This window comes from Pelobates fuscus, chromosome 1, assembly GCF_036172605.1.
Source record: "Pelobates fuscus isolate aPelFus1 chromosome 1, aPelFus1.pri, whole genome shotgun sequence".
In the NCBI taxonomy this organism is placed as follows: Eukaryota; Metazoa; Chordata; class Amphibia; order Anura; family Pelobatidae; genus Pelobates; species Pelobates fuscus.
Genome location: NC_086317.1, coordinates 240101226 through 240173314, shown reverse-complemented (window position 1 = coordinate 240173314; position 72089 = coordinate 240101226). Strand labels below are relative to the sequence as shown.

The following is a 72089-nucleotide window of genomic DNA, read 5'->3' as shown; positions in this document are numbered from 1 at the left end:
GCTAACATGAATAATGGGGTGATATTAATGTGGGAAGGGGTCATTATAGCAGGAAAGACTGCTAGCCAGACGGGAAAGAACCCGCGGTACAATAGATAAACCCAGGCCCTCCTAGGAGACCACACATATAATGATGATCTCCATGACAGGTTCAATGTATGTATGTACCAAATGCCGACACCAATCACTACTTACCAAGGTCCATAACAAATGACTGAGGTTAGAGGACGGAGAAGAAGTCGGACGGAAGCTTAGCTTCAACCCCAAGGCACGAAGATGCAGTGCCTAGCCACACTAATGGCAATGTTTAATGTTGTATATATCTATGTTAGAGTTGTTAAGTTTTATTTTTTATTTCCCTATTTGGTTTATTCATATACCGCTACACAAGGTCATTGTAACAATAATCACGAAGCAGTAGAAGCTACACGGGGACACCCAACGCAGGTATCTCTGACACTAGCAGAGTCAAAACTTAGTAGAATTACGGGACTGGCACGACCGGACCATAGGAGCTCACACCTCCAAGCCCAACAGACACCTTCACTCGGCTCTAAAAGCTGGGAAGGAGTGCAGGGTGTCGCAAACATAGAACTGACAGAACACCACACAGCAAAACACCACAGGAAACCACCGTGAAGATCTGTACTTATAATGTGCGGGGGCTAAACAACCCCACGAAAAGACACCTACTTAATAGAGAGATTAAATCACTAGATGTCGATATACTGTGCCTACAAGAGACACATTTTAGGCATAACGATCACCCACAGATCTTGACAGTACAGTTCCCACACCAATACCACTCAACGTCACCACACAAATCAAAAGGTACTTCCATACTTATAAGCAAACACATTAACTTCATACCACACACCCAGGAAGTGGACAAAGGAGGCAGATATGTCATAATAACCGGAACGATAAACGATATGCCATATACTTTAGTGAGCGTATATGCGCCTAACACTAACCAGGGAAACTTTCTGCGCAGCGTACTAAACAAACTAAACAAGCTCAAAAGGGGCGTTATGGTGATCTGCGGGGATTTCAACCACATACTAGACCCTAAATTAGACACCACGTTGCCACAACACCGCCACCGGCATCGCCCGTTAGCAAGACAATGCAAAAGTCTGCAAAAAATCCTACACGAACACCATCTCTACGACTCGTGGAGAATCACACACCCGGAGACCAAGCAATTTACACATTTTTCTGCCGTCCACAATTCCTATTCTAGAATAGATGGGTTCCTAATATCAGGCTTGCATTTAGACCAAATACAAGCTTGTGATATACAACAGATCACTTGGTCAGATCATGCACCAGTAACTTTAGATATGAAAAACACGTATGATTTTAAACACCGTAGCCCATGGAAGCTAAACAACACATTACTAAAGGACAGGAACTTTAATAAAGATCTCCAAAATGATATAAACGCTTACTTCGCGACTAACGACAATGGAGAGGTGACACCAGCGACCTTATGGCAAGCACACAAGTCAGTGATTAGGGGCCTACTGATAAGAAGAGCTGCGCACATTAAAAAAATCACCCAAACAAAACTTAGTGCATGGAAAAAGGAATTATATGATCTCAACTCCCAAAACCAATTACATCCACTAGCAGACCTTAAACAAAAAATAATGACAGTATCCAAACTAATACACCAACAGGCTCTAGAACAAACTCAGTCACACTTGGTGAAACTAAAAATAAATCATTATATGCAGGGAAATAAAGCGAGCAAACTACTAGCGTCCCACCTCAAAAAGAAACAAGCTAACCAGAAAATAGCATACCTCCTAGACGCCAAAGGCAGAAAAGTTACCAAACCCAAAGACATAAGCGATGTATTCGCCAAATACTACCATAACCTATACAACTTGAAAGAAGATGATAACACTGTCCAACCTACAGAAACGGGCATCCAAGATTACCTGACACAGATAACTCTACCAGAACTCACAGCACAACAAAAAGCAGACTTAACTAAACCGATAGACGCCCAAGAAATCAGATCGGTTATTCAAACATTACCCATAGGCAAATCACCTGGACCAGATGGTCTGACGAACCTGTACTACAGAACGTTTAGCGAAACACTGGCACCCCACTTAGCTTCGACTTTTAACTATGCAACAGCCACAAAATCACTCCCGCGAGCCATGTCGCTGGCCCATATAGTCACACTGCCGAAACCCAATAAACCCGCTACAGTCCCACAAAACTTTAGACCCATCTCATTGCTAAACACTGATGCGAAAATTTTCGCGAAACTTTATGCAACAAGACTAGGGAAGATCATACCACACCTCATACACCGGGATCAAGTGGGATTTGTAAAGGGAAGACAGGGATCTGATAGCACGAGGAAAATACTAAACCTGTTGCACAAACTTCAGACACAGGGACAAGGAGGCCTCTTTGTATCCTTAGATGCGGAGAAAGCCTTCGATAGGCTGCATTGGGGATTCCTCAAGGCAACTTTAACTAAATTTGGGATACCACAAGAATTCACAGCAGTGGTGGAATCACTGTACAGCGCACCTACAGCACAGGTCCTGAACTCAGGCTTCACGTCAGAGCCCTTTCACCTAACAAATGGCACACGACAAGGATGCCCCCTGTCACCACTGCTTTACATCCTGGCCCTTGAACCATTAGCCAGCAAAATCAGAGAGAATATGAATATACATGGCATACAGATAAGAAATACAGAATACAAGGCAGGTCTGTTTGCGGATGACGTCATTCTGACGCTCACGCAACCACTCATCTCACTCCCCAATCTTCTCAAAGAAATCAAACAATATGGGGACCACTCTTACTACAAGCTTAACCTCACTAAAACACAAGCTATGGGGATAGGGTTATCTGCTAAAATACTGACTCAACTTAAGGAAGGATTTCAGTTTGATTGGAGGGAGGATTATCTCACTTTTCTAGGTCTAAAAATCCCCAAACACCCTGCGAAATTGCTAGAGCTAAACTATGGTAGACTACTGCGGGAGATGGGGGACTGTCAGGATCGGGACAGGGATCCAACACGCAGGGTACAAAGAGTGGAAAGGTACGTATACCGGGCCTTAGAATGGCCGGACTAACGTACCGAGAGTAATAGAGAATAGTCAGAGACAAGCCGAGGTCGAGGGAACGAGAAGACAGATAAGCGAGAGACAAGCCGGGTCAAGGGATAACAGAGAAGCAGGGTAGTACAACAAGCCGAGTCAAAACCAAATACAAACTAGAATACCAGAGCACTGAGTGACTAGACAAGCTAGAACCACGACAGGGCAATGAGCTGAAGAGAGAAGCAAGCTTAAATACCCTGGCTCCGGATGGTAAGCACGCCTCTGACAAGTGCCGATTGGATATCGGACACTTGAGTGACAGGTCGCTCGTGATAGCGTCATGACGTCACGTATTGAGCGTCCTGCTAGAAAAGGATGTGGATTCCTCGCGGCCGGTGTTTAAGTGGCTGGATGAACCGCGAGGAACGGAGGAAACAGCTCGCCTGGATGGATAAACCACCAAGTCTCTACCTCCCTTAGAGGTAGAGGCCTCAGGTACCCTGACAGTACCCCCCCTCTCAGATACGCCCACCGGGCGGAAGGAACCGGGGCGAGATGGGAAGCGGAGGTGAAATGCTCTGCGAAGGCGAGAAGCATGAACGTCCTCCTGAGGTACCCAACTCCTCTCCTCAGGACCATATCCCCTCCAGTTGACCAGATATTGCAATTTTCCCCTTGAAATTCTGGAATCAACGATGGAGCTTACCTCGTACTCCTCCCGACCCTCCACCTGAACAGGACGAGGCGAGGAGACCTTAGAGGAGAATTTGTTGCAAATAAGGGGTTTCAACAAGGAGACATGAAAAGAGTTAGGAATGCGTAAGGCAGGTGGCAGAGCAAGGCGATACGCAACCGGATTGATACGAGTGAGAACCCTGTAAGGGCCTATGTAGCGAGGAGCAAATTTCATAGATGGAACTTTTAGTCGAATATTCTTAGTACTTAACCATACCCTATCCCCAGGAACAAAAACAGGAGCCGCTCTTCTATGCTTGTCAGCGTGTTTCTTGAACAACGAGGAACTATGTAACAGAATTTGCCGAGTCTGATCCCATAATTTCTTCAGGTTGGCGACATGATCATCAACCGACGGTATCCCCTGAGAAGAGGAAACCGAAGGAAAAATCGAAGGATGAAAGCCATAGTTCATGAAGAAAGGGCTAGAGCGAGTTGAATCGCAAACAAGGTTATTGTGTGCGAACTCCGCCCAAGGAATCAGACCGACCCAATCGTCCTGGTGTTCGGAAACAAAGCAACGCAGATACTGTTCGATTTTTTGATTGGTACGTTCAGCAGCTCCGTTAGACTGAGGGTGATAGGCCGAGGAGAAGTTCAATTTGATGCCCATTTGAGAACAAAAGGATCTCCAGAAACGTGAGACAAATTGAGAGCCTCTATCAGAAACAATCTCTGAAGGAATCCCATGTAGGCGAAAAACCTCTTTTGCAAAAATCTCCGCCAATTCAGGAGAAGTCGGAAGTTTAGGTAATGGCACGAAATGGGCCATCTTAGTAAATCTATCCACCACCGTGAGAATAACAGTCTGTCTCTTGGAAGCAGGCAAATCAACGATAAAGTCTATGGATAAACAGGACCAAGGTTTCTCAGGAATGTCCAAGGGGTGTAACAGGCCACATGGAGATGCATGAGGTAGTTTAGTCTTGGCACAAGTTTCACAAGCTGCGACGAACTCCTCAATATCTTTTCGAAGTGAAGGCCACCAGAAATCCTTGGATATCAAAGAGTATGTCTTGCGAATACCAGGATGACCAGCTACTTTACTTTCGTGAAAACATTGTAAGAGCTCCAGTTGAAGTTCAGGGGGAACAAAGTTTCTTCCCTCAGGAGTGTTTCCGGGAGTTAGATGTTGTGACTTCAAGATCTGGTCAAGTAGCGGAGAATGAATTTTGAGACTGGTATTAGCAATAATATTGCATTTGGGTACAATGGAGGACATAAGTGGTTCAACTGAAGCAGAAGGCTCATATTGGCGAGATAGCGCATCGGCTTTAGAATTCTTTGACCCAGGTCTGTAAGTCAGAACGTAATTGAAATGGGTAAGAAACAACGACCAACGAGCCTGCCTGGAGGACAACCGCTTAGCCTCTCCGATATAAGACAAATTTTTGTGGTCAGTTAGAATGGTAACAGGATGTAATGTACCTTCCAATAAATGTCTCCACTCTTTCAAAGCCTTGATAACCGCTAGTAATTCTCTGTCACCAATGTCATATCTGCTTTCAGTACCGGTCAATTTTTTAGAGAAAAATCCACATGGATGTAATGGTTTATCAACCCACAACCTTTGAGATAGGACAGCACCTAAACCAGTCTCTGATGCGTCTACCTCAAGTAGAAAAGGCAGAGAAGTGTCGGGGTGAACTAAAATTGGAGCGGAAGCGAAAAGCTCCTTGAGAGTTTTGAACGCAAGGAGAGCTTCAGTAGTCCAATTCTTAGTATCAGCACCCTGTTTGGTCATATTAGTGATAGGTGCGATAATGGAAGAGTAGCCCTTAATAAAGCGCCTATAATAATTAGAAAACCCAATAAATCTCTGTACGGCTTTAAGACCTTTGGGTAAAGGCCACTCTAGAATGGATTGGAGCTTATCCGGATCCATCTTAAATCCCTCTCCAGAGATCACATAGCCGAGAAAGGTTACCTGGGTTTGATCAAAGCTACATTTCTCCAACTTGCAGTACAAGCCATGCTGGAGAAGCTTGTGCAAAACCCTCCTGACTTGCTTGTGATGAGTCTCAATCTCACTAGAATGAATGAGTATATCATCTAGGTATACAATGACGCAATCTTGCTGAAATTCCCTAAGAACCTCATTTATCAGATCCTGGAATACAGCTGGCGCATTGCATAACCCAAAAGGCATAACAGTATATTCATAGTGACCATATCGAGTATTGAATGCCGTCATCCACTCATGTCCCTGCTGGATTCTCACCAAGTTATATGCCCCTCTGAGGTCTAACTTGGTGAAAATTGTAGAGCCCTTCAAACTATCGAAGAGTTCGGTGATCAAGGGAATCGGGTAGGCATTTTTAATGGTTATCTTATTCAAGCCTCGATAATCAATACAAGGTCTCAAAGAACCATCCTTCTTTTTAACAAAAAAAAATCCAGCCCCGGCAGGGGAGGAGGACCTCCTGATGAATCCCTTGTCTAAATTCTCGTGAATATACTCCTCTAGAACTGAGTTCTCTTTAGTAGATAATGGGTATACATGACCTCTGGGAGGCATGGTACCAGGGAGTAGGTTAATTTTGCAATCAAAGGACCTGTGTGGGGGTAAGGTATCGGCTTTCTTTTTGTCAAATACTGCCTTTAAATCTAGATACTGAGGCGGGATTTGTGTCTCTGTAGGATTGTCAGAGGTAGTCGATGTGTTAGTTAATCCGAGAGGTAAGACCTTCCGCAAGCATTTTTCTTGACAATTCTTTCCCCACGAAACTATCTCCCCTGACTCCCAATTAATAATAGGGTTGTGTCTCCTTAACCAGGAGTACCCCAGGACTATGGGAATAGACGGAGAAGAAATGAGCATTAAGGATATATCCTCTTTATGTAGGATGCCAACAGTTAAGTTAATCGGTATGGTCTCATGGAAAATAACAGGCTCAAGTAACGGTCTACCATCGATGGCCTCAACAGCCAGTGGTGTCTCTTTTAACTGGGATGGGATAGCATGCTTGGCAACAAAACCCTGATCTATAAAGCTCTCAGCAGCTCCAGAATCGATTAGTGCCATAGTCTTTACTACTCCCTTCTCCCACCTCAAAGAAACGGGTAACAGAAGCCTGAACTCTTTGTAGTTGTGAATAGAGGACAAAGTAGAAACACCCAAGGCCTGTCCTCTAGAGAAACTTAGGTGCGAGCGTTTCCCGAACGATTAGGACAATTTAGGCGTAAATGTCCTCTGACTCCACAATACATACATAAACCCTCCCTTCTTCTGTACTGTCTCTCTCTCTCTGTGAGATGAGTACTGCCTATCTGCATAGGTTCAGAAATACGTAAGTCCTCGAACTCAGAATTTTGAAAGGTAGGCGCTAGTTTAAAGGAGGGTCTACGGGTCCTATCTCGAGTGTTCTGCCTCTCTCTTATGCGTTCATCAATACGAGATATAAAAGAAATTAAATCCTCCAAATTCTCAGGGAGTTCTCTAGTAGCGACCTCGTCAAGAATTACATCTGATAACCCATTCAGAAACACATCTATATAAGCCTGTTCGTTCCACTTAACTTCTGCCGCCAAAGACTTGAACTCTAGTGCATAGTCCACAAGTGTTCGATTCTCCTGTCTAAGGCGCAACAGTAATCTAGCTGCATTGACCTTTCTACCAGGAGGGTCAAAAGTTCTTCTAAACGCAGCTACAAAGGCATTATAATTATAGACTAGTGGATTATCATTCTCCCATAAAGGATTGGCCCATCTCAGAGCTTTCTCAATGAGTAAAGTAATAACAAATCCAACCTTCGCTCTATCTGTAGGATAAGAGCGGGGTTGTAATTCGAAATGGATGCTAATCTGGTTCAGAAAACCACGGCACTTCTCCGGTGACCCGCCATAACGTACTGGTGGGGTAATACGGGAAGAAGCACCTACAGTGGCTACCTCTAGACCTGAGACTGCAGGAGAAATAGAAGGAGTACGTGTCTCCTCAGGTGGGTTACTAGCACGAGACAAAAGTGCCTGTAGTGCTAGAGCCATTTGATCCATCCTATGCTCCATGGCGTCAAACCTGGGATCAGAAGAACCAAGCTGACTGTTTGTACCTGCAGGATCCATTGGCCCTGTCGTAATGTCAGGATCGGGACAGGGATCCAACACGCAGGGTACAAAGAGTGGAAAGGTACGTATACCGGGCCTTAGAATGGCCGGACTAACGTACCGAGAGTAATAGAGAATAGTCAGAGACAAGCCGAGGTCGAGGGAACGAGAAGACAGATAAGCGAGAGACAAGCCGGGTCAAGGGATAACAGAGAAGCAGGGTAGTACAACAAGCCGAGTCAAAACCAAATACAAACTAGAATACCAGAGCACTGAGTGACTAGACAAGCTAGAACCACGACAGGGCAATGAGCTGAAGAGAGAAGCAAGCTTAAATACCCTGGCTCCGGATGGTAAGCACGCCTCTGACAAGTGCCGATTGGATATCGGACACTTGAGTGACAGGTCGCTCGTGATAGCGTCATGACGTCACGTATTGAGCGTCCTGCTAGAAAAGGATGTGGATTCCTCGCGGCCGGTGTTTAAGTGGCTGGATGAACCGCGAGGAACGGAGGAAACAGCTCGCCTGGATGTATAAACCACCAAGTCTCTACCTCCCTTAGAGGTAGAGGCCTCAGGTACCCTGACAGGGACACAATGAACAGCTGGGAAGGCAAATTTTTGTCGTGGATAGGTAGAATGGGGGCCATAAAAATGATGCTACTACCCAAGTTCCAATACTTATTGCGCACTCTACAAATTTTCCTCCCAAACTCGTACCTCAATAAATTACAACAAATAATCACGAGATTTGTATGGGCAAACAAAAAACCCCGAATAGCCACAAAACTCTTATGCAAACCACTGAAACATGGAGGCCTCGGCCTCCCGAATGTACACTTGTACTATAAGGCCGCCTTAATGTCAACAACCTTGCAGACACACGAAATGAGCGAAAAAGGAGAAAGACCACAATGGGAAGAGATAGAATCTGCCGAGGGAGGTCATAAAGGCTTAAAATACTTGTTTTGGGTACCACACAACTTAAGACCAAAATCACTACAAGTTTTGCCGACAACAGCGCTACTGCTGAAGGTATGGGATTCATCAATAAGGAAATTGGGACATGATAAACAATGGGCATTACAGACACCAATGCAGAGTCTGGCTATAGCCAACCCCACTATAAACATTCGCCCATGGGTACAAGCCGGATGCATGAAAGTGGGCCAACTAGTAAGTAGGGGCACAGTCAAACACTTTCCTAACTTGCAACAAGAATACACCCTGCCAAGTAGCACCATATTCTCGTACCTCCAGATAAAATCCCTACTAGGGGACAATACTAGCAAAACCTCCTCCCATTCCCTAAAGATACTAGATAAAATAAGTGAAACAGGCAACATGCCGAAAAAAATGTTTTCTACGCTTTATGCAACATTAAGTGACAGCACACCAAACGACGCACTCGATAATCTCAAAGAGGACTGGCACAGAGACACACACAAACGATTTACAGATGACCAATGGCAAAAAGCTTTTACAGCACACAAAGGAAGGTCAAGATGCTCCTCACACGTGGAGCTGATGAGAAAAATCCAGTATCGGTGGTACCTGGTACAAACCAAACTAGCTAAAATCTACCCAAACACAACAAACCTATGCTGGAGATGCAGGGAAGAGGTGGGAAACATGTACCACATTTGGTGGACGTGCCCAAAGATAAAAGGATACTGGGAGAAGGTGGGGGGGATTATTAATGACGCCTTACACACGAACATAGCACTAAAACCCGAGAATGGTCTGCTCTTCATGATCCCGGATGAGCTCCACAAAGCACACAAGACACTTCTATTTCACATACTAATAGCGGCAAACACGTTGATAGCACGAGCATGGAAGCAGACCACCTGTCCTAACTCAACAGAGCTCCTATCTCAGATTGATCTAAATCTAACATACGAAACTAAACTCACGACCACATACTCTACCCCGACTCACCTTCTGGAGGCCAGACAAGAGTGGGATTTGTTTATACAAGGTGGGAACAAAGAGACCCAATCTCTTAACACACGAACACTAACGGCTAAGTAAGACACTATAAGATGAGAGGAATGATTGACAACACAAAGGTATCATGAACCCCCAAACGAGCCTTAAATAACAATAAGGGCAAGGGCTATTTTCTATATTAAAGACTAGCAAGCACGCAGACTGTCAGCACACAGATGCTCATACCTTTCCTATAGTAATATGTTTTCTTTTGATAATGTGTTGTTTTTTCCCATTCTAAAATTGAGGAAGAGAAGGCCACACGGCCAACGAAGCCAGCTTTGTGTCAAACAGTTTCAATGTACATTGTTAAAAGGATGTGGATTAATAAGTCACCTACAATGAAAGAGACTCTACTGTAAACGGTTTATGTTTTTCTGTTTTCTTTTTCCTTGTTAACATGATGTGCAATATATGAAAAATCTGAGGTTCTGCTGAACCTAACAACACTTTCCCCATCACCCCCCCCTTTTTCCTTTCTGTACCCCTGTTTATGCTCTATATTAACTGTGAAAAAATTTCAATAAAGAATAAATTGAAAAAAAGAACTTTAGTGCACAATCTTCCTGCTCTCCAGTAAAAGGACGACACACAGTTTGGAGGTTTAAACACTGGCATCTCACCAGGCTGAGTCACACTCTTTAATGATTACAGCTTCCTTTAAGCACAGACCTCCGCAGGGGGGTCTGCATTACACACAATACACTTCCCTTAGTCCCAGGCAGGAGGGGGTTGGGTTACAGATAGCCATCTCCTGCCTTAGGAGATACCAAGCAGTACACAGGGATACACTTTACATCACATTACATTCAGGGGAGGTTACACTTTAAGTGGCTGGTTTGGCCACAGATAGGAATAGCAATGCAGTAATAGCAAGATATATACAAGGACATTCTGTAAGTGGCTAGGTTTGCCACAAGGCTTCTTTGGCTGTGGGAATTGTGCAGCCTGTAAAAACACCTATAATAAAAAGAGGCATATAACATCGTTCCCACACCCAAAAAATCCAAAACAGAATTTCAAAATTAATGAGCTAATCACATGCTATTCAAAAAGAGTGGTATACACTATCAAGTGTCCCTGTGGTCTCGTATGCGTGGGCCGTACGATTCGTCACCTCCATATACGTATACAGGAGCACATTAGGAACATAAGAAATGGATTTGAAAAACATAGCCTCTCCTCACATTTCCTGAAATCCCATAATAGAGATCCTGGAAATGTTCAATTCATGGGGATACAGAAAATCACTCCAAATTGGAGAGGAGGCGACTTAATACAACACATAGGCCAAATGGAAATGAGGTGGATTTTCAACTTAAACACTATGTTACCTCATGGATTGAACAATGATTTCGAACTTTGCCATTTTCTATGATGAAATCTCAAAGGGCCTAAAAACATATTTTAAAGTTTAATCATTGCCCATGGCTATATAGTCGTATACACATTTTAAATATAACAGATCAATATTGTTGTGAAGGAAAAGAAGGTCTATGGCTATATAGCCGTATACATATTCTGAATAGAACAGATCACTTTATCAAGATTTTATATGAAGGAAAAGGAAATCTATGGCTGTATAGCCATATACATACTCGGAATATAACAGACTATTATAGTAAGACTCTATGTGAAGAGAAGTAGGTCTAAATTGGAATTGAATCATTTTTTTTATAAAATCATATAATTTTAATTCACAATATCTATATATGAATATACACCAACAATCTAAAAGGCTAGATCTTTTCAAGCTGATATAAGCAGTTTGATGTTATTTTGATTAATATGTAAAGGTGATTCACTTTGAACCTAATTTATTAAATACTGAAGTCTAATTTTGATATAAAGTATCACTATGTGACTACACACACTTACCATTTAAAGGGTTACATCCTGGATGCTACAATATAAACTATTAGGTAACATATATGTATATACATTAGTTTCTGTCTGAAGGTGATAATTGTTCTTTTTTTATCGTTTATTGTATATTAATTGACTTCATTAAATATTCTGTGCAATTAAGCTTTATTGAGACACTAATTATACTCTTTATACTATCTACTTCTACTTTTCTACCGTCACTCTGTATGAGGGACGTTCTATATATACACAGAGATGTTTATGCCCTTAACCCCTTAAGGACCAAACTTCTGGAATAAAAGGGAATCATGACATGTCACACATGTCATGTGTCCTTAAGGGGTTAAACAATATGGTGGCTATGGACTCACCCATATATGGGCGAAAGAAACGCGACCGCACCACATGATGACGTAAGCGGAAGTGACGTAAGCGGAATTGACGTAAGCGGAACACAGCCGCGGTCAATTTGAAATTGAGGAGATCTTCAATCAAATCTATATTGAAGGTATAAAAGAAGAGCGGGAACACAGAAGAGCATACCGATTGAAAAAGCTGATTGGCGAAACGCGTCTCGGACCGTCAACAGGATTGAAGACTTATTTTGCACCATTGTTTTTATACAGTGATTTTATTTACATGAGTGTTTTTATACTTAATAAAAAATATTTATTCAACTTCCTCCTGCTGACGAAAGCATCCTGTATTCCTGCCATCCACTTACAGGGTTTTGTGTCCCCTTATTGACACATACACTAATATACTCAGAGCCAGGGTCTAGGCTCTGAACCAGGTGAGCAATTCTGTGTACTTTGTCACCTTTATTGAAATATATCTACATATTGCACCATATCTGGTCTCTTATCTCTTAAAGTAACAGCGTGACCTTCTTCCACCGTAAGGTTTCATGTTATCCCAAACACGCCTGCCTAAGTGATCTGAGCCTATCCTGCTAAGGCTCAGAACCATGTGAGTGGGTCTATATCTTTTATTACCACTCCATTATCACCTAAACGTATTACACGATATTGCTGTTTATTTTATCATCACGTCTAGGTTATTCAAACAGCCCAAGAGGGGGGTGAGTTACCTCACTTTGAGCGCTCCACCTATTGACTGGTGTCGGTTCATTAACCACTCAGTCTACCACCACATTTGACGTATTTGTGCAAAGTTGTGAGAGGATTGCACACTGGTGGTAGAAGCACAATTTTTTCCACTATAATCTATCTTAAGCGCCTGAATACACAATATTTATTTTTTGTATAATGTAAGAGTTGTATTTAAGGGTTTTATTGGACTGCAAGAAATGCACCGCAGGCTGCAAATGTTCTATTTAGCACAAAAAAGTGGGATTTCTTTAAACCAACAATGTAACAGTAGTATTTAAAGGACCACTCTAGTGCCAGGAAAGCATACTCGTTTTCCTGGCACTAGAGTGCCCTGAGGGTGCCCCCACCCTCAGGGACCCCCTCCCGCCCGGCTCTGGAAAGGGGAAAGGGGTTAAATCTTACCTTTTTCCAGCGCTGGGCGGAGAGATCTCCTCCTGCTCTCCTCCTCCGATCCTCCTCTTCTCCTCCCCGTCGGCTGAATGCGCACGCGCGGCAAGAGCTGCGCGCGCATTCAGCCGGTCACATAGGAAAGCATTCATAATGCTTTCCTATGGACGCTGGCGTGCTCTCACTGTGAAAATCACAGTGAGAAGCACGCAAGTGCCTCTAGTGGCTGTCAATGAGACAGCTGTCTGAAACTGCTATGTTTATGAAAAAATGGGTTAACCCTAGAAGGACCTGGCACCCAGACCACCTCATTAAGCTGAAGTGGTCCGGGTGCCTAGAGTGGTCCTTTAACCCCTTAAGGACCAAACTTCTGGAATAAAAGGGAATCATGACATGTCAGACACGTCATGTGTCCTTAAGGGGTTAAGGGTTTTATTGGACTGCAAGAAATGCACCACAGGCCGCAAATGTACTATTTAGCACCCAAAAAATGTGAAGTTTTCAAAGTGCGATGTAACCACAGTATTTGATGTTCTATTTGACTCCCAAATATGAAGTGCACGCCCAAAATTTACTTTTTAGCACACCAAAAAATTGAATTTTTGAAAGTGCAATGTAACCACGGTATTTGACGGTTCTATATGACTCTCAGATATGAAGTGCACACCCCAAATTTACTTTTTAGCTCCAAAAAAATTAGAATTTTTCAAAGTGCGATGTAACCACAGTATTTGACGGTTCTATTTGACTCTCAGATATGAAGTGCACGCCGCAAATTTATTTTTTAGCACTAAAACAATTTGAATTTTTCAAAGTGCGATGTAACCACAGTATTTAACGGTTCTATTTGACTCTAAGATATGAAGTGCACACCACAAATTTACTTTTTAGCCCCCCAAAAATTTGAATTTTTCAAAGTGTGATGTAACCACATTATTTGATGGTTGTATTTGACTCTCAGATATGAAGTGCACGCCCCAAATTTACTTTTTAGCACCAAAGAAATGTGAATTTTTCAAAGTGCGATGTAACCACAGTATTTGATGGTTCTATTTGACTCTCAGCCCCCTACAAAATTAGAATTTTTCAAAGTGCGATGTAACCACAGTATTTGACGTTCTATTTGACTCTCAGCAACCTACAAAATTAGAATTTTTCAAAGTGCGATGTAACCACAATATTTGATGGTTCTATTTGACTCTCAGATATGAAGTGCACGCCCCAAATTGAATTTTTAGCACACCAAAAAATAGAATTTTTCAAAGTGCGATGTAACCACAGTATTTGACGTTCTATTTGACTCTCAGATATGAAATAAACGCCCCAAATTTACTTTTTAGCACCAAAGAAATGTGAATTTTTCAAAGTGCAATATAACCACAGTATTTGACGGTTCTATTTGACTCTCAGCCACCTACAAAATTAGAATTTTTCAAAGTGCGATGTAACCACAGTATTTAAAGTTCTATTTGACTCTCAGATATAAAGTGCACGCCCCAAATTTAATTTTTAGCACCCAAAAATTAGAATTTTTCAAAGTGCGATGTAACCACAGTATTTGACGGTTCTATATGACTCTCAGATATAAAGTGCACGCCCCAAATTTACTTTTTAGCACCCAAAAAATTAGAATTTTTCAAAGTGCGATGTAACCACAGTATTTGACGGTTCTATTTGACTCTCAGCCACCTACAAAATTAGAATTTTTCAAAGTGCGATGTAAACACAGTATTTGACATTCTATTTGACTCTCAGATATGAAGTGCAAGCCCCAAATGTAATTTTTAGCACCAAAAAAATTAGCATTTTTCAAACACCGAACACCGAACTCGAACCCGAACTTTTACTTAAATGTCCGGGTTCAGGGTCAAAAATCGTATTGTTCGGTATGAACCCGAACTTTACAGTTCGGGTTCGCTCATCTCTACACATAAGTAAAGCAGACCTTAAAGGGACACTATAGTCACCTGAACAACTTTAGCTTAATGAAGCAGTTTTGGTGTATAGAAGATGCCCCTGCAGCCTCACTGCTCAACCCTCTGCCATTTAGGAGTTAAATCCCTTTGTTTATGAACCCTAGTCACACCTCCCTCCATGTGACTTGCACAGCCTTCCATAAACACTTCCTGTAAAAAGAGCCCTATTTAGGCTTTCTTTATTGCAAGTTCTGTTTAATTAAGATTTTCTTATCCCCTGCTATGTTAATAGCTTGCTAGACCCTGCAAGAGCCTCCTGTTTGTGATTAAAGTTCAATTTAGAGAGTGAGATACAATTATTTAAGGTAAATTACATCTGTTTGAAAGTGAATCCAGTTTTTTTTGTCATGCAGGCTCTGTCAATCATAGCCAGGGGAGGTGTGGCTAGGGCTGCATAAACAGAAACAAAGTGATTTAACTCCTAAATTACAGTGAATTGAGCAGTGAAATTGCAGGGTAATGATCTATACACTAAAACTGCTTTATTTAGCTAAAGTAATTTAGGTGACTTTAGTGTTCCTTTAAGTAAATGGGAAGATTCAGGAGAGTGAAAATATAGAGTAAAGAGTTACAGAGGTGTATGCAGATATTATATGTGTTGATGTTAATTAAATAGCTTGAGGTGATGGCTAGGATGTAGCTAGAATATATGCAGAGATGGGGTAGCATGTGATATATTACTGTCTTTAAAAGAGAGATGAAGGTAGGGGTGGATGGTGAATCATCTGTGATGTAAAAGACAGATTAATGACAAAAAGAACATCAGTAAACGTTGGAGAAAGAGCACAAACAGAGGTGAGCCATTACTGAAGCCTGAGAAATAGAGCATTGGGAAACATTTGGATACATTAAGTAAAATTGACTAACTAAAAATAGTGATCACAAAGGAAAGCACATTCACAAAATGTAAAGCACAGCATTTAGAACAATTAGTACAGTGAAATAATGTGTAAATGGTAAAGAAGGTTGTCGCACAAGGATTAAGCAAAGAGAGTGAGCACTCTTGAGAAAAAGGTACGTGCAATATATATAGGGAACATTTTTGATGTGATCCTCCAGAAAATGACATTCTGCTTATTGATTGCACACATATACACACGCATGCAAAGGAATAGATGGAAAGAACTATCAGACATTTTGCATAGACTGTCATGCTATCTGTGGTCATATGTTTTAATTTGTTTTTGGGTGTTGTATGTATTATAGATATCATGAATATGTTTCTTGTGTTTTTATGACATGTTGTCAGTTTATGACATGTATTGAGTTAAAACAAGTATTGTTAAGCCAGTATAGCCTTTTGGATAATTATCACAAATCTTTTCTGATGAAAGAAATCAAAATTTATTCAGAGTATGGTAACAATATATATAGAAATAAATAAACATTTAACCATAAATCTCTAAATGTGAAAATCAATTAACCAAATAGGACATAGATTGCCAACCTTAGGAAATTAATTCACAATTGTTTGAATTAAATACATTTATTGCACCAATTATTATAGAACATAGATAACAAAAAAGGTATGCTGATAATAATAGCTTAAACAATTAAGGGCAAAAATGAATAGTTATGAGTTATATAAGTTCTGTTAAAAAAAATTAACAAATGTATTAATAATTAACTAAATAGTGCTCATAAGATAACTAAAATGTATAAAAACAGTGATAAAATTATTATATGACTAATGTGCTACTTCAACTTTTAAATAAAAGATATAAAAAAATAAAAAAAATAACTTCATTAATAAATTGGAACTATAAAACAAATTATTATTTCAAATGACAATGGCCATTGTAAACATATATTTGTTTATGAAATTATATATTATGTATTTTACAGTAATCATTGGACAATCAGACAGATTAACAAAATCAACAGAATATTGCTGTATGGGTTCAATCTCCTACAAAAATGTTGATTTGATCTCCAGGGCTAGCTTCTAGAGACCAGATCATGTGAGCAATGACCCACCAGGCTAACACTCTGTTTCATCTGCAATCCTTGCCCGCTCAGCCTAAATCACACCAATATAGAATAATAAATGTGATACCATAACGAAACCGACCTCGCCACGTGTCCTTGGAGGGGGCTGCTTGCCCGCCTCTTGCCGTTAGACTATGGACCCTGTTCTTTTTTCCTGCAGAAAGGCTGGTTTGTACCTTTCTGCGGACTGTTAAAGCCATGCTTCATTTCGTCACAAAGGACTTCGATCTATCTTTTGAACCAATGGACCAATTTGGATGATTTTGACATATGTTTGTATTTGGAGTATGCTGATTTGGAAAATGTGAGTGAATGTGATGCATACTTTCAAAGTTATGAATAATGTGTAAAAACTGTATTCCTCTCCCTGTGATAATGAGATTACCCATTGTGTTCAGTAATCCTATCACAGGCAGAGGGGAGGAATTTGTGTGGGAGTGTCTGTGTGTATTGTACGGATTGATTGGTTGTTCTGTAAAACCCTGTGGGCTGTACTATGTTTGTGGATTGGGAATAAAAGAGACTGTATGTGCCAGTACAGCCAGATTCTGCTTAACCCTCAAAACGAAGTGTCGTCTCGTTATTGGGGGAATTGGATTGTATGCTGACTGCCAGGAGTGTAACCCTTTTGTATGGTTTTCCTGTTCGGCTGTTTCCAGGATTCGTAGAGTTTGCAGTTCGGGAGATTGGTGCTTACAGTTGCTGCCTGTGCATCTGGAAAGGGGAATATCGCCTAAATGGTTTTTAACCTCTGATGAGCGAAACGGTCCGTTACAACAATCCTTTGGGAACTGGAACACACTCCTTTGTGGGGCTGCTGTTTTGGATGGTATGATGTCCCTACTACTTCGGAGGGAGATTGTCCACTAGCAGTGCGGCACAATATATGATATAAAATTTCATTACTTGGCACCATCAGCAAGTAGTAGCAGAAATGACAAGGCATTATTTAGAGAAAAGAGAGTATAAAAAAAAAAAGTTGGTTAGTGTTAATTAATAGGCAATAAAAGTGCATATTATGGTGCTTTTGTCGAGATGCCAGTGAAAATAATAAAACTTTTTTTATGTTTAATACAGGTATTCCAATATTTCCTTCTCCCTCCCTTTCTCCTGGATTACAACTTTTATAACAAGCCCAATGACCTTATCTCCTTTGGGCAGATTTGGGCAAGTACTAATTACCATATGTCTAAAGAATGGACATCCGCTACATAAAAATTGTGTCACCTATAAAAAGTTATTTTTATATATATATATATATATATATAGCGCAGACATTAGACTGTGAGAGTAGGACCTGCCAAAGATGGGGTACATTGACGTTGTGGCAGGCTTATGCAATGTATGATCATATAATGTAACTAAATCCCCATTATTTTTTGCCTAGGTGAGGTGTTTTTAAATAAAACCTTTTAAAAACTAATACAATCTGTCAACATTGAAGTTGCTGTTTAGTAGATAGGAGAGTGCGCTGGATCTTGTGTATTGTTTATTGTATAATATGGCCCCCAGCAGCACCCCATTTAAGCATGTTCAGGTGAGTGCAACCACCCCCCCCCCCCCCATGTTCTATATATATATATATATATATTTTATATATTTTTATATATATGAAATTACCACCAATGACCACTTCAGGGTGCTTTAACATATTATAATACACTAGTATGATTAATAAATCTGATAGTTTCTTCTTTAGACTATGCAGGAATGTCTGACTCAATTGTTATTTGGGGATTACAAGGCCTAGGTTGAAACCGAGACAGAATTCTGTTCTCTGCTATAATAGTTGGGGACAAAAAAAAACCAAACCTACAAGGTCTTATAACAAAAACAAGAGCATACAACATAAATCAATAAAGTCATATAATTGTCCTCTTGAAAGGAGAAATAATATCATGTATAATAGGTTAATATATGTGTATTAAAATACATTATCCATAATAATCATTTATAATGATTATTAGTTATACAGTTGCAAGAAAAAGTATGTGAACCCTTTGGAATGATATGGATTTCTGCACAAATTGGTCATAAAATGTGATCTGATCATCATCTAAGTCACAACAATAGACAATCACAGTCTGCTTAAACTAATAACACACAAAGAATGAAATGTTGCCATGTTTTTATTGAAAACACCATGTAAACATTCACAGTGCAGGTGGAAAAAGTATGTGAACCCCTAGACTAATGACATCTCCAAGAGCTAATTGGAGTGAGATGTCAGCCAACTGGAGTCCAATCAATGAGATGAGATTGGAGGTGTTGGTTACAGCTGCCCTGCCCTGTAAAAACACACACACCAGTTCTGGTTTTGCTTTTCACAAGAAGCATTGCCTGATGTGAATGATGCCTCGCACAAAAGAGCTCTCAGAAGACCTACGATTAAGAATTGTTGACTTGCATAAAGCTGGAAAGTGTTATAAAAGTATCTCCAAAAGCCTTGCTGTTCATCAGTCCACTGTAAGACAAATTGGCTATAAATGGAGAAAGTTCAGCACTGCTGCTACTCTCCCTAGGAGTGGCCGTCCTGTAAAGATGACTGCAAGAGTACAGCGCAGACTGCTCAATGAGGTGAAGAAGAATCCTAGAGTGTCAGCTAAAGACTTACAAAAGTCACTGGCACATGCTAACATCCCTGTTAGCGAATCTACAATACGTAAAACACTAAACAAGAATGGATGTCATGGGAGGATACCACAGAGGAAGCCACTGCTGTCCAAACAAAACATTGCTGCACGTTTACTGTTTGCACTAGAGCACCTGGATGTTCCACAGCAGTACTGGCAAAATATTCTGTGGACAGATGAAACCAAAGTTGAGTTGTTTGGAAGAAACACACAACACTATGTGTGGCGAAAAAGAGGCACAGCACACCAACATCAAAACCTCATCCCAACTGTGAAGTATGGTGGTGGGGGCATCATGGTTTTGGGCTGCTTTGCTGCGTCAGGGCCTGGACGGATTGCTATCATCGAAAGGAAAAATGAATTCCCAAGTTTATCAAGACATTTTGCAGGAGAACTTAAGGCCATATGTCTACCAGCTGAAGCTCAACAGAAGATGGGTGTTGCAACAGGAAAATGACACAAAGCATAGAAGTAAATCAACAACAGAATGGCTTAAACAGAAGAAAATACGCCTTCTGAAGTGGCCCAGTCAGAGTCCTGACCTCAACCCGATTGAGATGCTGTGGCATGACCTCAAGAAAGTGATTCACACTAGACATCCCAAGAATATTGCTGAACTGAAACAGTTCTGTAAAGAGGAATGGTCAAGAATTACTCCTGACCGTTGTGCACGTCTGATCTGCAACTACAGGAAACGTTTGGTTGAAGTTATTGCTGCCAAAGGAGGTTCAACCAGTTATTAAATCCAAGGGTTCACATACTTTTTCCACCTGCACTGTGAATGTTTACATGGTGTGTTCAATAAAAACATGGCAACATTTCATTATTTGTGTGTTATTAGTTTAAGCAGACTGTGATTGTCTATTGTTGTGACTTAGATGATTATCAGATCACGTTTTATGACCAATTTGTGCAGAAATACATATCATTCCAAAGGGTTCACATACTTTTTCTTGCAACTGTATGTGTTTTTCTACTTAAAATAACTATCATTGTGTAAGTGCTTCATGTGTCATACAGATGCTTTTACTTCCATAGCCTCCTCCCCTGTTGTAAATGGATGTATTTGTTTGTGCTGTATTTGTTTGGTTTTTCATAGAACTGTCTGCAATATGGTTGTTATGTATACGTGCTATGTATTATATATGTGCGACACAGAATGTGATTAAAAACAGAGAGGGTTGAAGAAATACCAGATGTTGTATTAAATAAATACTCCAAGCACAATTGCTTTACTACTTACAATGGTGACGGATGCCAGTGGGCACTCCTGGCTCCATAACCAAGACAGCATGGTCAATTAGTTATGGCACTTGGAGTGTTCTTTTAAAGCATGAGAAGACCCTGAAATGGAAAAGTAATTTTATGAGCTATATTAGGCAGAAGGTAGTATTTTCAAACAGAATCAAACAGATTATTAAAGCAACTTGTGTCTTGATAATATCTGGTAAACAATCTTACTTCTCCCTTACTTTTCAACTATTAACTTAATCTGCTTCCATTCTATCTTAGCTATGCATCTAGCTTTTGGACATCATCCTTGTTGTTCTTGACCTCTCTGCCACCTTTTTGTAAGGCCACATACCAATACAAAGGCACAGGAATCAATCCTGTTGCAATCCCAGTATCTTCGTCCTTGCTCCAAGTATGAAGAAGCAGCATTGATCTACCCACTCTCCAAACCATATTGACACAGCATCATTTTTACTAGATTGAGGCCATCTCATGTTATTTAGATACGGAAATAACCTAACATTATGTGAGCCAGGACACCAGCCTTTTTATAATTTTGTGCAATGTTTAATGCAGTGCACTTGCACATTAATTACACAAACCTGACTCAAGGGCCTGGGCCTATTTGAAAGCCTGTCATCTTTAATTTCTGATAGCCAGTAAGTGCACCATACACTGATCAGTCACAGCCAAAACCACCTGCTCAATATAGTGTAGGTCCCCTCATGCTGCCAAAACTGCTATGATGTGTTGAGGCATGGATTCCACAAGACCTCTGAATGTGTACTGTGGTATCTGACTCCAAGTTATTAGCAGCAGATCCTTCAAGTCCTGCAAATTACAAGGTGGGGCCTCCATGGATTGGATTTGTTGTTCCTGCACATTCTGCAATGTGGCCGGGTGCATTATCTTACTAAAATAGGTCACTGCCATCAGAGAACACCATTGTCATAAAGGAGTGTACATGGTCTTCAAAAATCTCTAGGCAGGTGGTACATGTCAAAGTAACATCCACATAAATGCCAGGAGCCAAAGTTCCGAGCATAATACTGCCTCTGCTGGCCTAAATTTTTCCAATAGTGAATCCTGCTGCCTTCTCTTCCCAAGGTAAACAACATACATACCATCCACCTCCTCTAAAAGAAAATGTGATTCAAACCATCTGTTGCTCTATTACCCAATTCTGACTCTAACGTCCCCATTGGTACTTTCGGCGGTGGACAGGGTTCATAATGGGCACTATGACCAGTTTGCAGCTATGCAGACCCATACGCATTAAACTGTGATGCACTGTGTGCTCGGACACCTTTCTACCATGGCCAGCATTATGTTTTTCCCCTCACGCTCCCCTCATGCATCTATGAGCCTTGGGCACCCCTGACCCTGGTTTACCGGTTGTCCTTTCTTGCACCACTTCTGGCAGTTACTAATCACTGCACACTGGGAGACTGCACATCCCACAAGACTTGTCATTTTGGAGCTGCTCTGACCCAGTCATCTAGCCATCATTGCTTGGCTCTTGTCAAAGTCCCTCGGATCTTTTCACTTGCCCATTTTTCCTGCTTTTAACACATGACATTTAAGATATATTCAATGATATTCACTTCACCTGGTTTTAATGTTATGGCTGATCAGTGTACTGTTTATTCCTGATTTTCCTGTAGCTGACCTGGCTACGTCTTACTGTTCCTGAGTTTGTCTATCTTAGTATTTGTGTACCAGACCTGGTTGTGTTCTTGACTTTGCGTTATCCTAGCCTTTATTTTCAGTGTACCATTCATGGCCTGCTCCTGATACTGAGTTTACGTTAGCCGCCATTCAGAATCCCAGTACTCTCTAGTTCTAGTGATATAAATATGCTGTAGCCTGTATTGTTAGCATTAGTTTCTGATACCTCCTATTTTTTATGTAAGTGTTAAGCCCAGCCAGTATATGGTCTTTCTGTCAGGATTGTCTCATACCCAATGTGCAGAACCTAAGTAACCAAATAATATAATTCCAGAAACCCTAAAACATTATAGGACCTTAGAATGTCCGGATTTAACATAAAATCTAAAATAAAATTAACAATTCGAGGTCAAGAAAACAGAGTGGAGGTAAATGGAAAGACAAGCCAAGGGTCAAGGCAAATAGAAGTCAAGATAGTCATGGTACAAGCCATTAGTCAAATATACAGTAGAATCACTAGAATAAACGCACCTTTGGATTACCAGAATGGAAACCATGTTAGAGCCCTTTACAAATGCCAAATTGAGTTGAAATAGCCCTAAGAGGACAGTAATCTGTCAGTAGTGATCATGTGTTGTCGGAATGCGCGTGTGCAATGACACATGGATGTCAGCATCACAATTATGCGCCATACATTTAAGGGCTCTAATGCCCAGTGACTGGTGTCAGTTAGCACACTGGAACGCACCAATGAGAAGTGTGACCTGCAGACGCCATGACACTTTATATCATTCCTACTTTGTCTTTGTTTGATTGTTGGCTTATGTCTTGCCAAGAATTCTCTGCTATTCATGACAACTTGATACAATTGAAAATTCTACCCTTCCGTCAACCTTGGCTGACCTTGGTATCAATGGTAATGCCCTCATCCCTCTCATCCTACTTTTCTGAGCATGACTTTTTGACACCTATTCCTCTTCCAGTGTCAGGATCGGGACAGGGATCCAACACGCAGAGTACAAAGAGTGGAAAGGTACGTATACCGGGCCTTAGAATGGCCGGACTAACGTACCGAGAGTAATAGAGAATAGTCAGAGACAAGCCGAGGTCGAGGGAACGAGAAGACAGATAAGCGAGAGACTAGCCGGGTCAAGGGATAACAGAGAAGCAGGGTAGTACAACAAGCCGAGTCAAAACCAAAGAGAGCAAACTAGAATACCAGAGCACTGAGTGACTAGACAAGCTAGAACCACGACAGGGCAATGAGCTGAAGAGAGAAGTAAGCTTAAATACCCTGGCTCCGGATGGTAAGCACGCCTCTGACAAGTACCGATTGGATATCGGACACTTGAGTGACAGGTCGCTCGTGATAGCGTCATGACGTCACGTATTGAGCGTCCTGCTAGAAAAGGACGTGGATTCCTCGCAGCCGGGGGTTTAAGTGACTGGATGAACCGCGAGGAACGAAGGAAACAGCTCGCCTGGACGGGCAAACCACCAAGTCTCTACCTCCCTTAGAGGTAGAGGCCTCAGGTACCCTGACATCCAGCTGGTGCCACAAGGCTCATTTCACGTTCCTCTCATCTTTTATTTCTATAATCCCCCTCCCCTGTTGGAAATCGGAATTCTTTCTTCTCATGGCATCAATACCCAAACAAATAGGATGTGTGAGAGGCTGTAAGACTTTGATTTGTAGACAGAATTGTAGTAAACTTATATTTCACTAATATCACTGATTTGTTACATATTTATCTGAGAATATTTCTGATACTTATGCTTTTCTTTTTTCCCCTTATAGCATATTAATTCAAATTTCCTAACAGTCACATTTATTTGGGCCCCATTATATATTAACAATGGCACGGCATATCAAGGAATCTGAATTTACCATGTTGGAGGATGGCTATACGCCCAGAGATCTGATGGAGGATCTTATTAATGACATATCCAAGACTGTAAGTAGCCAATAAACTCTGGTTACCCCAACTTGACTACACACTATCTGCCAAACAGACCACCAGGCACATTTCTCAGAGTGCTTATGGCTGTGGACTAACTATTCAGAGACCAATGGGACAAGTTATAATGGTGGGGCAATATATGTTTGCTCTAAGTCATAAGTCATAAGACCCCATTCTTACATCTCGACCCCTTAAACAAGGAGATTTAGCATTAGCTTCAGCATCTCTGTACACCTATGAGCTATTTTGCTATTTTGCTAAGGTTACCCTATTTATTTTCTAAATTACATGCAGGATAGAGATGCGTTCCTTGTGGCTGATCTAGGAGAAATAGTGAAGAAACATTTGAGATTTCTGAAAGCGTTGCCACGTGTGAAGCCTTTCTATGCTGTTAAGTGTAACAGCAGTATAGCTGTGATTCAGATTCTGGATGAGCTGGGAACTGGATTTGATTGTGCCAGCAAGGTAATATGGCAACTTTGAAAAAGGTGAGGTATGATATGTGTCAAAGGTACAGAGAGCTCTCGTGGAAACATGCTTATAACAGAAAGGAATGGATCTGTTACTACCTAGCTAAAACATTGTCCTTCCTTCTGAAGACAGAAATTGCACTAGTCCAGGCAATGGGAGTGAAGCCAGAGCACATCATTTATGCAAATCCCTGCAAGCAAATATCTCATATCAAGTTTGCAGCCACTTGTGGTATCCAGATAATGACGTTTGATAATGAAGTGGAGCTGTTAAAGGTCTCACAGAGCCACCCAAATGCTAAGTATGAATTTATGTTTGGTGTAGCAAAGACTACGGATATTCCACTACATGTTTAAGTGACAGCGCTAGCTAAGTGACAATTACTTTACTTACAGGATGATCCTGCGCATAGTTGCAGATGACTCAAAGTCTTCTATACAACTGAGTGTTAAGTATGGGGCTACTCTAAATACATGTGGACACCTGCTAGAAACAGCTAAGAATCTCAAAGTAGAAGTAATTGGTGTAAGGTGAGTGATCAGATCCTGTCTATGCAAGTTATATAAGTACATACAACTCACTAAGACCCTTCCATTATAAACTGTACCAAAATAAGGAAAATACATGACTTGTAATTTAGCATCAATGTGTTGAATTATCAGGAATAGAGTTACCCTAACACGCAAACCAAAAGGAATCAGTAAAGGTACACGTACTGGTCCTGATAGTGGCCGGGTTAGTGCCTGAGACAGATATATGAAATGACTGCAAGCAGACAAAGAATAAACGAGAGACAGGCCGAAGTCAGGATTACAGAAATACACGGAATCAATAGCCAGGCCAAATTCAGGATAATAGAAAACAATAATAGTCTAACAAGCCGAAGTCAGAAACCAGGAAATTAATACACAATATAAACACACTCTCAGGTAGCAAGAACCACGACAGGGCAAAGAAACAAGGACAACCAGGAAGTATATATACGCTATACTGAGTTGTGATTTGTCACAGAGGACGGTGATGTCTCAAGTCTGTACACATCATCGAAAAGAGACACAAGGGCTGACACTATTAAAGGAGACTAATGGAAGGTGTCCACATCATATATGATGTCATAATAAGGCACCAGGAAGCTAGGGGTGAGTCAGAACTAAAAAAATACATAATTTCTGTGATCGCTCAGCGACATGACAACAGTAGACATTTTTCATGCAGCTACATATGCAATATATATGCAGTAAATATGTTTACTCTAAAATATGGGACTTATGCAAGCTATCTATGAGGTATAAATCATTCACCAGCATTGTTTTAATTCAAAACTTCATTATGTAAACATAAAGAAAAAATTAATAAAACAAACTATTAAACAATAAATATTGACATTTCTAAAAGGTTTATACTGCAGGACAGCAACGATTTTCATGCAAAATACAGAAATGCACATATATCACCACTAAACAATTATTGACCACCCATAGGCTATGACGCAAGGAGGTCTCCTGTTCCTATTTCACAGCAATTGGTTTCTTATAACTAAAGAGCTTTATAAAGATCACAGCAGCTGTGGAACCAACACTCACTCATATAAGTCTAAGAGAGACGTTATGCTTTCTCATACCCTTACAAGCACTTATATAGTGTGTGTTCACTAAACTGCTGCATGCCCCACAAGTCCAACTCCTCTGAAAAGCTCCAGCATAGATTTTTATGAATAAGCTAATGCAGGGGTGGGCAATCTTCGGCCCTCCAGATGTTATGGACTACATCTCCCTTAATGCTTTGCTAGCATTATGGCCCTAAGAACATTATGGGAGATGTAGTCCAAAACATCTGGAGGGACAGAGATTGCCCACCCCTGAGCTAATGCATTAAAAAATGTGATCAATATGCCAGTTTCTATTGAAAAAACAGCATAATTCATGAAAACAATTATAAATATAAAATAAATAAATACTTATGCATATATATATGAATGGCAGGGTAGTCATGAACAATACCTAAAAAACAATAACAACAAAACATAGTGTGTACTGCCAAAATACAAGTGAATGTAGATAGATAATTGGTTCAACTCACAGATTCCAGAGCCGTATAAGGCTCTGTATAGAAAGCCCCAAGGTGCCTAAACAGGCTAAAACAAATGACCATGGACCACTGGAATTAGATGGATCACGGAGATATGAGGAGCCACAGCAGCAAATAGATAAATCAAATAATAAATGTATTCAATAAAAAACAAATTTTAAAAAATGCTCACAAAAGAGCAGAGAACAGACGCGTTTCGACTTAATTGTCTTTATCAATGTCTCTGTATGTATCTCGTGTGCTGCTGTTTAAATGCTGTCTACAATTGCCGCAAAAAACTTAATCTGTGCGATCCGGTGTGGCGGGTGATGTCACTTCCGCTGCACCAAATTCATTCGTCATATCCGGTCCGGCAAGGATGACGTCATTTCCTCAAATCTTCGGTGTCAATAGTTCATAAAGACCGGTCGCCATCTTGGGTAAGGGCAACATGCCCTTATACACTTAAATATATATATCATTTAACCATAAAATTATACATAAAAATATAATCAAATGGAAAACAAACGAGGGTATAACTCCCTATTTCTGTAAAAGATAAAAATACAGTAAGGATGCATCCAGAAATAAAATACATATTAGTATATTGGCAATCAAAGGTTATGAATAATGAACCAATGGTACATGTATATACATACATATGTATTAGGAACATAATCAAGAGTGCAAACATAGAAATAAAACAAATTCCTATAAGTACCAAATGTAATTAGTGTGAAGGTGGCTGACTAAAAACAGAATGTGACCAGAATCAGGGGAGGAAATGTATACCAAGCAAGGTTGAGGAAAAAATATAAAAATAAAATAAAAAATAAATAATGAAAAAAATGCCAAAAATGCATATAAGTAATAAAGAAAATAAGGATATTGCCAATGTGTTCCCTTATGCGGGTTTTGAAGAGTCTAGTGGTCATACCCACATATTGTAGACCACATGGGCACCAGAGGAGATACACCACATTAGAAGAATGGCATGTTAAAACCGACTTGATTTTATATTGTCTATTGGTAGATTTAGATGTAAAAAATTCTACTTTTCTCTTCGGGAATGTTGTTTTTTTGCATGCCATACACATCTTACAGGGGTAAAAACCTGGTTGTTGAGAAAAGTGATTAATAATGTATGAGGAATTAATGTGTTTTTTTACCAAAAAATTCTGTGAATCCATAGTTCCCCTGTAGACAATTTTAGGCTTAGTTTTAATAATATATCTAAGATCTTCATCAGTCGAGAGTATGTGCCAATATTTATTAATGATAGTTTTAATTTTATTAGCTTCGCTATTATAGTTTAAGATAAGGACCATTGTTTTCCATGTTTTTTTTTAGTTTTTTTAGTTTTATATTCCAGAACGTTGTTTCTAGGAACCTGTTTAATTTCTTGGATTTGCTGATCCAAGAATGAAGAGCTGCAATTTTTCTCAATTAAAAATGATTTTAATTTCTCTGCTTGAACACTGAATTGTTCCGGACCACTACAGTTTCTCAGGACTCTGAGGAATTGTCCCTTAGGAACATTTCGAAGCCAGGGATCAAAATGGCAACTAGTGGTGTTGATATAACTGTTGACATCCACTGGCTTGAAATGGGTTTGGGTTTGCAGTGTATCTTTTTCTACATATATGTCAAGGTCCAGGAACTGTACATTACTTTGGCTAACTTGACTAGTTAAAACAATACCTCTAGAACTGGTATTCAAAAATTCCAAAAATGAATTAAGAGAGTCCAGATCACCTCTCCAAATAAAAAAAAAATATCATCGATATATCTGCGATAGAGGGTAGAGGGTGCGAACTTGGTCCCCATCGCAGTACAGACTGTAAAAAAAAAAGACCCATCTATAACGGATCGACGGGCACTCCGACTGGGTACCTCCATTGAAGGATGCTTCTAGCGCTTCCTGAGGACTCCAAGCACTGCAGCAGACACCACAACCACCAAACCGGAGAAGCATATGAATGCTCTCAAGCATATGAATGCTGTAAACAGCTGAACAGGAAAAGCATACAATCAGCTTACACTCCTGGCAATCAGCATACAATCCAATTCCCCCAATAACGAGACAACACTTCATTTTGAGGTCAAGCAGAACTGACTGTACTGGCACATACAGCCTCTTTTATTCACAATCCACAACCGACGAGATGGCACCGTGTAGAAAAGTCCAAACAGTGTCTGTGAGTTAAAATGGCCGCCATCCATTGTTCTCACCATGTGCTTCATCCATTGTTCTCACCATGTGCCTCTGATACATGAAATGGTGGCCACCCAGTAACTCCACAGTATGTCCCTAGATGGTTCTGAAAGGGCCAGCAGCAGCATAATAAAATACAATATGCCCAAATACTGTATTTAAAGGGCCAAATCTCCCAGGGGCCATAGTCAGCAGGCAGGAGGCGGGCAAACAGTGCCCAGTGGCGAGGTTGGTTTTGCCACATTTCTCCCCTTTCCCAAAAAGACTAACAAGGTATCTGGCCTCCTGTCGGTCAGTGCCTTGGTTAGTCCAGCAACCCACCCACAAAACATAGTCAGTAGTGCAGCCCACCCACAAAAATTGGTTACTACACCTGGAGTAGTGGGTCGCTTGTCCAGGTCCAGGAGCTCCACCTCGGCTCTTGGGGGTACTAGCACTCTGGATCGGTGAGTTGCTGGGTGGGCAGAGACCAGCGGTACTCTGCCCTGGTGCCAGCGCTACCACGGGAGTAGCCTGGTTGGAGCCCAGGTGAGGGAACGGCGTAGTATGCTCCTCACTCCGGCCTCGGGTTGCTGCTGGAGGGGAAGCCAGGCTGTCTCCCCTTTTTGTATAGGACACTGCCTCTCTGGGGAGAGGGGTTAACAGGCTCCCCTCCCTGACCCTCTCTCTGCTGTTGAAGAGGGAGACCGACTGTCCCCCCTTTCCATAAGTTGTCCTGTCGCTGGGGTGAGACACCAACTGTCTCTGCTCCCTGTAGGACGCTCTGCCACTGGGGAGGGAGGACGCTGCTCTCCGCTCCCAGTAGCTTGGTCGCAGAGACCACGGTCCCATCTGCACTGGTGGGGGGCTTAGTGTCTCCCCTTGGTGGGCTACGCTGCCGCTTGGGAGAGGGGGTAACAAACTCCTCTCCCTTACACACTTTCAGCCACTGGGGAGAGGGGGTAACAGGCTCCTCTCCCTGACATGCCATTTTATGGTAAATTATGTAAATTGAATAGTGATCCTACTTTAAGAATTAGGAATGAACTGGGAATCGGCTGACTGTGTTCAGGTCTCTGACTGGTAAAGCTCCAATTAACCTGGAGTTTACACTAAGCAAGTTTATAATGCCTATTTTTTCCTTTTTTTTTTTTTAAGATATTACTGTGTTAATACAAGCGGACATATTCTTGTTTTATTCAACACCATCTATTGCATATATACGGCACTAAACATAAATATGCCCTAGCGTTACTGTACCCAAACTCGTTATACTCAGGATATAACGCACAAAATAAGATGTCATTTAAAATAGCTGCCTAGCCTGCCATCACTGGCAATTGCCATGTAATGAACCTCTTGCATGCAACTACAATATCATAACGAGTAAATTGAGTTAATGCTTTGTTTACCTAAACTACTAAGGCTAAACGATAAAGAAATGTACCACAGGCGATAACAGCAGAACCATACCTATCTATAGAAAATGCACACCACTGTCATACTCCTTATCTATGTTGATATAGGTTAATATACGCTGTTGTGGGGGCTTGTGAAAACTTTGCTGTTTTAATTTATTTTATTCGAGTTAAACATAAATACTAAGGCTAAACGATAAATGTACCACAGGAAGCCTGTCTTGAGAAGGAGGGAGAGGAAAAAAAAAGAGAGGAAAAAATCAAAACAAAACGATGTGCACCTACTCATGCCACTGTTTAACCTGTCTAATTCTATGTACACTGTTGAAGCGTTGGACCCTATTATGTTCCCTTAATGGCATAGCTGGCAGGTTTTCTCTAATCTATTACGGTCTCACTTAAACTACAATGACCTAGTTTAGCCAATTAAGCCTGATATATACACCACCCACCTGCCTACAATCCACGGGAAAAAGGTTCGATAGTTAGACGTGTTCACCCACATGTTAGCACTACAGATAGTTCATTCCCTGTAATTTGTGTATTACCTGCCTAAACCTATACCTTAATCTGCTAAACAGCAGCCTAACAGCATGATCCAGGTCTTTAATACAGTTTACACTAAGAACTCAGTAATAGTAACCACACAGGCAAACTACATACCCGAATGAAGTGAACACATGAATAACTGAGGTATTTTTATTTTCTATTTGTTTTTTTTTTTCTTCCTTTGGTTTCTTGCCTTTCTTTTTCTAAATCGATGATCCAGCTGTAGCACTATAGATTGCTTGCCCACGAGCGACAGTGAATATACTTAGTGAACTCCCGACACTGCATATTAATTGTAGGATAGCTTGGAAACATACGTACAATACTATACACTAAGTCTAATCACCTAAACACATTCTAGCTAGCACAATTAGCCAGCTGTGAGGACTCTCAATGGCCCAATGGGTCTTAGGGATACAGCACTAGTTTATCTAATTAAACTCCTCATTTATACAATCAGCCAGTACACCCTACGTTTTACTAACTGCAATGTTACCGCATCTCTGATTACCGTTTTGTATATACCTGATGCCTAGTTTAAAGAAAAAAAAAAAAGTGCATTTAATTTTCTATGCCACAATTATTTTGCGATGTTCTCTCCTAACATGTTTCTGCCGTTGGAGCGAGACGTGAAAGACTGTTATGTTTTAAACATATGCACGAAAAATAAAGAATAAAAAAAAAAAAAAAGAATTAGGAATGAACTAATGAAACTTCTAGATCATGGTAAATCCATTGGCATTCTTAATCAGCAGGAATACAACTACTTGAATGTACAAACGTATCGTATCCCAGTGCTATACATTCTGCCAAAAGTCCACAAAAGACCCCCCCCAAAAACCCAGGCAGGCCCATAGTCTCAGGGGTAGGATCTCTTTTAAGCAAACTTTCAGAATATATTGATAAACAACTCCAACCTCTTGTTATCATACAGCCAACATATCAACACAACTGCTTAATGTTTTAAACACCATAAAATGGCATGCTAATTATTATCTAGTTAAATGTGACGTCTCTAGTTTGTACACCATAATAGTGCACGACTTGGGATGTCAGGCGGTGAAACATTTCTTGATAAAAAGTGCCAAATATCGCGATGAACAAATTTATTATCTTGGACGGCATCCGGCTTATATTGAGCAACAACTTTTTTTGGTTTGCTGCGTCTTTTTTTTACAGTCGGTACTACAATGGGGACCAAGTTCGCACCCAGTTATGCCAATCTTTTCATATCTCATTGGGAGGAATCTTTTCTCTCTGACGTGGATGACTGGTGTGCGAACTTGGTCCTCTATGGCAGATATATCGATGATATTTTTTTTTATTTGGAGAGGTGATCTGGACTCTCTTAATTCATTTTTGAATACCAATTCTAGAGGTATTGTTTTAACTAGTCAAATTAGCCAAAGTAATGTACAGTTCCTGGACCTTGACATATATGTAGAAAAAGATACACTGCAAACCCAAACCCATTTCAAGCCAGTGGATGTCAACAGTTATATCAACACCACTAGTTGCCATTATGACCCCAGGCTTTGAAATGTGCCTAAGGGACTATTCCTCAGAGTCCTAAGGAACTGTAGTGATCTGGAACCTGTTCAAGCAGAGAAATTAAAATAATTTTTCATTGAGAAAAATTACAGCTCTTCATTCTTGGATCAGCAAATCCAAGAAATTGAACAAGTTCCTAGAAACAAAGTTCTGGAATATAAAAAAAAAACATGGAACCTCTCCTTATCTTAAACTATAATAGCGAAGCTAATAAAATTAAAACTATCATTAATAAATATTGGCACATACTCTCGACTGATGAAGATCTTAGAGATATTATCAAAACTAAGCCTAAAATTGTCTACAGGGGAACTATGAATTTACTGAATCTTTTGGTTAAAAACCACATTAATTCCTCATCCGTAATTAATCACTTTTCTGAACAACCAGGTTTTTACACCTGTAAGATGTGTATGGCGTGCAAAAAAACAACATTCCCTAAGAGAAAAGTAGAATTTTTTACATCTAAATCTACCAATAAACAATATAAGATCAAGTCGGTTTTAACATGCCATTCTTCTAATGTAGTGTATTTCCTCTGGTGCCCGTGTGGTCTACAATATGTGGGTATGACCACTAGACCCTTCAAAACCCACATAAGGGAACACAAAGGCATAGCGTCTCCTCACATTTTTCTGAACGTCATGATGGGAATCCAGCGTTACTTAGTTATATGGTTATATACCACAGGAAGAAGGATTGGAGAGGAGAAAAGTAAGGTGGAGGGAAGATGGATTTTTGATTTAGATACTTTAGCTCCTTTTGGTTTGAACTTAGATTTTGAACTTATTCATTATTTATAAAAAAATTTTTATTACTTATATGCATTTTTTTCATTATTTATTTTTTATTTTATTTTTATATTTCTTCCTCCACCTTGCTTGGTATACATTTCTTCCCCTCATTCTGGTCACATTCTGTTTTTAGTCAGCCACCTTCACACTAATTCCATTTGGTACTTATAGGAATTTGTTTTATTTCTATGTTTGCACTCTTGATTATGTTCTTGATACATATGTATTAGTATATACATGTACCATTGGTTCATTATTCATAACCTTTGATTGCCAATATACTAATATGTATTTTATTTCTGGATGCATCCTAACTGTATTTTTATCTTTTACAGAAATAGGGAGTTATACCCTTGTTTGTTTTCCATTTGATTATATTTTTATGTATAACTTTATGCCCTTACCCAAGATGGCGACCGGTCTTTATGAACTATTGACACCGAAGATTTGAGAAAATGACGTCATCCTTGCCGGACCGGATATGATGCATGAATTTGGCGCACCGTAAGTGACATCACCCGCCACACATTTTCGCGGCAATTGTAGACAGCATTTAAACAGCAGCACACAGGATACATACAGAGACATTGATAAAGACAATTAAGTCGAAACGCGTCTGTTCTCTGCTCTTTTGTGAGTCTTTTTTTTATACTTTGTTTTTTATTGAATACATTTATTATTTGATTTATCTATTTGCTGCTGTGGCTCCTCATATCTCTGTGATCCATCTGATTCCAGTTGTCCATGGTCATTCGTTTTAGCCTGTTTAGGCACCTTGGGGCTTTCTATACAGAGCCTGGTACGGCTCTGGAATCTGTGAGTTGAACCAATTATTAATCTACACTCACTTGTATTTTGGCAGTACACACTATGTTTTGTTGTTATTGTTTTTTTTAGGTATTGTTCATGACTACCTTGTCATTCATATATATGCATAAGTATTTATTTATTTTATATTTATATCTTGCTTAAAGGGTACAATCTCACGTTGTGTTTTGTACACTTTGTGGTTGGTGTGATTTCTTTATTTGTATCAAGGTGTGGGGGCATACACCTTTTTTCACCCTTCTCTGCAGAGATTTATTGAAGCGTATTTGTATTTGTTTTATGAAAACAATTATGCTTGTAATTTAGAAATAAGCTCCGTCAGGCAGGGGCGGACTGAGAGAGTCCTGGGCCCTCGGGCAAAATTAGAACCTGGGCCCCCTCCAGATATATATATATATATATATACATACACAAGGTACATCTACGACAGTGTGTATATATGTATATATATATATATACACACTGTCGTAGATGTACCTTGTATTTGCATGTAAAGTGAATGTATGTTTCTGTGTATATTCACTGTAAGTGAATATATGTATGTCTTTGTGTTAGGATATTATGATTCAAAATATATTTGATTGTATGTGCATGTAAAGTGAATGTATGTTTCTGTGTATACTTACTGTAAGTCGTGTTGGGATATTATGATTCAAAATATATTTGATTGTATGTGCATGTGAAGTGAATGTATGTTTCTGTGTATATTTCCTGTAAGTGAATATATGTATGTCTTTGAATACTCATATTCTAACACGAAATACAGAGTATCTATGAAGGGACACTATAGGCACCCAGACCACTTCCGCTCATTGAAGTGGTCTAGGTACAGTGTGCCAGGTCCCTTAACCCTGCAAAGGAGGGGGGCACTTTATGAAGCTATAGTGCTAGTTAAAACATTTTTTTTCCCCTGGCACTATAGTTTCCCTTTAAGCAGATAAAAACTGTGGGGTGTTGTAGTGGGTGCAGGGGACATGGGGCTGCCATGGGGGCAGGGGAATAAAGGCTGAAGTGGGTGCTGGGGCATAGAAACTGTAGTGGTTATAGGGGCTGTAGTGGGGGCAGAGGCTGTATTGTGTATAGAGGCTATAATGGGGGCAGCGAATAATAGGGGCCATAGTGGGGGTAAGGGGAAATAGTGACTATAGAGGGGGCAGGGGGTAATAGAAGCTATAGTGGGGACAAGGGGTAATAGAAGCTACAGTGGGTGCAGGGGAGGCATAGGGACTGTGGTTGTTTCAGGGGGATAGGGGCTGTAGTAAGTGCAGACAGCAATAAAGGCAGTAGTGGGTGCAGGGAAAAAGGGCAGTAGAGGGCATGAGAGCTTTCATGGATATAGGGTTGTAGTGGATGCAGGTGTTTAGGGGCTGTAGGAGGCTGTTGTGGTTGCAGCGGGTATAGGGGCTGTAGTTGGTATATCAGCTGTAGTGGGTGTAGAGGCTGCAGGGGTTCTAGTGGTTTTATGGGATATAGGGGGTGCATGGTATATAGTGGGTGCATGGTATATAGAGACTGTAGTGGTATAGGGACTATAGGAGGTGTAGTGGGGTATTGTACAGTGCTACGGAATCTGATGGCGCTATATAAATAATATAATAATAATAAGGGCTGTAAGGAATATATAGGCATGCAGTTTGTGCATGCGGTAAAAGGGATAATAGGGACTGCATGGGGTACAGGGTCTGTAGAGTTTGCAGGGGTAATAAAAAAAGGGTCAGCAGGGAGTAGGGTAAGAAGGGAGTAGGGGGGCAGAAGGGGGCAGGAGGGCAGTTGAGGGGCAGCATGGTGTAGGAGAGCAGCAGGGGGTTTCCTAGGGCTAGGGGGGCAGCAGGGGGTTTGCTGGGGCTAGAGGGGCAGCATTGGGTAGGGGGACAGCAGGGGGTCTGCTGGGGCTAGAGGGCCGGCAGGGGGTCTGCTGGTGCAGCAGAGGGTAGAGGGGCTGTGGTGGGTATAGGGGTTGTAGTAGGTACAAGGGCCGCAGGGGTAAGGGCTGCTGGGGGTAGAGGAGTAGCAGGGGGTAGGGGGGCAGCAGGGAGTAGGGGGCCAGCAGGGAGTAAGTGGCTAGAGGGGCAGAAGGGGGTAGCGGGGCCAGCAGGAGGTAGGAACGCCAGCAGGGAGTAGGGGGCAAAGGGGCAGAAGGGTGTAAGGGGGCCAGCAGGGAGTAGGGGGCCACAGGGGGTAGGGGGTTTGCTGGGGCTAGAGGGGCAGCAGGGGGTAGGGGGACAGCGGGGGGTCTGCTGGGGCTAGAGGGTCGGCAGGGGGTCTGCTGGGGCAGCAGAGGGTAGAGGGGCTGTAAGGGGTAGGGGCTGTGGTGGGTATAGGGGTTGTAGTAGGTAGGAAGGCTGCAGGGGTAAGGGCTGCTGGGGGTAGAGGAGTACCAGGGAGTAGGGGGGCAGTAGGGAGTAGGGGGCCAGCAGGGAGTAGGGGGCCAGCAGGGAGTAGGGGGCCAGCAGGGAGTAAGTGGGTAGAGGGGCAGCAGGGGGTAGGGGGGACAGCAGGAGGTAGGGGGACAAGCAGGAGGTAGGGTGGGCAGCACCAGGTAAGGGAGCCAGCAGGGAGTAGGGGGCATAGGGGCAGCAGGGGGTAGAAGGGAGTAGGGGGTGTGCTGGGGCTAGTGGGACTGCAGGGGGGTCTGCTGGGGCTAGAGGGTCGGCAAGGGGTCTGCTGGGGCAGCAGGGGGTAGAGGGGCTGTAAGGGGTAAGGGCTGTGGTGGGCATAGGGATTGTAGTAGGTAGAAGGGCTGTAGGGGTAAGGGCTGCTGGGGGATGAGGAGCAGCAGGGGGTTGAGGGGCAGCGGGGAGTAGAGGGGCAGCGGGGAGTAGAGGGGCAGCGGGGAGTAGAGGGGCAGCGGGGAGTAGAGTGGCAGCGGGGAGTAGAGTGGCAGCGGGGAGTAAGTGGGTAGAGGGGCAGAAGGAGGTAGGGGGGCCAGCAGGGGGTAAAGCGGTGCCAGCAGGTGGTAGGGGGGTGCCAGCAGGGAGTAAGGGGCAGCAGGGAGTAGGGGGCAAAGGGGCCAGCAGAAGGTAGGGGGGCCAGCAGGGATTAAGGGGGCCAGCATGGAGTAGGGGGCAAAGGGGCAGCAGAGGGTAGAGGGGCTGCTGGGGTAGATGAGTAGCAGGGGGTAGAGGGGCAGCAGGGGGTAGGGGGGCCATCAGGAGCTAGAGGGGCAGCAGAGAGTATGGGGCAAAGGGGCAGTAGAGGGTATAGGGGCTCTAGGGGTAGGGGCGGTGGTAGGTATAGGGTTTGTAGTGGGTAGAAGGGCTGCTGGGGCAGAGGAGTAGCAGGGGTAGAGGGGCAGTAGGGAGGCAGCAGGAGGTAGAGGGGTGGGGGCAGCAGAGGGTAGAGGGCAGTATGGGGTGAGGAGCAGCAGGGGGACAGCAGAGGGTCTACTGGGGGTAGAGGGGCAGTAGGGAGGCAGCAAGAGGTAGAGGGGTTGGGGCAGTAGAGGGGCAGTATGGGGTAGAGGGGCAGTATGGGGTGAGAAGCAGCAGGGGGACAGCAGAGGGTCTACTGGGGGTAGAGGGGCAGTAGGGAGGCAGCAAGAGGTAGAGGGGTTGGGGCAGTATTGGGTAGAGGGGCAGTATTGGGTAGAGGGGCAGTATGGGGTGAGGAGCATCAGGGGGACAGCAGAGGGTCTACTGGGGGTAGAGGGGCAGCAGGGAGTAGGGGGTAGAGGGGCTGTAGGGGTAGGAGCTGTGGTGGATGTAGGGGCAATAGTGGGTAGAAGGAAGAGGAGCTGCTGGGGGAAGAGGAGCCTTACCTTTGGCCAGAGGGAGAAATCCTTCTCCCAGCCAGCACTGGAGCATGCTGTCTCTCCCTGAAGTGCTTCCTCTAACACAGATCAGGCAGCTCCGCAGGGCTCCCTGACCTCTTGACACATGATGTCATTTCCTCTATCAGGAGCTGCCTGATCAGCACTACAGACAGCTCTCCTGCTCTGCTCATCAGTCAGGCACACTGAGAGACAGCATAGTGGGTCTTTAGGAGGGCCCTTTAGCTGTCTCTCACTGTGCGTGGCCGAACAAGGGGGAAATGTATTTGGTAACTAGGGCCTGCGGAGTGCAGTGCGGGCCCCTGACTGACTGACTGCAGGCTGGTTGGGGAGATTGTTTAACTCCCCAGCCCAGCTATTACTTTACTGCATGGCAGGCAGGCGGGCAGGCCCCTTAGAGCCTCGGGCCCTCGGTCCATGACCGATTTGCCCGAGTGCTCAGTCCGCCCCTGCTCTCAGGATTATTTACAAAAGTGAAATTCACTACAATTCTCAATGTAGTAAATACCTGAAGTCCTGTGTCTAATTTACTAGGCAGTGACAGTGATACAAGAGGGTAAGCCCAACATACCTTATCATGCATTTAAAACATATGTAGAGGCAGTGGAGGATATAGATGCATTCCTCCAGGACTTTGACTTTTACAAAAGCACGACATAAAATAGATGCAGAAGACGAGCAGATGAATATATGGATGTCTGCCGACAGCAGAAACCTGTCCAATCCAGGCCATTCATTAGGCTCCCAGCTGCACTGCCTGGCCCAGCAGCAGCTTCCAGGACACCATACCAACCGTCAGCTCAGCAACCTTGGTTCCAGTCACAAAGCAACGTACAGTGCTGCCATTGCAAAAAGATGGGGCATTTTCGCAGAAATTGCCCTCAGAACCGAGACCGAGCTGCATGGATCCGCCCGGGACCACCACCTGCCCGTGCAGCAGCCCACTACTACCAGGCAGAACCTCCAACATACTATGCACCTCCGACTTCAGCCCTAGAACAATGGGAAGTTCTACACAAGGCCTATTCCCTCCAGGCAGACACTGACAATCGCCAACATCACAGGCAGACCGCGATCCTCTCTGGGAAGGAAGTCCAGGGGCTTCGAGATACCGGGGCGACATTTACCTTGGTAAAGAGCCATTTGGTGCCAAACTCTGCCAGGAACCAGAACACTGTTGCCGTACGGGTAGCCAGAGGGAAAGTATACCGCCTCGGGTACACTTGCATTGGGGTGTGAGTCTGGAATGGTAGAGGTGGGGTTGATGCCGGAATTACCAGCAGAAGTACTTTTGGGGAACGACCTGGGGAGGCTCACATCTGCTTTTAAATCCCTGGGGCACACCGGAGGAATCATACCCGGTAGTCACCAGGCAACAGGGCCACACCAGGGACCTCGGCTCACACCCGGAGGCTCAGGTAAGCTATGACCCCCTTCATCCCTAGAATGTATACCCTGGGCTGCTCCCCCGAATTTGAAAAAGAGGTGACCACAGAAAACCTCTAGCCCTGCCTGACCTGTATTCACTTTTGCAGATATACCGAGACAACGTTAATACAGGTCAGGCAGGGCTAGAGGGAGAGATTTGTGTGGGATAAGAAACTGTTATATAGAGAGTCTGAGAAACTTCCGCTATCTGGGCACTTAGGGGTAAGCCGAACCAGATACCGGCTCACCCAGAACTTTTTCTGGCCCGGGGTCTCTCAGGACATTAAGCGGGACTGCCAAACCTGTGATACCTGCCAGAGGGTAGGTAAGAGAGGAGACCGCCACAAGGCCAAACTTCACCCTCTCCCCATAATCGAGGAACCCTTTAGCTGGATAGCAGTAGACCTGGTAGGACTCTGCCCGGAACCTGGTAGGACTCTGCCCGGGGTCTCTCAGGACATTAAGCGGGACTGCCAAACCAATGATACCTGCCAGAGGGTATGTAAGAGAGGAGACCGCCACAAGGCCAAACTTCACCCTCTCCCCATAATCGAGGAACCCTTTAGCAGGATAGCAGTAGACCTGGTAGGACGCTTAGCCAAGCTTAGCCCCTGCGGCAAGAGATTTATCTTGACGGTGGTGGACTACGCTACCAGATACGCCGAAGCCGACCAACATACATGCAGAAACCGTAGCTGAGGCACTGATGAAGATCTTCTCCCGCATGGGATTACCCCGGGAGATAGTATTAGATTGGGGCACTCAATTTACGGCAGAGGTCACCCAACACCTATGGAGGCTCTGCGGCATTAGGCCAATTGTGAGTGCACCCTATCACCCGCTAACTAAAGGGCTCTGTGAACGGTTCAACGGAACCCTAAAACAAATGCTCAGAACGTTCGCAGAGACTCACAGAGACTGGGAAAGATTCCTGCCGCACCTCCTATTTGAATACCGGGAAGTGCCACAGGAATCTACCAGGTTTTCCTCATTTGAATTACTCTTTGGGAGGTGAGTAAGGGGACCCCTAGACCTTATCCGGGAACACTGGGAGGGGGAGGTTAGGCAGGATGGTAACCCCATCATCCCATATGTGCTGGAGTTCCGGGACTGTCTGGAGGAACTAACTCGGTCTGTCCGAGAGAACCTCCAGGCAGCCCAGAACCGCTAGTGCACCTGGTATGATCGAGGGGCCAGGGACCGTAGCTTTCAGGTCGGACAGAACGATTTAATTTTATAACCTGTCCGATATGACAAGCTACAGGCCAACTGGCAGGGCCCATACCAAGTGGTGGATCAAAAGTTTGACACCACTTATGTAATCGGCCCTTGCTCAGGGAATGGCAGGCGACGCATGCTTCACATAAACATACCTTGAATTAGCGGAGGACGTGGCAGCGATCTGTGCCCCTGCATCCAAGGACTTTGACAATTTTCCCCTGCCTGACCTCATAGGGGACGGGAGTCAGTCAAGTGAGATAGAGGAGTCAAGTGAGATAGAGGAGGTCAAATTGGGAGAACGGCTGAGCCCACAGTAGCGTGCCGAGTTACAACAACTATTAGAGGAGAAGAAGTCCACCTTCTCCAATGTACCTGGGTACACTCCTTTGGCCACTCACCGGATAGAGACCCCAGGTCAACTCCCATTATGCCAAAATCTGTACCGAATCCGAGAATCAGTACGGGAAAATATGCGCAAGGAGATCCACGAGATGCTCCAACTGGGGGTCACTGAACTTTCTGACAGCCCCTGGGCCTCCCCAGTAGTCCTCATACCGAAACGGGATGGTACGACCCGTTTCTGCATGGACTACCGGAGGTTGAATGATAAGACGGTTTCAGATGCCTATCCGATGCCTTGGATAAATGAGCTATTAGAACGGATGGCTAGGGGCCAATACCTCACTACAATTGAACTTTGTAAGGGATATTGGCAGATCCCCCTTGCCCCGGAAGCCATCCCGAAGTCAGGCTTTGTCACCCCATTCGGCCTCTACCAATTTAAGGTAATTGCCGTTTGGGATGAAAAACGCTCCGGCTACCTTTCAGAGGATGGTGGACCGACTCCTAGATGGGTTCCAAGACTGTGCGATATCGCCATTTTAGTGATACCTGGCAAGAGTACTTGACCCATATAGGAGCGATCCTTGATAGGATCAGAGAAGCGGGCCTAACCCTTAAGCCTGCCAAGTGTAATATTGGTATGACCGAGGTACAGTACCTCGGTTACAGAGTAGGATGTGGGCAACAGAAGCCTGAACCCGCAAAGATTGAGGCAGTGGCCAACCCCCAGAACTAAGACACTAGGCATGTGCATGGGGAAAATTTTCGGTTCGGTTCGGCACTTCAAGACTTCGGCACTTCAAGACTTCGGAACTTCGGCAACTTCGGAACTTCAGAACTTCGGCACTTCAGAACTTCGGCACTTCAGAACTTCGGCACTTCAGAACTTCGGCACTTCAGAACTTCGGCACTTCGGCACTTTGGCACTTTGGCACTTTGGCACTTCGGGACTTCGGCACCTCGGGACTTCTCTTGCAGCCGCTTGGTAGATAACTCCCTAATTCCCACAGTATTAGGGAGTTATCTACCAAAAGGCTGAAAGACCTAAATTGGTCTTTCAGCCAAATTTACTAATACTAAGTAAAAATTACTTAGCATTAGTAAATTTTGCCCCTACTCGCTATACCGCTAGGGGGCCCTAACATAAAATGATGGGGGGGACCTATTGTCCTTCCCCCTGGCCCCCACCCCTGAGCGGCAGGTGGGGGCTCTAAATTGTAATAAGGGGGGGACCTAGTGTCCTCCCCCCTGGCTCCCACCCCTCAGCGGCGGGGGTGGGCCCTAAATACGAATAAGGGGGGACCTAAGGTCCTCCCCCTGGCCCCCACCCCTGAGCGGCGGGTGGGGGCCCTAAAATGAATGTCCCCCCAAGTGACTTGGGGTCCCCAAACCCCTAGTCACCCCCTCCCCCCAATAAAAATTATCCCCCTACCTACCCCCCTCACCTTAAAAACTAATGAGGGGGGGCCTTTAACTAAGTACCTGTAAAAAAAAAAAAACTTACCATTCGGTGTTTTCTTTCTTCTAAAATCTTCTTTTTTCAGCCCCCAAAAAGGCCAAATAAAAAAACCATAATAACCGACGCAATTATATATATAAAAAAAAAAAAACTAGCGCAAAAAAAAATCCATCTTCACCCATGGAGGGCTCCGCGCAGACTGAGCTCTGCAGGGCGGGGGAAGGCTTATAAAGCCTTGCCCCGCCCTGCAATTAGGCTCAGAGCACTCTGATTGGTGGGTTTAAGCCATCCAATCAGAATGCTCTGACAGGTAAATGAAGAGACTGACAGGTAAGTCTCTACATTTACCTGTCACAGCACTCTGATTGGTTGGTTTGAAATCCACCAATCAGAGTGCTCTGTGTCATTTTACACAGCGTGGGAAACTTCTTTGGAATTTTCCCACGCTGTGTAATTTGACTCATAACTCTCTGATTGGTTACTTAATCCACCAATCAGAGAGTTATGAGTCAAATTACACAGCGTGGGAAAATTCCAAATAACTTTCCCACGCTGTGTAAAATGACACAGAGCACTCTGAGTGGTGGATTTCAAACCAACCAATCAGAGTGCTGAGACAGGTAAATGTAGAGACTTACCTGTCAGTCTGAATTGCGTCGGTTATTATGGTTTTTTATTTGGCCTTTTTTGGGGCTGAAAAAAGAAGATTTTAGAAGAAAGAAAACATCGAATGGTAAGTTTTTTTTTTTTTTTTACAGGTACTTAGTTAAAGGTCCCCCCTTCATTAGTTTTTAGGGTGAGGGGGGTAGGTAGGGGGATAATTTTTTTTGGGAGGGAGGGGGTGACTAGGGGTTTGGGGACCCCTAGTCACCTGGGGGGGGGATTTTTTTTTAGGGCCCCCACCCGCCGCTCAGGGGTGGGGGCCCGGGGGAGGACCTTAGGTCCCAGGTCCCCCCCTTATTAGTATTTAGGGCCCCCACCCGCCGCTCAGGGGTGGGGGCCAGGGGGGAGGACATTAGGTCCCAGGTCCCCCCCTTATTAGTATTTAGGGCCCCCACCCGCCGCTTAGGGGTGGGGGCCAGGGGGGAGGACATTAGGTCCCAGGTCCCCCCCTTATTAGTATTTAGGGCCCCCACCCGCCGCTCAGGGGTGGGGGCCAGGGGGGAGGACATTAGGTCCCAGGTCCCCCCCTTATTAGTATTTAGGGCCCCCACCCGCCGCTGAGGGGTGGGGCCAGGGGGGAGGACATTAGGTCCCAGGTCCCCCTCTTATTAGTATTTAGGGCCCCCACCCGCCGCTGAGGGGTGGGGCCAGGGGGGAGGACACTAGGTCCCCCCTCTTATTTCAATTTAGGGCCCCCACCCGCCGCTCAGGGGTGGGGGCCAGGGGAGAGGACATTAGGAAACCCCCATATTAGTATTTAGGGCCCCCACCCGCATCCTGAGCGGTGGGTGGGGGCCCGGGGGAGGACAATAGGTCCCCCCCCATTATTTTACATTAGGGCCCCCACCCACCGCTCAGGGGTGGGGGCCAGGGGCTCGGGAGGGGGGGGAACCTATTTTTTATTTTTATTTTTTACAGTGAGCAGCCACAGGCTGCTCACTGTTTAATAGACATGCCCCTACTCACGGTATAGCGAGTAGGGGCATAATTTACGAAGACTAAGTAATCTTTACTTAGTATTAGTAAATTTGGCTGAAAGACCAATTTAGGTCTTTCAGCCTTTTAGTAGATAGCTCCCTAATACCGTGGGAATTAGGGAGTTATCTACTTATTCATTCCTGTCATTACATTGACTCGCCAATTAATTTACATTTTATATGAATGTGTTTTACCTGATTGTTGTAAGTGTTGCAAATGCTTACAGCTGAATCCTGGCTATGTTTGTATACTTTTTATTTAAAATTATTTACAATGTAACATTCTTCTTCTTTCACTGGGTAAGTATATTAGTACTTAAAATGAAAAGGAGATACAAGGTAGAGCCACGACGTCACAAGAATATCTGAAGTTGTAGAATCTATCTTATAATAGCCTACCGCAGAGCTACAAGATAGGGGGTAACCCAAACAATAAGTACAACGAGGAGACCCTTGAAACAAGGGGATCCCAAAGAGAGTAGCTCTGAACAGAGAAATTACATATGTAGTACCAGATAATGAAAGGAAAACGAGAAGTAAGAGAGAGGGGAATCACATATAAATGAGTAAAGAGATGGAAAGGGTGAAAGGGAGTAAACAGAAAAAAAAAATCTTATCTCCACCCTCTGCCTCCCACACCTTAAGGACACATGACATGTGTGACATGTCATGAGTCCCTTTTATTCCAGACGTTTGGTCCTTAAGGGGTTAAATAAGGACTAAATAAGGGCTGATAACCCAAAAAAATTAGAAGTCCCCACTATCAAAAGGCAGACTGGAAATCCTGTAGACGACTGGGTTAAACAAACCCAAAATAAATAACCCTATACAAGGTCTAGAAACACCACACAGGATGAAAAGCTGCCTACCTAAGAATCCTGAACAAACTGGTAAACTAACTAACTTATCCCAGCATACTGACTACCTAAGTGCTACCTATTGTGAAAATAAAAAACATATATGTATAAAGAAAGCGCTCGACGCGCGTTTCAACGTGAATGCACGCCATCGTCAGGAGCAATTAGACATGTCTATCCCACTATACCGTTTAAGTACCTGTTCAATCAGGGAGAAAGTCCCTCCAGCTGATCGGACGTGTTGGGAGGAGTGGGTGAATGACGTGAAGTCACCACGCCCCCTTGCCGTGTCATAGCTTATAGTGTGTAGCCATTGGAGAGCAGTGAAATCAATCAATGCTGATCCGACGTGTGCAGGGGGGGGGTGGGTGAATGACATGAAGTGGGGACTTCTCATTTTTTTGGGTTATCAGCCCTTATTTAGTCCTTATTTAAGGAACTGTGGGAGGCAGAGGGTGGAGATAAGATTTTTTTTTTCTGATTCCCCTCTCTCTTCCTTCTCATTTTCCTTTCATTATCTGGTACTACATATGTACTTTCTGTGTTCAGAGCTACTCTCTTTGGGATACCCTTGTGTGTATATATTAGTACTTAGGCAATACTGTGCTTCGGAACTTCGGCACTTTGACACTTCGGAACTTCGGCACTTCGACACTTCGGAAATTCGGGACCTCGGCAATTCGGCACTTCAGCAATTCGGCAATTCGGACATTCGGAAGTACCCGAATGTCCGAAATTTGTCCGAATACATATTCGGACCGAAACGAATTGCACATGTCTACAAGACACAGGTGCTAGCCTTTCTAGGAACTGCAGGGTGCTACAGGAAGTTTGTGCCCAACTATAGTGACATTGCCAAACCCCTTACTGACCTTACCCAGAAGAACCTTCCCCGCCAAGTAGTCTGGGCCCTGGAGTTTGAGCAGGCATTCCAATGACTGAAACAGGCACTTGTTAACACTCCTGTATTGGCAGCTCCCAATCCAACTAAACGCTTTCTCGTTCATACAGACGCTTCTATGTTTGGATTGGGGGCAGTACTGAGTCAAGTCGGACCCAATGGCGGAGAACATCCCGTGGCTTACATCAGTCTCAAGTTACTACCCAGAGAAGTAAGCTACGCCACCATCGAGAAGGAGTGCCTGGCCGTGGTGTGGGCCCTGAAAAAGTTGCAGCCTTATTTGTACAGACAGCCCTTCTCTTTGCTCACGGATCACAACCCATTAGTCTGGCTGAACCGGGTGGCAGGTGACCACGCTAGGCTGCTTCCGCGGTGCTGGAGCTTGGCGCTACAGGCAGCCTTTTGATTTTACTATCCATTACCGCCCTGGGAAGCAAAATGGAAATGCTGATGGGTTATCTAGACCGAACTTGAAAAATGATCCGTGAGCATCCCCGGACATCCCCAAGCCGATCTGTGTGGGATCAGCCTGTGTATGGCAGCTTGTGGACAAAAGGGGGCAGAATGTAGCAGAGCGCTAGTTTAGCAGGGACTTTTCTTCACTAGTTTTCTCCAAGATGACTCAGGAACAAGGAAGGTAATCCACAGGAACAGGTAAATACAGCAAAGCAAAACAAGATTCTCCCAACACCTCCCCAGTAACTGGACAACACTCAGTTTAGGGGAAATAACTGAAGATTTAATGCAGGCAAACTGCCTTTTATGTGATTCTACCCACAAGGTTACCACCCAGGTGGATGTTGAGGGGCACCAAAATACAAAGTTCACAGACCAATGAAAAAGGGTTATACATAGAGACACTCGCATACAGTATGTACAAGCCCTCCCCTCTGCCTGGTAGATAATTGAGGTAGATAATGTAATAACTCAATTATCTCCAGGCAGGAAAAAACACATATTTCACATTTTCCAGAATACCCCAAAAACATTACATATCCCCATAAATGGCACATGCGTGGATAGCTCTGATGTGGGTGAACAACATATCCAAAAATCACCCAGATCAGAGCAGGGGTTCACAAATTATGTGGCAGTCACTATGGCCTCTGGGATGTATGGCCCGTTAAAAGCACTATTTGGGCATATTGGGTTTTAAGGCACTGGTTCTGCCCCTTTAACCCCTTAAGGACACATGACATGTGTGACATGTCATGATTCCCTTTTATTCCAGAAGTTTGGTCCTTAAGGGGTTAAATTATATTGGAACAGTTCTACATCTTTGAAGTGGCACTTCGGACACAGCCTAAGTGCCAAAGTAGTCGAAGTGGCCGCCATTCTGCATTCGACAATTTTAACTCAGTCGAATGAGTTCAGCTGTGTTTTGTCATTGAGTTTATGGAACTCAAATAGGACACGCGACGGCACGAACACTGCTGAAACTTTACCTTCTCTGGACTTCAACTCTTCGACTGGAGTCGAACGCCGTTCGACAATTCGAATGACACTTTAACATTGACTATTTGCACGAACGGTTCCTGTTCGTCTATTTGAACTGAACTTAGCATTGGATATAGACTGGCTGCACAGCCAAATTCTCTGGATCTGTTTTGGGCATGAATTAATGCATGCGGTTGGTCAAAAGAGACTTCCATAAAAACTTTTGAACACCAGCTCTGATCTGGGTGAACAGGGCCATCCAGGGATGTAATATGGCGATATGTTGTGTTTTGGGGTGTTTTCTGGACTTTGGGAAAAAATTGTGTTTTTCTGCCTGTGGATAATAAGGTTATTGTATTAGCTGCTTTAATTATATCCCAGGCAGAGGGGAGGGCTTGTGTGCTGTAAGTGGGAGTGTCAGACATTGTTGTATTGTTTTGATTGGTTTGTGTCCTTTGTGTGCCTGTGTTCCATCAGGTCCAGGGGGAGTGCCTCCGGCCTGAGAAATTGTATAAATTGTGAGTGCTGGCTTGCATGAAACAGACCAGTTCTACCCTTCAAGAAGTCTTGGCTCATGTTTGGGGGATTGGGGAACTACACTCTGGGGATTGCTATAATCACTATACTCCCCTGAGAATAATCACTAGCTCTTATAAGAGCTGTTCTTGTTCCTGTTTCCTGCTCTCTGGATTTAAGAGAGGTCTGCCTACTGGCCTTGGGTCCAGAGTGGGTGGAAGACGGCGAGACCCCAACCAAGCTGCGGCGGTTCGTGTGGCCTGCAGTGCTTATGGTGTAGAGTGCGGTGCTGATGGCCCTTGGTGAGCACTAGGAGCGTCATTTGACATAGGCACCCAGTCGGGGTGGCAGGCGGTCCGTCACACTTTCATACCCAAGAGAGTTCCAGATAATTAGGCTGTGCGGCCAGTCTATCTTCTCAGTCAAATAATGTGTAAATTGCACGAACGGGGAGAAGAGAGAACCACTAAGGGGGGGGTAGAGGAGAGACCAATAAAGGGGGGGGGGGGTCAGGAGAGAACCACTGGGGGGGGGGAGACCAATAGGGGTGAGGGGAGAGGAGAGACCACTAAGGGACAGGGGGCAGGGGAGAACTCTAAGGACAGAGGGGACAGCTCTAAGGGAGGGGAGGAGAGAGAGTACTAAGGGACAGAGAGGTAGGGGAGAACACTAAGGTACAGTGGGGCAGGGGAGATCTCAGGGTGACAGGGGAGAGAACAAAGGGACAGGAGGGGATGGGAGAGCGCCAAGGACAGGAGGGGAGAAGGGAGAGCACTAAGGGTGTCCGTGTATCTGTGAGTATATGTGTGCCAGTGTGTGTGTATTTGTGAGTGTCTGTGTATCTGTGAGTGTTAGTGTGTATAATTGCCATGTTTAATTGCCGTGTTGGCACTTTGAGGAAAAAAAGTTTGTTTGTATTGAGGTTTGGGCACTCTGGCTCAAAAATGTTTGCCATCACTGCCCTATAATATTAAAAACACCATTTAGACAACCTGGCCCCGGCTTGCCCTCGTAAATATAGTAAAATCTTACCTTTATTCCAGTCTACTGCTGCTGGCTCTCCACCAGGTCTACCTGCTTGGCTGACATAATCAGAAGTGAGCGTGATAAAAACCTGGTAGGGTTGAAACATTGTTGCTTTTGCCATTTTAAAGCTGCTATTTTTTTTATCCCGAGTGCCTGAACCGTTATTTGTTCTGCATATCTACCTGGGTTATTTGATGAGTGCGGTATCCAGTACGTCTCTATAATAAGAAGTGGGGACCTGAGCCAATCACAATTCTTTCCGATAGGGAATGATTGGATAGGCAGATAATGTCAAGGTGACAGATCAGAAGCAGAGCCAGCACGAGCCAAAGACAGCCCTGGTCAATCAGCATCTCCTCAATGCATCTCTATGAGAAAAGTTTAGTGGTGTCTCCATGCAGAAGGTGGAGACACTAAATGGCAGTGCTGCACACTATGCAGCACTACCCCAGGAAGCACCTCTAGTAGCCATCTGAGGAGTGGCCACTGGAAGTATCCCTAGGTTGTTATGTAAATACTGCATTTTCTCTGAAAAGACAGTGTTTACAGCAATAATCCTGAAGGGAATGAATGACTATACTAACCAGAACAAATACAATAAGCTGTAGTTGGTCTGGTGACTATTGTGTCTCTTTAAGGCTATGCGATAAAGCTCTCTGCAACCAGATCCAAAGATTCTGTTATAAAATTACAAAGTCTTCCAGGAATAATATAAACACAATACTGTTACTGGAGGAGGACGACACTGCATTCTGCTGTTTTTGGACTGCACTGTTCTGGTCTGGCTGACAGGATCTCACTGTGTGTAAAACAGGGCCTGTACTCCCTGGGTGAGAGGCCAGCTATCAAGAACCTCTGCAGACCATTCAGTGGTTTTAGAGCATGTCAGTGGTGATAAGGGAGTGGGAAATATCCCCCTGATAATAAGGACCAAGAGGCAAAAGAAGCATCCACATACCCTCCAGTACTCAGTGCCACCTCTGCGTACACATTAATTTTAGAGGTGTAAGTGGGGGTGTGTCTTTAAACTAATATAAATGTTTTTAGATGATCCATTGTTCTTCTTCTAAATCACATTATAGTTGCATAATAACATATGTTACCTACAATTTTCAAGAATAGCCCACTTCTGGCCACACCCACGCTGCTAAATTAAATTGTCCCTCTTTAACCATTTAAAATGTTGTGACGTATGTATGTATTTGTATGCTTGTATCAACCTGAGTGTGCATATCTGTGGGTTTGTGCATCTGTGTTAATATGTATCTCTGTATCATTCTTTGTGTATCTCTTTGAGTGAATCTGTGTATGAGTGTCTGTTCATTAGTGTGATAGTGTGTGCATGCCTCTGTGTATCTGTGCTTGACAGTATACACATATTTCTGTGTGTGGCAGCATGCCTCTGTGTGCATGTGTGAATAAGTCACCCTCATGCATCAACACAAATACACCCTTGCATTCAAACATCAATGTTCAACATCCATACACCCCTGCAGTCAAATGCAAATACACCCTTGCATTCCCACACACATTCCATACAAAACCTACATTGTGCAATTTGTATATGTTTGAAACATATCTATTTTTACACTAAAATGTTCCTTGAGCTAACTAGTATATAAAAACTTGTATATAAATAACTTTTCTGTAATGTTTTTGGCAACCCCTTCTATTGAATTCACCCCACCATATGTAGTTCAATTCATGGGGGAAAAAACCACAAGCAAGCCATAAACAAGCTACTGTATAGCTACTATCAGTTTGGACAGCAATTCCATAAATTTATTTTTAAACTGCTCCTGAGTACTGAATTACATTTCCTACTATCTCTGCTTTTTGATCAGGCTTCAGTTTTGTAACATATAATAATCACCTTATTTATATATATATATATATATATATATATATATATATATATATATATATATATATATATATATATATATATATATATTAAGATGAAAACTTGGCACTCTCTTTCCGAAACGAAAAATATGTATAACTTGCCTGGGTGCGAATCTCTGGCGTCAAATATATAAACAAAATGGAGAAATCAAGATGCACTCACAGGTCTTCGTATATGTGGAAAAAACTGGTGCTTTATTAATCCATATGTAGTGTACAAAAAAGCCGAGTTATATATGTGGTGCACAAGTCGGTTGTGGTGTGCCGAAACCGACATTCGGGTAGGCCTGTAAAAGAACAAACAAAAGAACAAAAGAAAACAATTAAAGCAGTGTAGAGTCCCCTCCTCTTCTTATCTCCCTGCCCTCCCCCCGTTCATAAGACAGTTCTTTTCCACCTCCGTCCACTTTACGAGCTACTGGTACGGACGAACTATACAGTGACAGGACCGCGAACACACACGTCCACACTCAGGCCGTTCACGATAGAGGTCCTACCCTAACTATAGGTCAATCATATGACCCAGACATACTTGGAAGTAGGGCATCGGTTACTCAGACCTACCCTCTTGACCCGTAACCTCTAGGGAGACAGCCTAAGTTTGGCTATAAAAGTTCTAAGTGCGCAGTTGCGCCTGTTCAGCTCAATCCACGTACCTGGGCTTGAAATATGACGTTAACCACACAGAAGTGAGTAGGTTTGGCAACCTAGGAAACATATACCCTGGATCACGGGTGACAATAGGCTAACAAGGCTTCGACCACAGGCTACTAGGGCCTGAATGGCACCCACTGCTGCCGATAGCTAGCATTCCATCTGTATTAACCACTACTGTTCATTCCGCAAAAGTTGTAACAGCATCATTGTATGGTATTTTGTATTGTTTTTTCTCGTTTGAACCTTAATAAAAACACAGAATGCCAAAAAAAAGCAGTGTAGAGTGCAAAGTGCAGTAAGTGCTCAAGTGGTAAGTGATTCAATCAACCCTTGATTGAACTTGGAGGGGAGGACTGTTTTCCAGTTTGGGTTAGCTTTTCAGCATAGAACACCCACGAAGGTGTTACTTAGGAGCTGCAACTTTTTAGGTTAAGTAGGTGGATAGACAGCAGTTCTGCTTCATTATAGCAGCTTAGAACACCCACAAAGGTATTTCCTATGAGCTGCAGATTGTTGAGTAAGTAGTCAGATAGACAGAAGTTCTGCTTCACCACAGTAGCACTGAACACCCAGAAAGGTATATCCTAAGAGCTGCTTTGTCTAAATTCAGCAGGTGGATGAACAGGAATCCTGATTTATACAGTGGTAGTGACCACTTTAAATAATCTATTTTGAGATTTCCCTCTATATCATCCCCTGGCTTATCCTTATCTCCTAACCCACCTGTCCTCTAGCCCCCAATATTGTGCAGTTTTCCTCTTAGTGGATGAGATATAGTGCACTGCATAGCGAACTATCCCCATGTGGTACTTTATTTTTTTTGATGCAGTAGCAATACTCAGTCTGTTTGGATGCTCTGAACAATCAGTATCCATAGGTAATGGATACCCAGGGGCAATTTACCCACATACTTAGAGGCAACTGCACACTGCTCCCCAGCTAGGTATTTTGGATCATTTGTATCTTTTTATCCTTTGACTACAATAAAGTTTGCCTTTCACTTTAGATACTTTGTTCCAAATCAGCCTACTGGATGAATTGCATGTATATATCCTACCAAGTTATTGTAGATACATTAGTTAGCTTTTCATTATTATTTAAATTCCACTTTTAATCTCCCCTTTGTTTGGGATCCCCCCTTTTTTTCAAATACTGTATTATTTTCAGGGTTCAAGCCCAGGGTGGGTCTGGTACTTACCACACTGACCACTTTGTTCTAAGTCCAAGTTAATCTTAGACTCAGTGACATTGTTTTTCCTTCTCTGAACAACAACACATGGCATATTACACCATGTCCACTAGAAAGTGGCAACTGTCTAAATTTTCTCACTGTAGAATGATGGACTTGTAACTTGTATGGTCTTGTAACCCTTCCCAGGTTGAAAGGCACCAACAATTGCTTCTCTAAGACCTTCACTGATGTCCTGTATCTTTCAGACCAGCAAACTGCTAAAACCTCAGCTTTTATAGAGGTGGTCACACTTGCTGATGATCAATTACCAGGGGTACCAGCATAGCAGAGCATCGCATAATATGGCAGGTGACCCCCAAGGATTACCTGTACTAATTGTTGAAAGACTGGACAAAGTTATATCTGTAAAGGAGCTAGTCCATGCTTGCCTGACTTACCTGATTTAAGGGGAGAGGGAGATGAAGCCTTGGGGATGGTGTCACAAGATACATTTCCAAAATGCAGAGTTTAGGATAGCAATGGACGAAACAAGGAAATAATGTAATACCGGGCCTTAGAATGGCCAGAGTTAACATTAGACAGATAGAAAAGGGTAGTCAGTAACAAGCTGAGGTCAGGGTAACAGAGAGACAGCAAAAACAATAACTAGCCAGAGTTAGGTATATGGTAATTAGTCAAATGGACAAACAACACAGGAGAGGGTTGAAGATAAACGCAGGGTCAGTAACAAAGCCAAGGTCAATAGCAGAATAATACAAAATAGATCAAGGAATGCACTAGTAATAACAATAGGGCACAGTAGATAGAGCTAGGGAAGTTTAAATACCTTCATGTAAAATTTGGTTGGACCACGTCATGCCTGCAACCCCAAATTGTGCATGCATGAATGTACCTGGATGACATGGACCAATGGGAATGACTTGGGGCTCCCATTGCCCCTTTAAGAACGTCCTATCTGGGCGATTGTTCATTACGGTCCTACTCAGGTTCTAACCGAATGTGACTCGTTTGGATGCAGCAGTTCTTGATCCACGTGCAGCTCGAGCGGAAGACCCTGGCTGGTGCAAGGATCAGGTGAGTAATATCACAGAGGAATTGATGGGCATGTGGGGGAGAGGGAAGTGGTGCTGGGTAAGAGAGAGGTAGATATAGCTGGCTGGGAAAGGGAGATGGAGCTGAGGAGTGGGAGAGAGATGGAACTGGGGGGAGAGAGTCAGATGGAACTGAGGAGTGAGACAGAGCAGGACCTATGTAGGAGAGACGGAGATGTAGCTGAGAGTTGAGAGGAGCTGAGGGGGATGGAGGGGAAGAAAGGAGATGAGCTGGTGTGAGGGAGATTGAACTGGGGGAGAAAGGGAGATGGAAATGGGAGGGGTAGAGAGAGATGGAGATGATCGGTTAGAGAGGGAGATGACTCTGAGGGTGGGATCTGAGATGTAGCTATGATGTAGCTATGATCTATGGAGCTATGGATCTGAGATGTAGCTAGATGGAGCATATGGGGATGGAGAGGAGAGAGGAAGATGGAGCTGGGGAGAGGTAGATGGAGCTGGATGGGAGAGAGGGAGATGGAGTTGAGGGGTTAGAGGGCATGCAGCTCAGGTGGAGTGAGCGAGATGGAGTTGGGTGGAGAGGGAGATAGAGCTAGGGGTATAGGGGGAGATTGAACTGGGGGAAGAGAGTGAGATGCTGCCTTTAAGCAGTGGCTTTCAGGGCAGCTGTGCCATCATCAGAAGGGTGCAGCCCATAATCTGTTAACGGGTTGGCCATGCTTTATGATCTTCCAGGGTCCCTGTAATGATATGTGGTCTGGTTGGGCACATTATAAAATCTGGTGATGGCATGGACCCCTTACAAGGTACAGACTCACCACATATAGGGCAGACTAGGAGAAAGTGATGTCTGATCTATTCTGCCCAGTTTGTATCTGGGTATGTGTGTGTATCTCCATGAGTGTGTCTGGAATGTATATGTGTGTGAGTATGTATCTATGAGCCTAGATGCATGTGTATGGGTATGTGTGGGTTGGTGGAGGCTCAGTGACTGTGTTTGTAAAAGGTCATAAGTGTTATGATGGCATCCCTGCAGGATGGACTGAGAGTCGAGACAGCTTGATATACCAGCACCCACTGGTTGGAAACTGTGCCACATGCAGCGGGGAACGGGAAGGCATCCCCACCCCTAGACACCAATCACCCATGCCATTTAATTTTATTATCATTTGGACTTTTTATTCATTGGATGGGTGTCAGTGGGGGCCTCATGTTCAAGTTTCACCTAAGAACTCACAAAGTGTAGAGCTTCGTATATCTATAAACATGTATTTGCCCCAAAATTCCTAGCACGGTGGCATCAACAGTGATGATATATTTTATACTTGTCACTAAGTTTTAAGTTGCTTGTAGAATTAAGAATTGTGTAACAATAGAAATCTTTAACCAAATATTTTAATGATGTGGTTTATGAAAAAACCTATGTGTGTTGGACACCTTCATATGTATTTCTTATTTATTTCAGACTTGTTAATTTCATAAAGTCAGTACTGAGTTATGGTCCTATCTTAACCCTCCATCCTCTTTTCGTACAGTTTTCATGTAGGTAGTGGATGCAATGATCCTCGGGCATATGCTCAGTCCATCGCAGATGCCCGCTTGGTCTTTGAAATGGCATCTGAATTTGGGCACAAAATGAGACTACTGGATATTGGAGGGGGTTTTCCTGGGTCAGAGGACTCTAAAATCAGATTTGAACAGGTAAGTCCCTTTTCTCATCAGATAGCTTGCAAAAACTCTATCAACGATTTGTTCTGGACTAGTAATAACATGTTCCTTTACTCAGATTGCTGATGTAATAAATACAGCACTAGACCTGTATTTCCCAGAAAGCTCTGCTGTGGATATAATTGCTGAGCCAGGGAGGTATTATGTGGAATCTGCATTCTCCCTGGCTGTTAACATCATTGCCAAGAAAGAAGTACAGATAGAAACATCTGGATCAGATGGTAGGTATGGATTCCACGTCATTCGAAGTGCAGGGTATCATTTTAATACACTGCATTAATTTTGTAAGAATGTAAAATAATATATTCATATTTACAGAAAGACAATTTCAAATAGTTTTAGTAATTCGTATTTGTATTATTATCTTTTTTTAGGTGAAGGTAATGGCATCAACAAACAGATATTTTATTATCTCAATGACGGTATCTATGGATCATTCAGTTGCATATTCTTTGAGCATGGCGATGTAAAACCCATTGTCCACAAGGTACAGAAACAGATACTTCGTGGAAAAACATGCATTCACATTGCAATTATGATGAGTTATTACTCATATAAAGGTCAGCCAGCCTATAACTAAGCACCCTGTGCATTATACTCTCAAGTAGTCGAGTGCCAAAGCACAACACATTTTAAAAAGCAAATATCATTGTATGCACTATATTTGGAGGAAATAGGAAACAAAGCAAGTTAGGCAAGGGCGCAGAAAGGGATGAATTTGGCTAATTATGATTACTATTGCTTATGCTAATAATTAATTAAAACACAAAAACACCCAGCACAATGAATTGAAACCCGACCTATGCATTACACCTAACATTTGAGAGCTTCAATATTACTTTAAATGGGCGCTCTTCTGTCCAAATACAAAATTAAAACAAATCTCTGCTTAGTAGATATACCCCAAATGAAAACTTGCATGCATTTATTTATGCTTTTTTTCATTGAGGATTTATCTAAAAACAGCTTGTAAAAACTGCAGATCACTTATCAGCTGTTTGTATCTGGGTATGTGTGTAGCTCCATGAGTGTGTCTGGAATGTATATATGTGTGTAAGTATGTATCTATGAGCCTAGATGAATGTGTATAAGTATGTGTGGGTTGGTGGAGGCTCAGTGACTGCCTTTGCAAGCCTTCCTCTTCTAACTGAAGACTTGCTTGTGTGACTGTTTAATCACAGACTTTCCAATACACTCAATGAGAAGTCTTTGCAAGGCAGGTGCTCTGGGATATTGCTGCTGTGTTGAACTTGCCCTCGCCAGGAGCTTGTGGAGGAGCCTGCTTGCTAGCCTCCTGCCTCAGGACTGCTAAAAGGCTATTGAAAGACTGTGCAGACCACCTCTGAGCTTACTGACCCTTGTTAACCTCTCCTGACAGTTCTATCAGTGTGGGTTCTAATTGTGCGGCTGGGTGGCCGCTGTTCGTATGCACAAACGCGTTGATACTGTGTGGCGGCCATCTTGTTCGTGGTGTTTGGGGGTCGATCTCGTGGAACAAAAATCGGACACTGAAACTCCTGAACACCGCTGAACTTCCCAACACACGTCAGGAGAGCTTCATTCGCTAGGTTTGTTCGTATGGTTAATACGAACAAACGCTACCAAAAAGCCAGAGTGTGCGCAGTGGCCCGAGAGCCTCGCCACTGCGCACACTGCCCAAACAGCTCCCCATAGACACACTGCCTCCACAGCCCCCATAGACACACTGCCCCCACAGCCCCCCATATACACACTGCCCCCACAGTCCCCATATACACACTGCCCCCACAGCTCCCAATAGACACCTTACCCCCACAGCCCCCCATATACACGCTGCCCCACCACACACAGTGCCCCCCCATATACACACTGCCCCCGCAGCCCCCATATACACACTGCACCCCACACACACTGCACCCCACACACACTGCACCCCCACACCCACTTCTCCCCATACACACACTGCACCCCCACACCCACTTCTCCCCCATACACAGTGCTCCCCATTCAAACACTGCACCCCCACACAAACACTGCACCCCATACACACACTTCCCCAACTGCACTCCCATACACACACTGGCCCCATACACACAGTGCTCCCACTGCACCCCACATAAACACACTGCACTCCCATGCACACACAATACCCCTCACACAAACACACACTGCCCCTCCTACACACAGTGCTCCCACTGCACCCCCATATACACACTGTCCCACATACACACACTGCACCCCTCGCACATGCACTGCCTCCCGTACACACGCAAAATCTGCATCCCTCACACACACTGCCTCCCATACCCACCCTGCATCCCTCACACACTCAGTGCTTCCAATACACACACACACACACACACACTAATACTAGTTCTAGAGGCCCTATCCTGACAGACCCCATGTATTTTGTCAAACTGTTCTTAAACTCTGGGAGGGCGCCACGGCACTCCTGGCACCATGAACACTACAGAGAGCTGTAGTGGTTATTATGCCTGGATTGTTTCTTTAAATAAACTATAAGTGCCCCTCCCGAGATAAGGCTCTGGACCCGCCAGAGAGTGTGCGTTCGGTATTTCGTTCACATGGAACTCCCGAGTTGACCGGCCAAAAGCACAAATGCGCTAGAACTGTATTGGGCATAGGACCATGCGTGCGGCTGGTCATTGGTTGGTGGCAGCAGTGGGATGGTCCCCTTCCTTGGATCCAGAGTGGAGCAGCAGTAAGCAGGATTGGAGAGGCACTTGGGAGAATGGAACAGACTAGCCCCTGGGCAGCGCTTCCATTCAAGGAGGAGAGTGACCTGGAATGAAGAGATGTAGTCCGAAAGGAATGCTGGTACGATGCCCTGGATGGGGGCCCAGCTTCGGCGGGAGGTGAGCCTTCCTGGTGTAGCACACAACTGGCAGGAACAAGTGGCCTAAAGGATGGCCCAGGACTGAGTGGTTAAGGCACATTGAGTCCCTAGTCGATACGGAACTGATTGTACGCAGTCCAGCGGTACATTTGGATGGCCCTGGTCTGTTGTGGAAAGCCTGTATGGAGGACATTGACTTCAGTAGTCCTGCAGAGTTGCAGTTTTGGGCTATCTATGGTTAACGTGAAGTAATGCTACAGTGCCCTAGAGTTATTGGGAATGGGACAGATCTGGTTACCATGGAGTAGGAGTTGGAACAAGACTACCTAGAACTGATAGACTCTTTTCAACAACAGGACATTGACATGGAGCTGATGGACTGTACAACACCGGGAGAGTTGAGTTTCATCCTTCCTCCTTCCTGAAGCAGTGTCCATCACCAGGAGACAGGAACCTGGCGGGAGGGTACAAATGGGACCTTGGTCTCTGTACCTGGAGAGCAAGGAGGCTGGGTGGCTGACCCAGACCTGCTACACCCCGGGTGGGAAGAATTGGCTACTGTACCCACTGCTGCACACCCAGCTCCAGAAGCAGGAGATCTGATTGACTTGTCTTGGGAAGACATCCAGCTGGCCAGGTCCCTACACCAGCCCTACAGGAATGCAGAGCAGTTTTCCCAGATCTCCATCAGCAGGGTAAGCTCTAGGGAGAGGAGAAAACCGGTCCCTCTCCCCATCACAGTTGGAGATACCGGGAGTGTGGACAGTCTGTCCTACTCCCTAGCTGTAGCCACCTTGCAGGGAGAAGAGACAACCGGTCTCTCTCCCTAGCGGAAGCCGGCGATACCGGGAGTGGAGACAGCTGGTCCCTTTCCCCAACCACAGCGGAAGCTCATCAGAGTGGGGATGGATGGTTCCCCTCCCCAGTGGCGGTGCCTGTTATCCAGTGAAAGGACACCTGACAGGAATGGAGCAGGTGGGAGGTCTCTGCACCAGACCTACAGCCGGATGCAGGGCTGGAGGAGGATACAGGCGGTCCTTCTCCAAAACAGCCTGGTGAGAGCCTAGGAGAAGAGGGTGTCGTCCCTCCTCAACCACAGCGGGAATACAAGGGGGAGAGGGGATTGATCCCTGTTCCCAGCAGAATAGTCCTAACCGGGGGTAGTGGAGGGGATGGCAATCTCCACTGGCCCCCTACCAGCGGAAGAGCTGGCATCAGGGAAGCTACCTGTCCCGTTGTTCCGGGGCCTGACTACACACAGGCCACCCCAGCAGAAGCACTGGCTACGAGGCAGAGCGCTGCTGGACTCTGCCCACCAAGCACTGACCAGGGGTGATAGGCACTACCCGCACAGTAACTTGGAACTGACAGGACAGAGCCTGGAGCAGGAAGCTGCCAGGTTAGCTGGATGTTTATAGGTGGGCTTCCCGACTAACTCAGGTACCAACCAACAGGAGGTCTGGTACCTGGTTAGTCTTACCTTGGGGGGGGAGATATGTGGCGAACTTGCCCTCGCCATGAGCTTGTGGAGGAGCCTGCTTGCTAGCCTCCTGCCTCAGGACTACGGGCCATGCTAAAAGGCTATTGAAAGACTGGGTTCTGCCTCAGAACTACGGACCACCTCTGAGCTTATTGACCCTTGTTAACCTCTCCTGACAGTTCTATCAGTGTGGGTTCTAATTGTGCGGCTGGGTGGCCACCGTTTGTAAGCACGAACGCGTAGGAACTGTGTGGCGGCCATCTTGTTCTTGGGAATGCAGGCAGCTGTGTTTGGGCGTCGATCGAGTGGGACTAAATACAGGCACTAAAACTCCTGGACACTGCTGAATTTGGACGAACGCCTGCTCCTTCCGGAGAGTGCCATTCGGTAGGCTTGTTCATATGGTTAATACGAACAAAACGCTACCAAGAAGCCACAGTGTGCATTCTGTATTTCTTTCACATGGAACTCCCGACGTTGAACATCCAAAAGCACAAATGCCCTGGAACTGTTTTGGGCATAGTATGTGTGATGAGTCACAGAGTGGCGTTTCAGCTCTGTTCATGAGATCTGAGCTCCTTTCGGATATGTTGGGCGCTCAGATCCAGGCAATCCGGGGATGTAGAGACTGTGGGGGTTCATATGTGAGAAATATGTGTTTTTATAGTTTTTCATATTTGTTATTGTTTTTGCTGAGTCATGGTGACACTAATTCTTGGGCATATTGTGGGTGTGTTTATGGGTGTGTTCTGGGTGTGTCTACTGATTATGTATAAATGTGAGTCATTTGGCTGGGAATAAACAGTTCTTCTTCACCCTTCACTAAGCTTTGGCTCATGTTTGGGTAATACTGCGGTTACCCCTTCAGCAATACTATAATCACTGGCAGCTATAATCACTCTGGAGCTATCACAACTAGGAAGGGGCAACCACAGGCAGCAGAAACCCATCTTCTGGAGGGTATACCGCCACAGCTGCCTCTTGAGTTCAGAGCAAACCAAACCAGGAAATAAGAGGACCTGTTGTCTACTTGAAAGTCATGGGGGTGAAACCAATATAATTTATACAAGTGTCAATTTCGATTGAAATCTGCACTTATTTCCAAACTGAAAAAATAAGACACTCTTCACACATAAAGCGTTTCAGCAAGCTAATCTAAGTTAGGGGTCTGGAGTGTTCCTTAAAGTACTTCTGTGGCTGCTAATTAACTGTTATACAAATCTTTGGTTAGATGTCAACATGTCTTGCAGTTTAGTACTGTTGAAGGTATGATATTGTCCTCCTATTCATACCCGGTTCTTGTGATTGTTACATAATATATGCTGTCATGCAGATCAAACTCACTATCTGTTCTTTTCACAGAAGCTTTCCCCAGATCAGCCCATCTATAGCAGTAGTCTGTGGGGACCAACCTGTGATGGTTTGGATCGGATCGCTGAACATCTCAGGTTGCCTGAACTTTATGTTGGGGACTGGCTTTTATTTAACAACATGGGAGCCTATACAGTGGCAACTTCTTGTTCTTTCAATGGCTTTCTTCCACCCCCGATCCACTTTGCTATGTCACGTCAAACCTGGTAAACAAAAGCCTTATGTTTTCGTGCACAATTTATATCCATAAACATGGCTATAGAGTAGAAAATATTAGTCTGTACACACAATAACAAAAACCATGAGTATTAAAGTACATAAAGGATTTAATCAGAAGTTAACTAATCTGACATTATGTGAAAATAATTTTAATTAAATAAATAATGCAATGTCAATCTTACAGATTGAACATACATAATGCATTAGATTTAACTACATTGCAGGGGAAATGAGAGGGATATAAAATGTGAACATGAAACTGGGAACATTTTTAACCATAACTAATCCATTAACATACATCAAAAAAAAAAAAGAACAGCTCATGACAAGTGATATAGTACAGTAAATGGGGTTACATCATAAGGCATCTGATGCCATCAGCTCAAAGTGTGTTATCAGCTGATCAACATTGTACAAATTAACACCATTTAACTAACCCAATATGTTGACTCAGGTTGCCTTATAATTAAACCACAGCCACAAATTTTCTCTAGAGTTAGTGTTTAGCATAAAACTCACAGATGGAGGAATTAAAAAATACATTTAATACACACCATGGGTTCAATGTAGAATTTTTAGAGACATGGAAGACAGACTTGGCATTTCTCATTTTCCTTACATTAGTACCTACTCTGTTAGGGCACCCCGATGGCAATGAATTTCAAGGGGGGCCAGTCAACATTGCAGTGCTTTAATAGCGTGACCGGGTCCCCTATGATGATGTCAGAGCTGGGAGGAATTGACTGCCCTCGCCACTTCCTCCCAGCTATCACCCCCTTCACCTTGCCACATTCACAATAACTCCCCCAATCCTATCACTCACCCATGCCATACTCACCTCCCATCACTCTGCCATATTCACCCTATCTGTGAGGAACTGACTCTGCTGGGTTTCGAACCCTGGTTTACACACTGCTTTTTGGCCTATAAAAGCCACTTCCTGTCTCTGTACCTTTGCCAGATTATTGTGGTTCCTGTACTCTCTAATCAAGCTTGTTCCTGTTTCTCCTACCTGTTGCTGAATTTGGACCGTTTTGACTTTGCTGCTTCTCCTTCCCACTGACCTCGGCTTGCCTCACGACGATTATCATCTCTCTGTTCCAGTCTCCCATCTCTGCTTAAGACCAGACGGCCATTCAAGGCTCAGGGGCAGGGGGTCCAGGGCAATTTTTGCACCAGGACCCTGTGGTTTCTAGTTAGGCCTCTGATGGGAGACTTTAGTTATGGAGAAAGGTTAACAAATGTAAATTTGTTTTGTTTAGGCAAACTGTGCATCAGAGGGGGTATGATAATATAATACAAATATATATTCAAGATCAATACAAACTGGTGTATTAAAAGTCTATCTATTAACAGGACTATACATAGGATACAAGGTCACCCATTTAAACTGGAAGAAAGGAAAGGTTTCTTTACAGTAAGAACAATAAACATGTGGAATTATCTGCCTGAGAAGGTGGTTTTGTCAGAGTATTTACAGATTAAGGAGCGACTGTATGAATCAAAAACATGCCATTCATATTTAATATGTAGGGTAACAGTTTCTTGAAATTTGTAAAGAAATATGTAGATTGGATAGTTCCCCTTTAAACAAATATAAGGGGAAACTCCCAATCCGACTGGTATTTGAAAAAGAACACTAGTTGTACAAGGTATAAGCCTTGGGTGAGTACCAAAAAGAAGTAAAACAGGTATTTTATAGGGAAAGCATAATGACACTGGATAATTATGTATCCTAGCCTAAACAGTGATACACTGTAACTTTATTGAAAAAAAACCGTAGAGAGGATACAATATAACCGTGTCCAAGAAATGCTTAGAGCCCTTAGAGAACCTCCCCTTTCAAAGTGGAAAGATCTCAGTATCCGAATGACAATAAAGGCATTAAAATGCTAGGATATAGAGATAAATTACTATTGAGTAATCCACAGAAAGGAGAGGAAAACAATTAGATACCTTAATTACATATAAAAGTTAGATAGATGGGGTAGTAGGGACAGTATAACATAGTCTAAGAAGAGGTGCCCAAACTGACCGTTAGTACGGAGTCTGGGGTTACTAGTAGTAAGGATAAGGGATGGTAGGATGGGATATAGACAGTGGTATCCACAATTGAATAGAGGAGAGGCAACCCTTAAAAAATCGCCACTGTTCTAAACTCCTGTCCACTCCCCCCCCAAAAAGCACCTTCATGGGTGTTCTATTCCTTATAGATAGTAAAAATTGCCTAACGCAGCTGAGGATAGAGTGGATGTGGTGGTATGAATAATGCGATAAGGGATTGAAAATTCCCAGTAAACACCACTATACTAAACTCCTATAGACTCCCCCCAACACCTTCGTGGGTGTTCTATCCTTGTTAGGTCGCTATGCTCTGTCCCCTTGAAGTACCATTATCCAACTAATCCAGCTTCTAAAGAACAACCAGCAAACATTAATTTAACGAAAAAAAGATAAGTGAATAAGTGTCAAAAAGGAGGATTCCCTCGTGCATCTTAAAGTGCTCCGTGAGTGAGTGGATTCCACTCACTCACGGAGCACTTTAAGATGCACGAGGGAATCCTCCTTTTTGACACTTATTCACTTATCTTTTTTTCGTTAAATTAATGTTTGCTGGTTGTTCTTTAGAAGCTGGATTAGTTGGATAATGGTACTTCAAGGGGACAGAGCATAGCGACCTAACAAGGATAGAACACCCACGAAGGTGTTGGGGGGAGTCTATAGGAGTTTAGTATAGTGGTGTTTACTGGGAATTTTCAATCCCTTATCGCATTATTCATACCACCACATCCACTCTATCCTCAGCTGCGTTAGGCAATTTTTACTATCTATAAGGAATAGAACACCCATGAAGGTGCTTTTTGGGGGGGGAGTGGACAGGAGTTTAGAACAGTGGCGATTTTTTAAGGGTTGCCTCTCCTCTATTCAATTGTGGATACCACTGTCTATATCCCATCCTACCATCCCTTATCCTTACTACTAGTAACCCCAGACTCCGTACTAACGGTCAGTTTGGGCACCTCTTCTTAGACTATGTTATACTGTCCCTACTACCCCATCTATCTAACTTTTATATGTAATTAAGGTATCTAATTGTTTTCCTCTCCTTTCTGTGGATTACTCAATAGTAATTTATCTCTATATCCTAGCATTTTAATGCCTTTATTGTCATTCGGATACTGAGATCTTTCCACTTTGAAAGGGAAGGTTCTCTAAGGGCTCTAAGCATTTCTTGGACACGGTTATATTGTATCCTCTCTACGGTTTTTTTTCAATAAAGTTACAGTGTATCACTGTTTAGGCTAGGATACATAATTATCCAGTGTCATTATGCTTTCCCTATAAAATACCTGTTTTACTTCTTTTTGGTACTCACCCAAGGCTTATACCTTGTACAACTAGTGTTCTTTTTCAAATACCAGTCGGATTGGGAGTTTCCCCTTATATTTGTTTAAAGGGGAACTATCCAATCTACATATTTCTTTACAAATTATACGCTATTACAAGGGTTCAAGCCCACACTTTAGGTGGAACTGGTACCACCGCCCTGACCCCATATACCGGTCCCTAACTCAACAGCTTGTTGATTAGGGACGACGGGATCTAATACATAGTATTTAACAGTTTCTTGATCCAAGTTCGGAAAAGAAATGTTTTCCTTGGTTGTCAAAAAAATTTGATAATACTTCACACTGGGTTGTTTGCCTTCTTTTGGATCTACAGCAAAAACAGTTGTGAGAAAGATTGAAAAGTGAGTGTTTTTTTTTTCCAGCCTCTGTAACTATGTAATTATCTGTGAGACTAATGAGCCACATTTGGTGTCATCATGCTGTGTGTGATGGCGCCAAATGTGAAGACATTATTTATTTAGTTAGTTAGTTAGTATATATACTAACTGTAGTTATAGTTGTCTAGGTTGAAAAAAAGTCCATCAAGTTCAACCCTGAGGTCCATTCTTCTATTTTGTTGATCCAAAACAAGGCAATAAATGGGAGGGGGGGGGGGAGGGAATTACTCCATAATGGCAATCAGAATTATCCTTGGATCAACAATCCTGTTTACATATATATCAATTATATTCTTGAATATTCTGTATATGCAAAAAAGCATCCAAGCCTTTTTTGAAAATTAACTATAGAATCTGAGAACACAACCTCTTTTACCGGGGAAATCCACATCTTTATTGTTCTTACTGTAGAACCCTTTCTGCTGCTGTAAGTGAAGAAGCCTTTCTTCGATTCTCAATAGGTGACCTCTTGTCTATTGTATATTCCTGCTAATGAACAGGTTAGTACACAGTGGTTTGTACTGACCTTGTATTTATTTCTATAGTGCTATCATATCCCCTTTGATGCGCCATTTTACTAATTAAAATCACACAAACAGAAATAAACAAATACAGTTTTTGTAGCGTTTCCTCATAACTTAATGTTTTCCATCCACCTTGCTAGGTTTATAGCTCGCCTCTGCACTTTTTCTAATATAATTCTTTAAAACTGGTGCCCCAATGTGCACAGCTTATTCAAGGGTGGGGTCTTGCCATTGATTTGTAAAGATGATGGTAGGAGCCGCATTCAACCCCAGTAGCCACCCAGTGCTCAGGAGCAGGACCAGCAATCCCACAACGACAAGGCAACAAAGGAATTCCCCAGGCACTCAAAGTGTTAAAGCCGTAGGCAGTTTTAATAAAAACAAACAAAAAAAAACTAAAACTAAACTGCCTGCAACTTGCCTGCAACTTTAACTTTAAGTTTGCCTGCAAACTGCCTGCAACTTTAACACTTTTAGTCCCTGGGGAATTCCTTTGTTGCATTGATTTGTAAAGAGGCAAAATTATATTTCGGTCACATGAAACACATGAAAACTTTTTTATACATGAAAGCACCTTACTAGTTGGATTGTTGGATACTTTGGTCACAGCTGTTTCAACAGAGTGACAAGCGTGGAATCCAGACTGAAGCGGGTCAAGCAGAGAGTTGGATTTGTGGAAGTCTGTCAATCTTGCATAAACAACTCTCTCAAGGATCTTGGAGGCAAACGGCAATAGCGATATAGGGCGATAGTTGGATGGGGAGTTGGGGTGAAGGAAATGTGCCAGAGCAAAGGGAGAGATTGAAAATTTTAGTGAGAGAAAGTACAAGTGAGGCAGACACAGTGCGGATGAGATATGATGGAATAGGATCAAGGGGACAGGTGGTGGGGCGGGAGGACCGGAGCAGAGCAGAAAGCTCTTCCGTTGTAGTAGGTGCGAATGAGCATAGAACAGTCGAGTGAGTGGGGTTGGGTGATGTATTGGAAGGGGAGGGAAAGAGGTTAGAGATCTCTTCTCTGATTGCAGAAATCTTCTCAGTTAAGTGAGTTGCAAAGTTTGAGGCGGACAGGGTGGTTGGGGAGCAACATGGCAAAGGAGAGCATTGAAAGTGTGAAATAGGCATTTGGGTTGGCGGGACAGAGTATTTATGAGGGTGTTGAAGTAATTTACTTTTGCAGAGGAAAGAGCCAGAGTGTAGGAGCACAGCATAAATGTATAGTGGAGGAAGTCCGGTGCAGAGAGAGACTTTCTCCAACAGCATTCAGCAGTTCTGGAATATTTTTAATCGGGTCAACTTGGTGTGCCAGGGTTGTAATTGGGAACGCTTGCTGTGTTTAAATGTAGGATTTGCCATGATGTAAAGTTGAGAGGAGAAAATGGAGTTGTAGAGTGAGGTTGCAGAGTTAGGGCAAGTGAGATTTGAGATGGGTAAAAGGAGAGTTTGGAGTTTGGTAGAGATTCTGGAGATCAAGGCAGTGGAGGTTTCTGCGAGATTAGAGAGTTGAGGGTGGTGACATTTGGGTACGGAGTATGATGATGTCAAAGGTCAGCAGATGGTGGTCAGATAAAGGAAATGGAACATTGGAGAGATTAGAGGTGGTACAGAGATTGGTGCAGATGAAGTCAAGAATGTTTCCTGATGTATGAGTTGCTGAAGTAGACCACTGTGTGAGGCCAAAGGAGGAGGTTACAGAGACCTGACAGGAGGCATCAGGGCAGTTAAGGTTGTTGATTGGGATGTTAAAGTCCCCAAGTATGAGGGAAGGAGTGCTAGAGGAGAGAAAGTGGGGTACCCAGGAAGTGTAGGATGACCGGGAGGGTTGATAGATTATAGCAATTCTTAAAGGAGTGGGTTTAAATATGCAGACAGTGTGAACTTCAAAGGAAGTAAAAGATAAGGCAGGGGCAGGGAGGATCGGTTGAAAGATACATTGCAGGGAGAGAAGGATGCCTACACCGCCGCCTTTACAGTTGAGTCTGGGAGTGTGAGAGAATTGTAGTCCACCGAAACATAAAGAAGCCGCAGTAGCGGTATCAGAGGAGGAAAGCCAGGTCTCAGTGAGTGCTAGCAGTGTGAGGAAATTAGAGATGATCATACATTGCATAAGCCTATACATGTATACAACAGTGTATGTTCATATGCTGTAATTAAACCACCAATATTTTTGGCCTATGTGAGGTGTTTTTACATTCTGTGAGAACATTGCTGTTTAGTAAATGAGTGAGTGCACTGGATCTTGTATGATATATATGTATACACAGGGCCGCCATCAGGCCCATAACTGTTGTCATGGACCCGGCGGTCCTGGGGGGCCCGGACTGCTTTGGCCCCACAATTACTCTCTGCACCTATATATAGCGATGATCGCTATATATAGGTGCAGCCGCGGGCCCCCCCCCCCCGGCTCCCTATACTTGCAGAGGGGGCCCAGCGGACTGCAGCTGTACTTTACAGCATTTCCCTCTCTCTAACTCCCGCAAGACATGCGGCCGTTAGAGCGTTGCCATGGGTTACCACATCTCGCGGGAGTGAGAGCGAGGGAAATGCTGTAAAGTACAGCTGCAGTCCGCTGGGCCCCCTCTGCAAGTATTGCACTGACACACACACTGCATTCATTGCACTGACACACACTCTGCATTCATTGCACTGACACACACTCTGCATTCATTGCACTGACACACACTCTGCATTCATTACACTGACACACACTCTGCATTCATTACACTGACACACACACTGCATTCATTACACTAACACACACACTGCATTCATTACACTAACACACACTGCATTCATTGCGGGGGGGGGGAGGCCGGGCGGGCGGGCGTGGGGGGCCCAGACCTTGAGCTTTGTCAGGGGCCCCAAAATTTCTGGTGGCGGCCCTGTGTATACACACACCAACATTCAATTGTTACACTCGCTCTTTCTTTTCTGTATGCTAAGAATCCGTTTATCACTATTGTTTCCCTGTTGCTCAGCATCTTTGCTGTTTTGTGCACAAAAGTCATGAATGTGAACATGGTTTCACGTGGACTAGCATTAGAACGTTCATGAGAAAGGGAGTAGGATGAGGAATAGGAGGGGACATAGGAATGGAATTTTAGGGTCAGAGTTGGGGGGAGGTTGAAGAAACCTCCCCAGCTCAAAAGAGTGCCAGAGAAAGCCATCTAAGAACATTTATAATACATTTATTAACATTTAGTGCATAGTTTTCAAACTTTTCTTGCTTTATTTTAGTTTGGATATTTGTGTAAAAGTGTTTGCTGGTTTTGTGAAGTGATGCATGCTCCCTTAAAAACAAAACAGGGAAAATAGAAGAATTCCACTATACTATAGATTGTAAGATCATGTAAGTGCACAGGTTCATGAATATGATATTTTTTTTTCTTTTACCATTTATTATTTGTTTTAGACTGGCTGAATGGAACTTGTAGTGAATGGTAAATGAATGTAACAGTACATTGTGGCTGTAATGTTTTTGTCCTGTCTTTCACAGGGAAGATGTTCAGCTGCTGCAGAAAGGCATCCTGCAATCTGAAGACCTATGAAGGAATGAAAGGCCTTTTCTTAACGAACTGTACTATTTACTAATCTAAATTAAATTAAATGTGGAACTGTGGTGGCTGTTTAGTGAATCTGCCAATTTTGAAAATCATCTTTCTGTGTTTACTGGAGTTGAACATAAGATTATTGACAGGATACTATTAACACTTTTATTACAAATTGGTACATTGAGGATTAATTTTTGACACTAGACTATAAAGAGAAGGGTGAATACATTGTATCACAATATACAAGATATGAAAGAGAGCGCATGTACTAAATAGATGACAGACTAACGTAATAACCAATATATAGTCTAAATAAAGCAAATAGAAATGATATTCTAAGTATTCTGAAAGTGTTAGCAGCTAAAACAAAATAAATTCCCCAATTCCTATGTAGAGATGAAAATATAGGTTTCAGCACTTAGTGGATAATCCCTTTATGAGTAATAAGGGTGCCTATATGCAAAACATAATAATAAAAAATATGTAAATAAGGTGAAAAAATAAAAAATGTAAACAACTAAAGTTCAAAATAGTTGTAGAAAATACCACACAAAAGAAAGTCCAAAGTCTGCAAAATCAGTATGTAAGTCCTGCAAAAAAGAGTCCAATAATGTAGTGGAAGGTGGGGGTCCAAATGTATGTAGAGATACCTTAGGTAGAAAGAGACAAAAAAAAGGTATATAGTGTAACTCTATTACAAATGTATTGCTCCAGGTATAAAAGGTCCCCCCCAACATAAAAACTCTTACACGAATAAAAATATAATACTCATCATGGTGCAGAAGAAAAAAACACCATGCTTGCTCGTTTCAAGTTCAGACTGAAAGTCCGGTTCCCCAGGGAGGACAGCGGCTACCTGGTGCACTCAGGAGAGCTGTCTGTAATTGTACTGGAGGGGAAACGCTAGCAGTAAATCCGGCTTCTTTCAGGAGCTTGTAGAGAAGGGTATACTGCAGATGAGATTTTCGTTAGCACCCTATCCTCGTTTCAAGTTCAGACTGAAAGTCCGGTTCCCCAGGGAGGACAGCGACTATGATAGGGTGCTAACGAAAATCTCATCTGCAGTATACCCTTCTCTACAAGCTTTGGTAGTGGTTTTGGTGCTAAGAGTCATGGGTGTAGGAACCCCCAGAAATATGGTGGGCAAAGTAACAAAGTCTGATCTCCCCATTACCTACATAGCCATTCATACATCAATCCACATGGTTTTGTGCATGCAAGAATGCATACACTATGTACTGTTTATACGTTGCCAAAGGGTGGTATATGTTAGGCAGCAAGTGAACTGTCTTTTCTTGAATTCCATGTGTTTGTAGCAGGAAAAATGGACTACTAAGGTTCTGAGTGACTTTAACAAGCTCTAAATAGTAATGGTTAGATCACTGGATCAGAGCATCTCCAAAACGGCAAACCTTGTGGTTTCTTCCTGTTATGCAGTGGCTAGTACCTATCAGAAGTGGTGCAAGGAAGGACAGATGGTGAACTGGCGTCAAGGTCATGGGTGCCCAAGGCTCACTGCTGCATGTGGGGAGTGAAGTATATCACGTCTGGTTCGATCACAGAGAAGAGCTAGTGTATCTAAAAATGCTGGGGGTTGTGGTTTCCCAACCGTTGAAGATGGACGCAACATTTTTCAGGCTTACTGCAAGCTCTGAACAAACTCTCTCACACCCGCAGTATCAGTGTTGCAATGGGGAAACTCACCGGGCATCGGATGCTGACACCTGATGCCCAAAAAGATGCTTTGATGCCTTTGCTGAGGCAGATCTTGGTCACCCCAGCAGACCTGACATCTCAGGCGTCAACTGGATCTGAGGTTTTGGATCCCTTGCACCCTCCTTCCCCACGCTCAGACAATGATAGCATGGGATGGCCCGATCATGACACCGATGGTACAAAGCCTAAATGGGCCACACTCATTAAGTACTTGCCTGACAAGGCTGACCTCCATGAGGCGAATGTCAACTTATGCACTTCCCTCACATCTGAACTGCACTCACTCAGCGCTGATATGTAGGGCCTCTAACAGCAGGTGGCATAGTTAGATGACCATGTGTTTTTTGGCATCAACCACCAACACCGATACATTACAACTAGAGTTGAGCGTACCCGAACTGTAAAGTTCGGGTTCGTACCGAACATTACGTTTTTTGGACCCCGGACCCGAACATATCACTGTATGTTTGGGTTGGAGTTTGGTGTTTAATGGCGCGTTTTCAAAGGCTGCAGGGCAGCCAATCAACAAGCGTTTGACTCGTGTGCCCTTAGAAGCCATCACAGCCATGCCTACTAATGGCATGGCTGTGATTGGCCAGTGCAGCATGTGACCCAGCCTCTATAAATAAGCTGGAGTTGCATAGCGCCGCACGCACATGAGGTCTTATTAGTGTAGGGAGAGGATGCTGCAGCTGTGAGGGATAGCTTAGGAAAGAATTCTGCAAACTAGTACATTAGTGGGGTGCACTTCATATCTGAGAGTCAAATAGAAGCTTCAAATACCGTGGTTACATCGGAGTTTTAAAAAGTAAAATTTTTTTGGTGCTAAATATCACATTAGTGAGATAGTACATTAGTGGGGTGCACTTCATATCTGAGAGTCAAATAGAATCGTCAAATACTGCTGTCCCATTGCAGTTTT

The 72089-nt window shown here is 43.5% G+C and overlaps 1 protein-coding gene across 1 annotated transcript; it reads left to right on the top strand.

Annotated features, from left to right (window-relative positions):
• Window positions 1-24574: 24574 nt before the first annotated feature.
• Window positions 24575-69448, top strand: LOC134612708 (antizyme inhibitor 2-like). Its single transcript, XM_063457168.1, has 9 exons — window positions 24575-24673; window positions 24974-25144; window positions 25279-25451; window positions 25546-25680; window positions 55489-55654; window positions 55740-55902; window positions 56056-56168; window positions 61360-61574; window positions 69397-69448. Exons 1-9 carry the CDS (start codon window positions 24575-24577, stop codon window positions 69446-69448), a joined length of 1287 nt encoding a protein of 428 aa, XP_063313238.1.
• Window positions 69449-72089: the final 2641 nt, after the last annotated feature.

What these genes read in the sequence shown, in the direction of transcription:
- LOC134612708 (XM_063457168.1), top strand. Translation starts at nt 24,575, where the DNA reads ATGGCACGGCATATCAAGGAATCTGAATTTACCATGTTGGAGGATGGC. An exon ending in AGAAACATCTGGATCAGATG is followed by an intron (nt 55,903 to 56,055) that starts GTAGGTATGGAT and finishes ATCTTTTTTTAG; the next exon opens with GTGAAGGTAATGGCATCAAC. An exon ending in GCTATGTCACGTCAAACCTG is followed by an intron (nt 61,575 to 69,396) that starts GTAAACAAAAGC and finishes TGTCTTTCACAG; the next exon opens with GGAAGATGTTCAGCTGCTGC.